Source organism: Sciurus vulgaris (assembly GCF_902686455.1).
Source record: "Sciurus vulgaris genome assembly, chromosome: 6".
NCBI classification, from domain to species: Eukaryota; Metazoa; Chordata; class Mammalia; order Rodentia; family Sciuridae; genus Sciurus; species Sciurus vulgaris.
In genome coordinates this window covers 20,223,136-20,295,224 of record NC_136466.1, presented here as the reverse complement: position 1 = coordinate 20,295,224, position 72,089 = coordinate 20,223,136, and the positions used below count along the sequence as shown (strand labels likewise).

The following is a 72,089-nucleotide window of genomic DNA, read 5'->3' as shown; positions in this document are numbered from 1 at the left end:
GACAGTATATAAGCAAATACATTGCAGAGTAGTGTTAGATAGTGACTTGGGAACTTGGAATTTAGAGATCTATTCCTAAGTCTCCCATTCAAGCCCCAAGTGAATATTTCCAATTAGTTTTACAAGTCCTGCATTGGTTGTAACCCCAAAACACATTCCAACTGGGACATGAGCCCAGGTGAGATCTGGTGTTCAGTTTTCACTGGATTATGAATCGGAAAATCGTTCTTCTGGGGATATGTAATGCTACTTCGGCAATTGCTTGGAGCTGCATTCCAGTGCTAATTCAGTGTCTGATTTGCATACAATACATCTTGAATCTTAATTTAGACCTGAGTGCCAAAACCTTTCCCACTGAAAGGGAAGAGGGCAGAGGAAGAGGACTCAGAAAGAGCAAAATGCCTGCAAATTCCTCTCTTGCTTTTTAATCTCCACAGAAGCACAATTAACCAGGTGGCCCCTTCCCACTTCTTTCTCTGCCCTCGTTCAGAGATGAGCTTTTCCAGGGCACAATCAAGTGCTTTCAAAGCTGAAAAGTCACAGCTTTTAAGTGAATGTAGCCTGTCCATTTCCCTTTCATTCAGAACATGAGGAAAGGAGACTGTTCTTTGTCAAGTGAATAAGACACAAAAAAATGGAAGAGAATCTATATTTCAAGAGTAGATAAGTAACTATGGAGATATTGACATATATAAGACTATGAGCATCCTTTCAAGACTCATAGAGGTAGAGTTGGAGAGAATCTTAGAAATTTTGAACTCACTTTTGTGCATTGACACAAGGGGAAACTGAGCCCCCAAAGGAAAAAGCAATCTTTTGTGCTCACATGGTTGGTTGGAGGTGGAACGAATAATAGAACTCTGACCCTCTCTCTGGTGCTCCTTCTGTCACATCAAACTATTTCCACTTTTCTTTCTTCATTAATTACGGCCTTTTTTTTTTTTTTTTTTTTTTTTTTTTTTTATTGATTGATTCCAGCAGTCCTGTCTTTGGTGCTAACCCCAATATTCTCCTCCAATTTGCAAAGACCAGTCTCCATTCCATGTGCTTCAAGAAGTCATCCTAGGAACTGGAGAGATCATTTCTGCTTTGTTTACTAAAATCACATTTGTAATCTGAGTCATGCATTTGTTTGCGTTACATTTCGCAAGGGCCAATTTACAATTTAAATTGTCTTAAGCAAAAGGAAAAAAGGAGCATTTTGTTAGCTGCAAATCTGAAAAGTTCAGCAGTCGATTGCTCTTCAGGCAAGACTTGGTGCGGGACTCAAATGACAGCATGAGGAGTCCGCATGAATGTCTGTCCCCATCTCTCTCTGGGGCTCCTCTCTCAGGCAGTGTCTCTACCTCTAGAAGGCAAATAGACTTGAGCTTCTGCGCAGAAACTTGACCTCTCAGCACCAGATGAAAGCAGATTCTTTCCAGAAGCTCTCCAGAATTCTCCAGTAGGAAGAGTCATTAGCTTTGACTGGTCACATAGGACTGGGGTGCTCACCTCCTCCTGGACCCAGAGGTAACTGATCATCAGACAGCTGCAGTGCCAGCACAGGGACACTTGGCTCTTATCATGTGGTTTATGGGCAATGTGTGCATGGTGTTCATGGTGAACAGAGACGCTGGCCAGAATCACTAAAGTCAGTTTTTCCAACTGTGATGCTGGATTTTAGAGTAGAATGTCTCACTGGGAGCTTCCTGAGTCAGATCTGGTAGAGCCTCATACCTGGCAGGGCCAATTTTATCACCACCACCCCAAAAGCATCTTCCGTGGGGAATTGGGCATCTTTTTTTTTTTTTTTTTTTCGAAGCTGTGTTCTCTGAACATCCCACGACATGTTGTCTCCGGGTATATTCTGCAGCTAATACATCTTCCAAGTTTGAAAGAGTAATCTTGAACCTCTCGAAGTGTTCAATTCCAAAAGCACCTTTGTGGCAAGCTTTTGATAACATTATGCCCATCTCTGAACCAGTCGCTCTAGCCACACACATCTGATTCTCCACTTGATGAGGTCTGGGCCACATGGCTACCAAAGCAGCTCCACATGGTGACACGACAGAAATGATTACAGTGATGAATACTTTTTATTCCCCACAAGGGCGGGGTTACTGGGACTTGAACCCTGAAATGCATGAACACTGAGCCACGCCCTCCTGGTCGTATGTCTTCTTTTTCTTTTTCCTTTTCTTTTTTTGGGGGGGGGGACAAGATTTTGCTAAGTTGCTTAGGTCCTCCCTAAGTTAATAAAGCTGGCCTCAAACTTGCAATCCTCCTGCCTCTGCCTCCCAAGTCACTGGGATTACAATAGATAATTTAATTTTAACCGCATTTTTTTTTCCAGAGAATGTCAAACAGCTCCTAAGAGCATAGAGAGGGGAGTGGTAATTCCACCCAAGAAAACTAGGATCCGTTGCCTGAAAAAGAAGAAATGGAATGTTGAGCAGGAAAGAAAAATGGAATTATGTCAAAAGCTGTGTTCTCCCATTATTTCATATGTATAAACCTGGCTTCTCCTGGATTTAGTTTAGGCTCCTTAAGGGTGACACAGAGCTCAGGATCAAGTCAATAGCCAATACAATTCTAGCTGATTCCTCAAAAACAAATATTTATTTGGACAGAAAACAATGCTATTATGCATGCAGAGGTCATAAAGGCCAGACATTGCTCCAGATCTGGGGCTACAGTGTAGTGTAACCAGCATGTCCCGAATATCTGCCATCTGCCAAGCATGGTGCTGGTGCTGTGGGTACGAAATTGAACAAGATACCATCCTCGCCTTAAAGCACATTGCCTAGTGGAGTAGAAACAGTAATGCCATTTGTTGAGGGTCTACCATGTGCCTATGGTTCACACGCAATACTCCTATGTCTTAGAGAAACCCAGGCAGGTTACGATATATTATGTTAATGTGATCTGATATGGTATTTAGAAGATAATCAAAGCCAGCGTCAAAAAAAAAATGTTAAGACTGTCCAAAGTCACATGGCTAGTAAGTAGCAGAGAGGAGAATTTCGGTTGTGAGGTGGCTCAGACTTGTTTCTGATAATCTAGATATGCAGATATTCCATTTTTTTAAAAACCCACTGCAGAAGTACTTTTTGTGTTGGAGCAGTCTCGATTTTCTGGAAAATTCTGAGAAGCCCTTAAGACTTCATTGCTTGCTAACAAAAACTCTCTCTCTCTCTAACACCCCCTTAATTTTGCTTTTGAATAAATTGCATCCTCAACCCTTCTCTACACAAACCCCAAAGTCATCCCATTAGAAGAACTCAGTGCCAAATAAATACAATGTATTATAATTACCACTTTTGTCATGATGCTTTTTTTTTTTTCTTTAATGGAGCATAGTCTTTGTGGCCACTGAACACTACTTCTGGTTGATTAGGCTCTCAGTATTTAATAAGCTTCAATAGGAAATGAGTAAAATTAGTACAGCATCTTGAATAATGAGCTGTTAATGCATTTTTAATGACTAAGATGTTCTGACAAGAAACTTGTTGATTTTTGTCACTATAACGTTATTGAAAAAGTGATCTGCACATAGACTGGATGGTGTTTTATTATGTGAAGAGCAATGATGTTTTAGTACATTCAGATCTCTGTTTTAGAGGACAATTTGATTTAGAGAAGTTGTCAAAGAAGAGAAAATAACTTAGAGATCATCTTTATAGTGTTCTGCTAAGAGGAAAAAAATGCCTCCTTTGTACCTGCTTATAGTTGCCATTAACCCATTTTACAGATGGAAAGACTTGCCCTCTTTTTTTCCCCTCTTGCTTGCTCTCACTAGACCATAAGGATCATTTCTGCCCATCTCTGACCTTCAGCACGATCATGGAGTTGCTCGCCATTTTTTTGTTGCTGTTAGTAGAAAATATCACTTAACCTTTGGGCCTCAATTTCTTCATCTGTAAAATGGAGACAATAGATGCATGTGTCACAGGATGTTGTAAGAATCAAATGAGATAGCTTATGTAAAGCACCATTCATGCCTCCCTAGACCAAGTCAATTAATGTCCCCTAAGATATTACTTTATTGGGAAGTTTTGCATTTTAGTAGCCTTTAGTACTCTACCTGGACTGTAAGTTTCCTAAGGTCAAGGATTGTATTTTACACATTTTATTTTTATTCCTTGCATTTAGCACAATGTTGGGCTCAAAGCAGATGCACCATGAATACCTGCTGAAAAATCACCTCCAAGATGCCTTTCAGTGCTCACCTGCCAGGATTGCAACAGACTTCCCCTAAGGAGATGCAGAAAGCACTACACAATGGAATATTATTCAACCATAAAGAAGAAGAATATGGCATTTGCAGATAAATGGATGGAATTGGACAATATCATGCTAAGTGAAATAAGTCAATCCCCAAAAACCAAAGACCAAATGTTTTCCCTGATAAGTGAACTATGATATATAATGGGGGTGGGGGGTGGGAGTGAGAGAATGGAGGAACTTTAGATTGTGTAGAAGGAAATGAGAGGGAGTGGGTATGAAAGATGGTGGACTGAGACAGACATCATTACCCTATGTACGTATGATTTCATGAATGGTATGAATCCACATCATGCACAACCATAGAAATGAAAATGTGTACCCCATTTGTGTACAATGAAGCAAAATGCAGTCTGTAAAAATAAAAAAATAAATAAATAATTTAAAAATTTTTGGCCCTGAAGTCTCTGTCTCCAGTTCTTTTTCATTTCTTTTTTTTTTTTCTTCTAAATAGGTAGTATATATTTCTTTGCAATTTTTAAATGTAAGGCCATTTATTAAAAGAGACAAACCACAAGGTGAAAATGAAGGCTACAGAAAAACACAACTTTTCACCACCAAATATATTAGCACAACCTTAAAAATAATTTAGAAAAGAGTGTTGCAAAATATACATGGCAGGAGATCCAAGATGGCGGACTAGAGGGAGGCTGCGTTCCTTGTCGCTCTGTAACTTCGGTTTCAAGCAGAGGATATCTGTTTCTTGTTGAGGCAGTTTTTGCTGCTTATCGATTCCCTGGTGTTTACCCCATTTGTCTGCTATGATCACCTGCAGTCTGCCAGCATATCGACACCTTTTTTGAGTGCAGATTGCTCACTGTCAGGCACCTATCATCCGCCATTTGCCTGCCTCTCGCCTGTCCATCACCTGCCTTACGCCTATCCATCACCCAATGCACGAGGTTTACCTCCCGATCCTCCGACAACAGTCAGCAAACTGATCACCGACCGCCAGTGGAGCACCAGCTGCCTGCTGTTGCCTGAAGTTCACTGTCAAAGTACCTGCAGGTTTGATTACAAGTGCCTGCCACCATTTTGAGAAAACAGCCAGGCCCCGTAGGACCCCTGGCCAGACTGACTGAGCCCCGTCTCCAGGATCCCTCAGCCCGACCGATCACTCCCTGCCTCTCACATCGACTGACTGCTCCCTGCTACCAGGACCCCCAGACCAACTGACTGTGCCCTATCATGGGGACCCCACACCGACTGATTACAACCAGCCTCTAGGATCCCACAACCACACAAACACACCCAACCTCCAGAACCCCTGCCTGACCAACCACACCCCACCTCCAGGACCTCCTGCTGACCACGGCCACACCCTGAGCTGCAGCACATTTCCAAGCCAGAGCGGCCATCTTGGATAATCCTGGAAGCCTTAGCTCTGATCTTTAAGTGGGACAAATCCCATCCTGAGACGCCTGCTGGAGGCTTGAAGCTCATTATCAGGTACCTCTCATGCATCAGGCCACTGAACTCTGGGAGGTTTCATTACTATATGACTATTACACTATAGATTTTCTTTTTTCTCCAAATTGAAAAATTTTAAGTTTTTATTTCTTTACTTTTCTTGCTCTCTTTTCCTTTTGTTTACCTGTTCCCTCAGAGTCTCTTTCTCCCTTTTTTGCATGCTAACATCCAATTTCTTTGATTACACTCTCACACTTTCTATTACCTAGAACTTCTGTATGTTCTTTTCTTATCCCATTAACAGCCACATTCTACATCCTTCTGCATCCTCTTTGTCCTCCATTAGAAACTGCAGACCTTATTGCAAATCTGTTTGTTTTACTGAAGATAATATTTGAACTCATTCTGTTTATTATGACAATTTTGTTATTGTCCTCATAGGGGCTATTTGGTCTAGGATTGCATACTGTCTGAGTTGGGCACTGCTAACATTGATCTCACCTTAAAGAAAGAGTTTTGGAAACCTATTAGGCCACTATAAGCCTATAGGGGGAAATCTGCAATACCCCAGATCTGCACTGCTGGAGGGGAAGATACATGAACAACATGATAAAACAAGGGAAGAAAATGATCCAAACAAACCTAGATTCTATAGTAATAGAATCCAATGACAGTATGTTAGAAGAAATGTCAGAAAAGGACTTCAGCTTATACATGATTAAGATGATTCATGAAGCAAGAGATAAGATAAGAGAGTAAATGCAGGCAATGAATGATAATACCAATAAGCTGAAACAGCAAGTGCAGGAAGCAAAAGATCATTTCAACAAAGAGATAGAGATTCTCAAAAAAAAGAACCAAACAGAAATCCTTGAAATGAAGGAAACAATAAACCAAATAAAAAACTCAATGGAAAGCATCACCAAAAGACTAGACTACTTAGAAGACAGAACCTCAGACAATGAAGACAAAATATTTAATCTTGAAAATAAAGTTGCCCAAACAGAGAAGATGGTGAGAAATCATGAACAGAATCTCAGAACTATGGGGCATTATGAAAAGACCAAATTTAAGAATTATTGGGATTGAGGAAGGCACAGAGATACAAACCAAAGGAATGAACAACCTATTCAATGAAATAATATCAGAAAATTTCCCAAACCTGAAGAATGAAATGGAAAATCAAATACAAGAGGCTTATAGAACACCAAATGCACAAAATCACAACAGGTCCACCCCAAAGCACATTATAATGAAAATGCCTAACATTCAAAATAAAGATAGGATTTTGAAGGCCGCGAGAGAAAAGCATCAGATTACATATAGGGGGAGACCAATACGGATAGCAGCCGACTTCTCAACCCAGACTCTAAAAACTAGAAGGGCCTGGACCAACATATTTCAAGCTCTGAAAGAACATGGTTGCCAACCAAGAATCCTATACCCAGCAAAACTAACCTTCAGATTTGAAGATGAAATAAAATCCTTCCATGATAAACAAAAGAATTTACAAATAGAAAGTCTGCACTACAGAATGTTCTCAACAAAATATTCCATGAGGAGGAAATGAAAAACAACAGTGGAGGTCAGCAAAGGGAGGAACTACCCTAGAGAAAAACCACTCAAAGGAGAAACCAAGCCAACTTAAAAACCAAAAATAAGCCAAATGACTGGGAATACAAATCATATCTCAATAATAACCCTGAAGACAAAAGACATAGACTGGCAGAATGGACTAAAAAGAAAGACCCAACAATATGCTGCCTGCAAGAGACTCATCTCATAGAAAAAGACAGCCACAGACTAAAGGTGAAAGGATGGGAAGAAACCTACCACACATATGGACTCAATAAAAAAGCGGGTGTTTCCATCCTTATATCAGATAAAGTGGACTTCAAGCCAAAGTTAGTCAGAAGGGATAAAGAAGGACATTTCATACTGCTTAAGGGAAGCATAAATCAGGAAGACATAATAATAGTAAACATTTATGCCCCAAACAATGGTGCATCCCTGTACATCAAACAAATCCTTCTCAATTTCAGGAATCACATAGACCACAACACAATCATTCTGGGTGACTTTAATGCACTGCTGTCACCACTAGCTAGATCTTCCAAACAAAAACCAACCAAAGAAACCATAGAACTCAATAACACAATCAATAACCTAGACTTAATAGACATATAGGATATCCCATCCATTAATGAGCAGGTTCACTTTCTTCTCAGCAGCACATGGAACCTTCCCAAAAATAGACCATATGCTATGCCACAAAGCAGCCATTAAGAAATGCAAAAAATAGAGATACTGCCTTGTGTTCTATCAGATCATAATGGACTGAGAATAGAAATCAATGACAAAATAAAAAACAGAAATTACTCCAACACATGGAGACTAAATAATATGCTATTGAATGAAACATGGATAACAGAAAACATCAGGGAGCAGATAAAAAAAAATTCTTAGAGGTCAATGAGAATGACGATACAACATATCAAAATCTCCGGGACACTATGAAAGTGATACTAAGAGGAAAATTCATTGCATGGAGCGCATTCCAGAAAAGAATGAAAAGTCAACAACTAAATGACCTAACATTACAGCTCAAAGCCCTAGAAAAAGAAGAACGGAATAACAGCAAAAGTAATAGAAGACAGGAAATAATTAAAATCAGAGCTGAAATCAATGAAATTGAAACAAAAGAAACTATTCAAAAAATTGACAAAACAAAAAGGTGGTTCTTTGAGAAAGTAAACAAAATAGACAAATCCTTAGCCGCACTAACAAAGAGAAGGAAAGAGAAAACTCAAATTACTAAAATTCGTGATGAAAAAGGAAATATGACGACAGACATCACTGAGATACAGAACATAATGAGAAGCTACTTTGAAAATCTGTATTCCAACAAAATAGAAACTACCAAAGACATTGACAAATTTCTAAAGACATATGCTCCTCCCAAACTGAACCAGGAGGACATACACGATTTAAACAGATCAATATCAAGCAATGAAATAGAAGAAGCCATTAAAAATCTACCATCCAAGAAAAGCCCAGGACCAGACAGATTCTCAGCCAAGTTCTACAAGACCTTCAAAGAAGATCTCATCCCAAGACTTCTCAAAGTATTCCAGGAAATAGAAAAGGAGGGTACCCTCCCAAACTCATTCTATGAAGCTAATATCACCCTCATACTCAAACCAGGCAAAGACACATCAAAGAAAGAAAATTTTAGACCAATATCCTTGATGAATATAGATGCAAAGATCCTTAACAAAATATTGGCAAACCGTATCCAAAAGCATATTAAGAAAATCGTGCACCACGATCAAGTGGGGTTCACCCCTGGAATGCAAGGATGGTTTTTTTTGTTTTTTTTGTTTTTTTTTTTATTGTAAACAAATGGGATACATGTTGTTTCTCTGTTTGTACATGACGTAAAGACATACCATTTGTGTAATCATAAATTTACATAGAGTAATGTTGTTTGATTCATTCTGTTATTTTTTCCCTTCCCCCCACCCCTCCCACCCCTCTTTACCCTCTATACAGTACTTCCCTTCCTCCATACTTGCCCCCCTCCCTAACCCTAACTCTAACCCTAACACTAACCCTTCCCTCCCCCCCATTATGTGTCATCCTCCACTTATTAGCGATATCATTCGTCCTTTGGCTTTTTGAGATTGGCTTATCTCACTTAGCATGATATTCTCCAATTTCATCCATTTGCCTGCAAATGCCATAATTTTATCACTCTTTATGGCTGAGTAATATTCCATTGTATATATATACCACAGTTTCTTTATCCACTCATCAATTGAAGGGCATCTAGGTTGGTTCCACAGTCTGGCTATTGTGAATTGAGCAGCTATGAACATTGATGTGGCTGTATGTCTGTAGTATGCTGATTTTAAGTCCTTTGGGTAGAGGCCAAGGAGTGGGATAGCTGGGTCAAATGGAGGGTCCATTCCGAGTTTTCTAAGGAATCTCCACACTGCTTTCCAGAGTGGCTGCACTAATTTGCAGCCCCACCAGCAATGTATGAGTGTACCTTTCTCCCCACATCCTCGCCAACACCTGTTGTTGCTCGTATTCTTGATAATCGCCATTCTAATTGGGGTGAGATGGAATCTTAGGGTGGTTTTGATTTGCATTTCTCTTATTACTAGAGATGTTGAACATTTTTCCATATGTTTGTTGATTGCTTGTAGATCTTCTTCTGTGAAGTGTCTATTCATTTCCTTAACCCATTTGTGGACTGGATTATTTGAATTCTTGGAGTAGAGTTTTTTGAGTTCTTTATAGATTCTGGAGATTAGTGCTCTATCTGAAGTATGATTGGCAAAGATATTCTCCCACTCTGTAGGCTCTTTCTTCGCATTGCTGATAGTTTCCTTTGCTGAGAGAAAGCTTTTTAGTTTGAATCTATCCCAGTGGTTGATTCTAGCTTTTATTTCTTGTGCTATGGGAGTTCTGTTAAGGAAATCTGATCCTAGACCAACAAGGTGAAGATTTGGACCTACTTTTTCTTCTATAATCTGCAGGGTCTCTGGTCTGATTCCGAGGTCCTTAATCCATTTTGAGTTTAGTTTCGTTCATGGTGAGAGATATGGGTTTAGTTTCATTCTGTTGCATATGGATTTCCAATTCTCCCAGCACCATTTGTTGAAGAGGCTATCTTTTCTCCATTGCATATTTTTGGCACCTTTGTCTAGTATGAGAAAATTGAATTTATTTGGGTTTGTGTCCGTGTCCTCTATTCTGTACCATTGATCTACCTTTCTATTTTGGTACCAATACCATGCCATTTTTGTTACTATTGCTTTGTAGTAGAGTTGAAGATCTGGTATTGCAATACCCTGTGTTTCACTCGTCCTGCTAAGGATTGCTTTAGCTATTCTGGGTTTCTTATTCTTCCAGATGAATTTCATGATTGCTTGCTCTATTTCTGTAAGGTACGTCATTGGGATTTTAATTGGAATTGCATTGAATTTGTATAGCACTTTAGGTAGTATGGCCATTTTGACAATATTAATTCTTCCTATCCAAGAACATGGAAGATCTTTCCATCTTCTAAGGTGTTCTTTAATTTCTTTCTTTAGTGTTGTATAGTTCTCATTGTAGAGGTCTTTCACCTCTTTTGTGAGATTGATTCCCAAGTATTTCATTTTTTTCGAGGCTATTGTGAATGGGGTAGTTTTCCTAATTTCTCTTTCTGAAGATTCATCACTTATGTATAAAAATGCGTTGGATTTATGGGCATTGATCTTGTAACCTGCTACTTTACTGAATTCACTTATGAGTTCTAAGAGTTTTCTGGTGGAATTTCCAGGTTCCTCTAAATACATAATCATGTCATCAGCGAACAGGGATAGTTTGAGTTCTTCTTTTCCAATTCGTATCCCTTTAATTTCTTTGGTTTGTCTAATTGCTCTGGCCAGAGTCTCAAGAACGATGTTGAATAGAAGTGGTGAAAGAGGGCATCCCTGCCTTGTTCCAGTTTTTAGGGGGAATGCTTTCAGTTTTTTCACCATTAGAATGATATTAGCCATGGGCTTAGCATAAATGGCCTTTACAATGTTAAGGAATGTTCCCACTATCCCTATTTTTTCTAGTGTTTTGAGCATGAAGGGGTGCTGTATTTTATCAAATGCTTTTTCTGCATCTATTGAAATAATCATGTGATTCTTGACTTAAGTCTATTAATATGGTGAATTACATTTATTGATTTCCTGATGTTGAACCAACCTTGCATACCTGGGATGAAACCCACTAGATCATGGTGCACTATCTTTTTAATATGTTTTTGTATGCGATTTGCTAAAATTTTGTTGAGAATTTTTGTGTCAATGTTCATTAAGGAAATTGGTCTGAAATTTTCTTTCCTTGATGAGTCTGTCTGGTTTAGGTATCAGTGTGATATTGGCTTCATAGAATGAGTTTGGGAGGGTTCCCTCCTCTTCTATTTTATGGAATACTTTGAGAAGTATTGGAATGAGCTCTTCTTTAAAGGTTTTGTAGAACTCGGCTGAGAACTCATCTGGTCCCGGACTTTTCTTTGTTGGTAGGCTTTTGATGACTTCTTCTATTTCAGTACTTGAAATTGGTCTATTTAAATTGTTTATGTCCTCCTCATTCAGTTTAGGCAATTCATATGTCTCTAGAAACCTGTTGATGTCTTCGAAATTTTCTATTTTTTTCAAGTATAGATTTTTAAAATAGCTTCTAATTATGTTTTGTATTTCAATCCTGTCTGTTGTGATATTTCCTTGTTCATTCCGAATTTTAGTGATTTGGGTTTTCTCTCGTCTTCTCTTTGTTAGTGTGGCTAAAGGTTTATCAATTTTGTTTATTTTTTCGAAGAACCAACTATTTATTTTGTCAATTTTTTGTATTGTTTCTTTTGTTTCAATTTCATTGATTTCAGCTCTGAGTTTAACTATTTCCTGTCTTCTACTACTTTTGGTGCTGTTCTGTTCTTCTTTTTCTAGAGCTTTGAGCTGTAGTGTCAGGTCGTTTATTTGTTGAGTTTTACTTCTTTTATTAACTGCGCTCCATGAAATAAATTTCCCTCTAAGTACTGCTTTCATAGTGTCCCAGAGATTTTGATATGATGTTTCTTTGTTCTCATTTACCTCTAAGAATTTTTTAATTTCCTTCCTAATATCTTCTGTTATCCATTCATCATATAATAGCATATTGTTTAATCTCCAGATGTTGGAATAGTTTCTGTGTTTTACTCTTTCATTTATTTCTAACTTCAATCCTTTATGATCTGATAGAATACATGGTAGTGTCTCTATCTTCTTGTATTTGCTAACATTAGCTTTGTGGCATAATATATGGTCTATTTTAGAGAAGGATCCATGTGCTGCTGAGAAGAAAGTGTATTCGCTCTTGGTTGGATGGTATATTCTATAAATGTCCGTTAAGTCTAAAATATTGATTGTGTTATTGAGATCTATGGTTTTTTTGTTCAATTTTTGTCTGGAAGATCTGTCCAGTGGTGAGAGCGGCGTGTTAAAATCACCTAGTATTATTGTGTTATGGTCTATTTGGTTTCTGAAATTGAGAAGGATTTGTTTGACATACATGGATGAGCCACTATTTGGGGCATAGATGTTTATGATTGTTATATCTTGCTGATTTATGCTTCCCTTAAGCAGTATGAAATGACCTTCTTTATCCTTTCTGACTAACTTTGGCTTGAAGTCCACATTATCAGAAATGAGGATGGATACTCCAGCTTTTTTGCTGAGTCCATGTGCATGGTATGTTTTTCCCCATCCTTTCACCTTTAGTCTATGGGTATCTTTTTCTATGAGGTGAGTCTCTTGCAGGCAACATATTGTTGGATCTTTCTTTTTAATCCAGTCTGCCAGTCTATGTCTTTTGATTGATGAATTCAGGCCATTAACATTCAGGGTTATTACAGAGATATGATTTGGTTTCCCGGTCATTTGGTTCATTTTTAAATTTTATTTATTTATTTGTTTGACACAACTTGTTTCCTCCTTTATTTGACAATTCCTTTAGGATAATTCCTCCCTTTGCTGATTTGCTTCTTTGTTTTTCATCTCTTCCTCATGGAATATTTTGCTGAGAATGTTCTGTAATGCTGGCTTTCTTTTTGTAAATTCTTTTAGCTTTTGTTTATCATGGAAGGATTTATTTCATCGTCAAATTTGAAGGTAAGTTTTGCTGGGTATAAGATTCTTGGTTGGCATCCATTTTCTTTCAGGGCTTGAAAAATGTTGTTCCAGGCCCTTCTAGCTTTTAGGGTCTGGATTGAAAAATCTGCTGATATCCGTATTGGTTTCCCCCTGAATGTAATTTGGTTCTTTTCTCTCACAGCCTTCAAAAGTCTGTCTTTATTTTGTATGTTAGGTATTTTCATTATAATGTGCCTTGGTGTGGGTCTGTTGTAATTTTGTGTATTTGGAGTCCTATAAGCCTCTTGAACTTGATTTTCCATTTCATTCTTCAGATTTGGGAAATTTTCTGATATTATTTCATTGAATAAATTGTTCGTTCTTTTGGCTTGTTTCTCTAGGCCTTCCTCAATCCCAATAATTCTTAAATTTGGCCTTTTCATGATATCCCATAGTTCTTGTAGATTCTGTTCATGATTTCTTACCATCTTCTCTGTTTGTTCAACTTTGTTTTCAAGGTTAAATATTTTGTCTTCAATGTCTGAGGTTCTGTCTTCCAGGTGTTCTATCCTATTGGATATGCTTTCTATGGAGTTCTTAATTTGGTTTATTGTTTCCTTCATGTCAAGGATTTCTGTTTGGTTTTTTTTCAATATCTCTAACTCTTTATCAAAATGATCTTTTGCTTCCTGTATTTGATCTTTTAACTGTCGATTGGTGCGATCATTCAATGCTTGCATTTGCTCTTTCATCTCATCATTCAGTGCATGCATTTGCTCTTTCATCTCATCGTTTGCTTCTCTGATCATTTTAATTATGTACATTCTGAACTCCTTTTCTGTCATTTCTTCTGCCATGCTGTCATTGTGTTTTATTGATGTAACATCTAGATTTGTTTGCAGCATTTTCTTTCCTTGTTTTCTCATATTGTTCAGGTATCAGTGGACTGCTGAGATATTGCAGATTTCCTCGATTGACTTACAATGTCCCTGAAGATTTCTATATATATCCCCCTTAGCCTTCAGTATGCTGAAGTTGGAGGAAGTTGATAATGCGGTGCTCCACAAGGAAGCTGCCTCTCTAGGAGTGGTGGCCTTCAGGTGGGGTATAATCCCTGCTAGTGGGCAGAGGTGCCTCCACTTGTTGACCAATGGTCATCCAAAGGGGACCTAGGCTGCGGACTGGGGCAAGGCCTGTTTGGGCCTGAGTCTCTGGTTTTACCGTCCTTGTGGGGAAACCTCACCCGGCAGGGAAGACTCACCCGGTGGGGAGGTCTCGCTGGTCAGTTCCCTCCTAGAGGTTCCCCTCAATTTACAGCTACCGCCTGGGCTGGGCTGCCTTCCTCTGCAAAGTTCCCAGGGGCCCAGCCCTACCTCCTGGGCCTGGGAGCCTCACCCTTCGCAGATGAATCTCCTTAGGCTGCCCCTCCTCAGAGAATCTGCCCGCAGGCCTGGAACCTTTGCTCCGCCCTAAGCGTGTCTCTGTGCGGCTCTTCCACCAAGAAGCCTCCTAGATCCTGGGATCCTGCTCTGCACCTAATCGCCTGGCTATGCGGCCCCTCCTCTGAGCAGCCACCTGGGGCCCCGTACAATCGCTCTGAGTCCCAGAGACCCACCACACGCCTCTTCCTCCGGACAGCCGCCTAGTATTCCGGTGCGGTCACTAGGAGTCCAAGCAACTCACTGCGTGCCTCCACCTCCCACCAACCTCCCGTAGCCCTGGGCAATCAATCACTCCGAGTTGAAGTGACCCTCCCCGTTCCTCCTCCTTCTCCAGATAACCCCCCGGGGGTTCAGGAGCGGTCGCTCTGAGTGACTCTGAATCCACGTGACCCGCTGCACGGGTCCTCTGGGCAACCGCCCGGAGCTCTGGTGCGGCCACTCAAGACCAAGCGTCCCACCACGCTCCTCCTCCAGGCAGCCCCCCTGTGTTCAGGGGCTGTCACTTTAAGTCCAAACAACTCACCACTCACCTTCTCCTCTGAGCAGCCGCCTGGAGCGCTAATGCAGTCAGTGCGAGTCCAAACGACCCACCGCGCTCCTCCTCCTCCTCGTCCTACTCCTCCGGGCAGGCCCCGGGGTTCAGAAGTGGTCTGAGTCCAAACAGCTCGCCATGCAGCCCCTCCTCTGGCAACCGCCCGTAGCTCTGGTGCAGTCACTCTGAATCCAAGCGGCCGTGCTCCTCTTCCTCCTCCTCGTCCTCAGGGCAGGCCCCGGTATTCAGAAGCAGTCGTTCTGAGTACAAACAGCTCGCCGCGGTCTTCTCCTCTGGCAACCGCCTGTAGCTCTGGTGCAGTCACTCCGAATCCAAGCGGCCACGCTCCTCCTCCTCCTCCTCAGGGCAGGCCCCGGTGTCTTGAGTCCACACAGCTCTCCTCGCCACTCCTCCCCTGGGCAGCTGCCGGAGCCCCAGTGGTTGCTCCGAGTCCCAGCGCTGTGCCGAGCGGCCTCCTTTACGGCGCTCCCAGTTGTCCGAGTTCACTGCTCCAGCAGGGGGAGGGGCGTCTCGCCGGCAGCTCTACTTCACAAAGTTCCCTGCGTTCCGGGACCACTGTCCCATCCGGGACGCCTTCCCAACGGGTGAGACTCACCCGGCTGCTTTGAGTTGGTCCCAAGTGTCTCAATATCTCCTCTTTTGAATCCTGAGTCCTGGAGCAACATGAAATGCAGCCAACCTCTAGGCTGCCATCTTGAAACCTCCCTGCAAGGATGGTTTAACATCCGTAAATCAATAAACGTAATCCATCATGTCAATGGACTTAAAAATAAGAATCATATGGTTATTTCACTTGACGCAAAAAAAGCGTTTGACAAAATACAACACTCCTTCATGCTCAAAACACTAGAAAAAATAGGGATAGTAGGAACATACCTGAACATTGTAAAGGCTATTTATGATAAGCCTATGGCCAACATCATTCTTAATGGAGAAAAAATGAAACCATTCCCTTTAAAAACGGGAACAAGACAGGGATGTCCTCTTTCACCACTTCTATTCAACATTGTCCTCGAAACTCCAGCCAGAGCAATTAGGCAGACTAAAGAAATTAAAGGGTTAGAATAGGAAAAGAAGAACTTAAGCTGTCACTATTTGTGGATGACATGATTCTATATTTAGAGGATCCAAAAAACTCCTCCAGAAAACTTATAGACCTCATCAATGAATTCAGCAAAATATCAGGCTATAAAATCAACACACATAAATCTAAAGCATTTTTATATGCAAGTGACGAAACAGCTGAAAGGGAATGAGGAAAACAACTTCATTTGCAATAGCCTCAAAAAAAATAAAATACTTGGGAATCAATCTAACCAAAGAGGTAAAAAATCTCTACAATGAAAACTACAAAACATTGAAGAAAGAAATTGAGGAAGACCTTAGAAGATGGAAAGATATCCCAAGTTCTTGGATAGGCAGAATTAATATTGTCAAAATGGCCATACTACCAAAAGTGCTATACAGATTCAATGCAATTCCAATAAAAATCCCAATGACGTACTTTACAGAAATAGAGCAAGCAATCATGAAATTCATCTGGAAGAATAAGAAACCCAGAATATCTAAAGCAATCCTTAGCAGGAAGAATGAAACACAGGGTATCGCAATACCAGAACTTCAACTATACTACAAAGCAATAGTAACAAAAACGGCATGGTATTGGTACCAAAATAGACAGGTAGATCAATGGTACAGAATAGAGGACATGGACACAAACCCAAATAAATATGATTTTCTCATACTAGACAAAGGTGCCAAAAATATGCAGTGGAGAAAAGATAGCCTCTTCAACAAATGGTGCTGGGAAAACTGGAAATCCATATGCAACAGAATGAAACTAAACCCCTATCTCTCACCCTGCAAAAAATCAACTCACAATGGATCAAGGACCTTGATATCAGACCAGAGATCCTGCATCTTATAGAAGAAAAAGTAGGTCCAAATCTTCAACTTGTTGGCTTAGGATCAGACTTCCTTAACAGGACTCCCATAGCACAAGAAATAAAAGCAAGAATCAACAACTGGGATAGATTCAAACTAAATAGCTTTCTCTCAGCAAAGGAAACTATCAGCAATGCGAAGAGAGAACCTACAGAGTGGGAGAAAATCTTTGCCACTCATACTTCAGATAGAGCACTAATTTCCAGAATATATAAAGAACTCAAAAAACTCTTCACGAAGATACAAATATGCCAATCAACAAATGGGCTAAGGATATGAACACTTCACAGAGGAAGATCTACAAGCAATCAACAAACATATGAAAAAATATTCACCATCTTTAGTAATCAGAGAATGCAATCAAAACTACACTAAGATTCCATCTCACCCCAATTAGAATGGCGATTATCAAGAATACAAGCAACAACAGGTATTGGCGAGGATGTGGGGAGAAAGGTACACTCATACACTGCTGGTGGGGTTGCAAATTAGGGCAGCCACTCTGGAAAGCAGTGTGGAGATTCCTTAGAAAACTTGGAATGGACCCACCATTTGACCCAGCTATCCCACTCCTCCGCCTAAACCCAAAGGACTTAAAATCAGCATACTACAGAGATACAGCCACATCAATGTTCATAGCTGCTCAATTCACATAACCAGACTGTGGAACCAACCTAGATGTCCTTCAATTGATGAATGGATAAAGAAAACTGTTGCATATATATACAATGGAATATTACTCAGCTATAAAGAATATAAGATTATGGCATTTGCAGGTAAATGGATGAAATGGAGAATATCATATTAAGTGAGATAAGCCAATCTCAAAAATCCAAAGGATGAATGATCTCACTGATAAGCGGATGATGACATATAATGGGGGGTAGGAGGGGTGCAAGAATGGAGTAAGGAGGGACTGTATAGTTGGAAAAGAGGGGTTGGAGGAGTGGGGGGAAGGAAAAAAATAACAGATGATTCAAACATCATACCCTATTGTAAATGTATGATTACGCAAATGGTATGCTGTTACTCCATGTACAAACAGAAACAACATGTATCCCAGTTGTTTACAATAAAAAATAAATTTAAAAATATATATATACATGGCAGATATGCATCCCATTACCTAAGATGATGTCAAGTCATAATTCTAAATAAACCTTTTTAAAGTATAAGATTAAAAGGTCATTTTCGGTGTATATGTAAATTGTTTTATCACACATTCATTCGACACTAACTTTTGAAAATGTGTCCTTTAAAAAGACAAAGCAGTTTTTATTCTGTAAGTTTAGTCTCTTGCTCTTTTGGTTGAACCATGGTTCAGAGCTCCGGGCTTCAAGGTAAGCACAGTGAAACAGGCTCATCCCTTGCCATTTACTATGACATCAACACTTTGCCATTCCATGACACTAATGCATTTAATTGTAATGGATCGATGGTTAGACACCATCTTTCCAGGAAAAACATAGCCTCAAATGTTTCCTGGGGGTAAATTTGGAAAGTAATATTAAGTAGAGTCGACACAAGAAGAAAATCAGCAGCAAAGTATCCAGCAATTGTGTAAGAAATACTTTGTTTTAGACAGGGATTTTTGTTACCTAAGTGGACTGGGATTTCTAACATTGGGAAAAGCAGAAAGAAAGAGTATTGGCTGGTGATGACGATGATGATGATGGACAAGAGGAGGGTAGTTGCTATTTTTCAGCATTATCATATACAGGTACTATGTCAAGCAGATTGTATGCATTGTTTTATTTCATCTTCATAACACTAAGAAGTGAGTGTCGTTATCACTCTCAATTCAAATGAAAAAAAGTGAAGCTTAATGAAGTTAATTCCCTTGACAAAGTCATACAACTAATAAGTAATAGAAGCAGAATTTGAGTTTATTTCTGATGACTTTTTAAAACAGCATACTTAACCAATTACCTAGCTCAATTATGAGCTTCTCCCTTTGTCTAATGCAAACAATAAATTAAATAGTAATTTGATTTTTAAAATTATTATGTTAAACCAGAAAACCAAGATTTATGTGACAATGAAAAGAAAACCAGATTTACGTGACAATGTAGTAACCACTGTCAGGGCCTTATCAAGGGCTCACCATGGCCCACAGGCCATAAATTTTATACAGCATTGTCCTTCGTCTGCAACACTGCAAAGAAGATATTACAGCCCCATTAAAAATAGGAGGAAACTAAACATGTGCCAATTAAGAGATCCTCTCTCAATCCTCACAGGTGGTAAATGGCAGAAGAAAGATCTTGAACTCAGGCCATATTTTCTTTATCCCTTTTTTCTTTTCTTTTCTTTCTTTTCTTTTCTTTTTTTTAGTACCTTTTTCCATTGACCTCTCCCAGGAGAATATTATACCAGGAACAGGACCATACCCAGCTATGTAGAGAGAATGGTTGGGAACAGCATGCTTTTCAAGTTCTGAAACTCAACATGTTTTTTTTTTTGTTTTTTTTTTTTCATTTGTTTGGCTTTTTGTTTTTAAAGAAATTACTCACAAGCATCTCTCAAATGTTTGAGATTTGCGTAAGGAATGTCAAAACGTGCTTGTTCTCTTGAGAATGTTCTCTGTCTATAAAAGTCTGTACATAATTTCACACAAAATCTAATCCATATGTTTCTGATTCACTCACCCAAACTTATCACCATGTTTTGTCAGGGCCATTTGAAGGCTATGACTTTTGAATTTGCTCTCAGCTACTTGTCTTTAAAGCAGGAAACTCCATTTCCCATAAGAGCAGAGGAGCTGGCTCTCAGGGAGAAGAGGATGTGTTCCAAGCCCCAAGCCACAGAGGGGATGTGGTTTCCAAACCTGGCTGCTGTCTGCCTTTCCACCCAGCCTCTGGAAGCCTCAGTGTACTGTCACTTTCTCAGTAACAGAATCAATCCCTGTTTTATCTCCCTTTCCTGTTCAAACTCAGTATAGTATTTGAATCTAATTTCAAGAGCAATCAAGCAAGGAAAATTTATAACAGACATTAAGTTAGAAAGGCAAATATGAAATGTTCCTTGTTTGCAGGTAATACAGTCTTCCATGTAGAAAACCCTAGAATCCACCCCCAAAAAGCTGTTAAAACTCACAAAAGAATTTAGTAAAATAGCATAGTAGAAAATCAACATACAAAAATATGAAAATCAGTAGTGGGACTTTACACCAAGAATGAACTACAAAAAGGAAATAAAGAAAATAATTCCAGTCACAATAGCATCAAAGGGAATAACATACTTGGGAATAAATATTACCAAACAGGTAAAAGACATGAGGTACACTAAAAACGATAAGATACTGATGAAAGAAAGTGAAAAGAAAAAAAAAAATGCAAATATATGGCAGGCTCATGGATTAGAAGAACTCATATTGCTAAAATGTCCATACTACCCAAAGTGATAAGCAGGCTGAGTGTGATCCCTATTAAAAGTCCTATGGTGTTTCTCACAGAAATAGAAAAACATTTTCAAACATATGTGGATCCAAAAAAGACACCAAATAGCCAAAGTAAACTTGACAAAGAACAAAGTTTCAGACGTCTCACTTCCTGGTTTCAAATTATATTATAAAACTATAGTCATCAAAATAGTATGTTACTATCCTAAAAAGAGACACATAGAGCAATTCATAGAAGAAAGAGAGCAGTAAAACACCCAGCACTTGAGGCTAACTTCTGTCTGATAAGGACACTAACAACACACAATGAGGAAGTGCAACCACATGAAAAAGAATAAAACCAGGTCCTTATCTTGCACTGCACACAAAAATCAATTCAAAAGGAATTAAAAATGTAAATGTGAGACTTGAGATTGTAAAAATCCCAAGGAAAAACTTGACATTGACCTTGGCAATTATTTTTTGGACATGACATCAAAAGCTCAGATAACAAAAGCGAAAATAAATAGATGAGACTAACAGCAAACTACAAAGCTGCTGCATGGCAAGCATCACAGCCAACAAAATGAAAAGTTAACTTCCACGTTGAGAGAAAATATCTCTCCCTGAATCATTATTCACAGTTTCAAAATTTGTTGCACGAATAACAAAGTTGCTTTTAAAAAGACAAAGTACAGAAACTGTATTAATAAGATTTTTATTTTTTCAGTTTCCTTCCGATTCTTCTTCATATGTATGCACGAATCCTTACAGTGCTGTAATCAAAGTGGAGACATAATTTTATATCATGTCAATTTCACTTAATAATAAATATGTTTGTTCCTTTCTTCTTGTTCTTAATTGCTTTTAATGACTACATAAAGTTCAGATCTCATAAGTTTAGGGTTTTTAGAGTCTTTCAAATAGTTCAGGATGTATATATAAAAACTGAAAACATTCAGAGTTTCATTTCTGGTACAGAAAAATTAAACTCCTAACACACTGATCTTTCAGTGATTATCAGCTATAAACTCTAGAGAAGAATTTTTTAGAAAAAAATCTATCAAGAGTCTCCAGAAAGTGAACCAAAAAGAAGTCATATTTTTTTGCAGGAAAGTCAAAATATGAAATGAGGGACCAGTACAGAGTGATTTTTCAGTTTTTCCACTTTAACCTTAGGTGTGATCACAGTGCACAACAGGAAGCAGCTAAAAGTTCAAAAGAAACCACCACCTTTCCAGAGGACAGAGACTAGGAAAGCACAATTACTGGACAGTGAGAGAAAAATCTCAGAAAGAAAAAAGGCATAAAAATGTGCCCCAGGTTCTATGTGAAAGTATGAAAGTTCTGCCAAAGTCTCTGGCTGACCTTTACACCAATTGTGTACAAAGCAGAGGAATAGATTCGTGCAGCTAAAATCGAACCAAGATTTGAGATGCTAGCCATCACAATCAAGAGTTTATACTTCTGAGCCAGCCAAGTTAATTGCCAGCTAACAAAAAGCATATACATCCATTTAGAGACTACAAGAGAATTCAGAGTCTTTATAATATAGCATTTGTAATATCCAGGATACAACTCAAAGTTACTTAACAAATGAAGAACCAGAAAAATGTGAGTCATTCTCTAAGATGCCTCACATGTTGGAATTATCCAACAAAAATTTAAATGCAGAGAGTATAACCATGCTAAATAAGATGAAAGAAAATACACTTGAAATTAATTAAAACCAGGAAATCTAAAAAGATAAATAGGAATGTTTTTAAACCTTAATGAAACTGTTGAATTGACAGAATGTATCTGAATTATTGGATGAGTTTAGTAGCAGAATGGAAATGACAAGAAAGATCAGTAAGCCAGACAGAGCCACAGAAATTATGTAATCTAAAAAAAAAAAAAAACAGAAAGATTAAAAAGAACATTGCCTCAGACAACTCTGAAATAACATGAGAGGTCTAATGTATGAGATTCTCAGGAGAAAAAAGATAAGAGTAGACTAGAAAAAAATATGAGGAAATAATGACTGAAAACTCTGCACATTAAGTCGAAAGACATAAATGTATAGATTCAAATATTCAGAAAAATCCAAACAGAAGGTTAAAAAGAAAAATATGCTTAACACATTGTAAACCTCTAGAAAATAAACCTAAAAAGAAAAACCTTGAAAGAAGCCAGAGAAGAACACATTGCTTATGGAGAAACTAATGACTCAAAAGATAATGAAATTCTTATCATAAATCATGGTGGTCAGAAGACAGTGGAGCATCTTTTTTAAAATGCTTCCAGAAATGACATTTTCAGATAAAAGGGAACTTAGACAATCTGGGGCCAGCACGCTTGTACTACAGGAAATGACGAAGTTTGTCAAGCATAAGGGAAATGATACGGAGGAAAGCTGAAGTCATTACATAAAAGAGTGGCAAACATCAGAAATGCTAAATGCATGGGTGACAATAAAGACTATTTTTTTTTTACTTTAGACTTCTTTAAAACACATATGGCAGGTTTAAGGGAAAATTATAGAATTATTCTGGTTTTATGATGTAAGTACATAGACCACATATAACAACTACAGCATAAAAGAGAAATTAAGATTTCGAAAACTTAGTCAAAACATCAAAATAAGAATTTAAAAACAGAGGGGAAAACAGAAATGAAATATTGAAATGGTAGCTGTAAATCTGATCATATCACTAGTCCTACTAAGAGAAACTAATAATTTTACTTATAATCAGGGAAACTGAGTATTTGGTATATGAAAAGTCTGGATTACCTTTGAAATTTTTTCTGAAAATCTGGAACTATTATAAGATTTAAAGTTTATTTTTAAAAAGGTAATAAACACCCCATCTAAAAGAAAGAAATTAACAGACTGGACATAAAATAAGTCTAGACTCTGTGCTATCTGCAAAAGATCTATTTTAAACCTAAAGACACATGTAGGTGAAAAGAAAATCAGTGTCCCTGCACACACCTGGAGTGTGCAGACATGCCAACAGAATCCAGGTAAGACTGGAATGGCTATATTCAATTGAAAGTAAACATATTTGGGAGATTAAAAAAATGTATTTACACAAATAGCAACATTTCAAAATGACAGAAGACCAACTCATTAAGAAGATGTGGTAGTTATAAATATGTAAATGCTGGATGAAAAACTTCAAAAGACATGGGGCACTTATAGATAGAATTAAAAGAATTAATAAATCTGTAATCATAGTAAGAAACTTTAACTCTGCTTTTGATGACATGAATTGTGTCAAAGAAATAAAGAAAGAAAGAAAGATAGCTGTTAACCTCATTCCTTCTACCCCTTTCTCCAGTGTCCCCAGGGGTTGTCCTTATCCTGTAGCCCACAGTGACCCATCACCATGTCCTCATTAGAGAATAAAGTAAATGGGGAAGAATCTTGTCCTGTCCCTTTAAGATCATGACAAGAAACTTTGCACACATTTCTGCTCATGTTTCACTGGCCAGAAATTAGTCATGTGGCCACTCTCAGCTGCACAAAAGGACAGGAAATGCCATCTTTATTCTCTGCACTCAGATGCCCAGGTATAAACCAATGGTCCTGTTACTAAAGAGCAATGGAGGAGACTTTGGGTATGCCCAGGCATCTTGAATGCAGCCTTTTTTTCTTTTTTACAACACAGCGATACGATTAGGTGAATTTTATTCCACAGTGTCTCTCCTTTGCCTCCCTGCTCCCCCTGGTCCCCTCCCTCTATTCTACTGCTCTTCCTTCTATTTTCATGAGATTCCTCCCTTCAGCAACTTTATTTTTCTCTCTAACTTCCACCTATGAGAGAAAACATGACCCTTGACTTCCTGAGTTTGGCTTATTTCACTTAACAAAATGCTCTCAATTTTCATCTATTTACCTGCAAAGGATGCAATTTCATCATTCCTTATAGCAGAATAAAACTCCATTGTGTCTTTACACCTCCTCTCTTTATCCATTCATCCACTGATGTGCACACAAGATGGATGTGCTCCCTAGTTCACCTACTGTGACTTGTGCTGCTATAAGTGTGGCATGCACACGCCATTATAATACGATGACTTTAATTCTTAAGGATAAACACCAAGAACCAGTGCAGCTGGGTCAGAAGATGGTTTCATACCTTTTGAGAAACCCCGCACTGATTTCATAGCGGTTGTACTGATTCTCAGTCCCACCAACAACGTGTATGTGTTCCGTTCCCCACATTCTCTCCAGCATTTATTATTATTTGAATTCCTGATGGTTGCCATCCTAACTGGAGGGAGATGAAATCTCAGTGTCGTTTTGATTTGCATTTTCCTAATTACTAAACATGTTGAACACTTTTTCGTATATTTGGACACAACCCATTCTTAAGATTTCTTTATTTCTAGAAGGAAGGAGTTCTTTGAACTAGTAAGATAAGTTCTCTATAGTTTTGATTGCTACAAATATGTCATGTGAGTTTTGATGGCTATGAATATGTCATGTGATCATAGATCTTAAAACAAACCAAAGAGATGACAGGGGTCGTGGCACACATCTGTAATCCCTGCAACTTGGGAGGTTGAGGCACAAGCATCTCAAGTTAGAGGCCAGCCTCCGCAACTTAGCAAGACCCTGTCTCAAAGCAAAAATTGATGAGGATGTAGCTCTGTGGTAGAGCACCCCTGGGTTCAATTACCAGGACCAGAAAAACAAAACAGCAAACAGAACAAAGGAAGACCTGTGGGATCATTTAGTGTGGCTCCTAATTTCAGTTTGATAAGTGGGATCAAATTTTACCTGCTATCTCACTTGGAGTAGATACTATAGTCCATTTTTGCTCCCTGCTCCGCCCACTTCTGCCAAATTCATAGGTTGAAAACTAACCACAAGAGCGATGGTATTAGGAGGTGTGGTCATTAGGACCTTGGTACTGTCACGCAGATAGTGCCTCATGAAAGGGTGTGTGCCCTATAAAACAGGCCCAAGGAAACCCGTTCGACCCTCCCACCCCATGGACTGCGAGGAGGCACTGTCTGTGAGGAATGGACCCTCACCGGACTCTAAATCTGCAGCTCCTTGATTGTGGACATCCCTGCCTCCAACTGTGAGAAAGAAGTGCTTCCTGTACCACCGGCTTATGATAGATTTGTGAGGACAACCTGAACAGATTAAGACAGAAAACTGGTACTGAGACATGGAGACCCTGCCGTACAAACATCCTAAAACTGTAGGAGCATCTTTAGAAGTAGCTAAGGGGCAGTGGCCGGAAGAGTTTTGAGGTGCACCTTACATAAAACCTACGTGGCTGTCAAGAGACCTGTCAGGACAAGAAGGGCAAGGGCCCAGGAAGGAGACACGGGACTCTGCAGAGAGAGCCTGAATTTCCTTAGAGGGTAAGTGGCAGTGAGTGAGACGTGTGCAGTGAAGGTCGGTCTGATGAGATCGACAGAAAGGAGGCCCTTGTCACTGGACAAAAGAGGAAAGACAATCCTAGTTATAAAACGGCAATGCTCGGAACTGCCTTCTGTCCTGCCGTTTAAGGAAGGCGGAACTCATGAGGGATGCGGTTGGAGACCTGTCCAGAGCTATTTCTAAGAAAAGTGTTGAAGGTGTAACTTGGCTTCTCTCGAGTGCTTTTAGTAAAATACAAAAATAGAGAAACAAAAGACAGAATTGCTCATCGAAAGAGAAACAGAACATAAAAATGTGGGTTCTCAGCCAATCCATATTGGAAAAAATAACGAGAAAGCCTGTTTGGGAGAGAACCAGAGCATGCCAAGGACGTTGCCATGAGGTTGGTGTGCAAGGCCATCTCGGGAAGCCAGGTGCTGTTCACAAAGACAATGGAGGAGCGACTCCGGAGGCCCCTGGGGATCATGGGTCTGCGGCTACCATCATGTGTCAAGAGTGCTGGGCCATTGGCAGAACAACGTCCAGACTCTGTTCTCCCAGGACGTTGTGCTCCTGGCCGGTCTCAGCGTTGGATCCGGCAGCCCCAGGTGCTATGTGAGCAGTGATGGCTGCCACCCTTCGCCACCACCAGGGTACAGGCAATAAATCTCGGCATCTGTGGAGTGTCATCTCTGCTGGCTTCCCAGCTGTAGGGTGTGGCCGCCTCCAATGCCAGGTCACAGGATGCTCCACTGCGGTGGCAGGGCCACTACAGAGAGCCCGCCCCCTCTTGGGTGACGCCCAATGCAGCCAGGGCTGTGGGTACACCTCTGAGACCCCAGACCTGCAGAGCCACTGGCATGAGAGTCCACAGTTGATTGGAGAGTTGGGATGAGGACAAGGCCTTCCAAAGGCACCAGAGCAAATCTTCCCAGAGTCCTAGGAGCCCAATCCCCCCAGCAAAACTACTGAGGGACGTCCTCCACCCCAGTCGGCCTGGAGGGCAGACGCTGAATCAAGGGTTCTTCTCAAGCATTAAGGTTTGACTTAGGTGGGGCCATTTCTCCCTCTGGCCTGGGCTAGACCTGCCTGTCCCACCATGTATTTTGGAAGCACAGACCAGGTTTGATTCCACAGGCTCATGGCTAGAGGGCAATTTGCCTCTGGGTGAATCATGCCTTGAGTTCTCACCCACATCTGACTTAGGTGGCATTTACATGAACTTTGGGCCTAGACTTTAAAATCGAGAATGGAAGCAGTTAAGACTCTGGGGACCATTGGGATGGAATAAATATAATTCGCTTTGAAAAGGACATAAAAGGGATGTAGAATGCTATGACCAGAAGAGTGTATGCCCCACACCTCAAACTTCCTGTGTGGAAAACTGACCCCAAAGTGATGGTATTAGTAGGCGGAAGCCTTTCAAGAGAAGAGGACGTCTTGAAGCAGTGTCCTCGTAAGTGACACTCGTGTCCTTATAAAAGAAGGGAGCTCACTTGCCTCTCCCACCACGTGAGGATGCAGCTGGGGGCCATCTATGAGGAGAAGGTCCTCACCAGACACCTTGATCCTGGACCTCCAAGACTCCAGACTGTGAGAAGCAAACCTCCAGGTTTATATGGTGTCGTTACAGCAGGGACTGAGACAGGAGGCCACGGCTGACGCGTGCGCCCTGCTATCTGGGCGCCTGGAACACTCAGTCAAACTCGTTGAAGTGTGGACGTGTTTTCCAATTTGATGTCCTCCTTGTTTGGGAGTTTCTGAATCTGTTCCATTAAAAACACACGTTAGAACTAACCGGAGGTCTGACATGACGAGGAATGTTAAGAATCTTCTAGGCCACTTTCTAAGGAGGAGATTTTATGAAAGGGGACAGAGTGGAAGAGAAACACCATCAATCTTCTCTCCGTCAGGATGGACTCCAGGTGGAACCCCACCCCAGAAGAACTCCTTCGAAGTTCCCATGGTGTGATTTGTGACTTTCTCCTGCAAAATGGCTCCCCCCACCTCCGCCCCGTGCAATGCCTCAGATTCTGCTTCCCTGGGGTTACGTGAAGCACCTGTAATACACTGAGAAGGTGCCAGTTGACAATATCATTCTAGAAGGTGGTTCTATGTAGCCAGGCTCCTGAAAACCAGCAACAAGAGCAGCCAGTTTTGTTTTATTATGGAAAGACCCTAGATTTTAAGAAGCTGCCCTAAAGAGCCAACCAGAGCAAAGGCAGCCCATCCAGAGGAAAGCAGAGGACACAGGGGACCAGGGGTGGAGGCGGGAGCCAGAGGGGCGCCAGAGGGGAGCCAGAGCCCTCATGGCACCTCCCCTCCCCTCACAGATGGTCACAGGTGCTAAAGAAAAAGAGGTGTCAAAAGAGGGCTATGGGGTGCCATATTTATTTAATTTAGTTTTTCGGTAAACACTTACTTATATCATGCTTGGTATGTTCCAAGCACCATTTAAGTATTTAACAAATATTAACTTCAATTTAACCAGTGTTCTGCCTTTATCAAAAGTCAGTTTGAGAGCCAGCTCGGCCAGTTTCTGACCTTGGTCAGTGACTCATGCTCCGTGGGGCACATTTTTGTCCCTCTAGAAGGGGCACAGTCATGAAACTACCTCATGATTATTATGAGGAACTGTCAAGCTAAGAAGCATAAAGACAGTTTATGGACTGTAAAATGTTTTACAAATCATCAGTGATATTTAAGTACACTAGGACTGGCTCAGCCGCCTAGACCAAATAATAACAAAAAATTAGGGTCACTACCGTCCATTATGTACTTGGTGGGCTTTGGAGTTAGAAGATCAAGTCCTCGTTCCCAATCTATGAGCTGCATGACTTTAGGCAAGTTGCTTAATCTCTCAGAGACTCTGTGTTCTCCTCTATAAAATGGGCTAAGTAGAGGTCTCCTTTGAGTTGCTGTGAAACTTTAAAAAGATGGAGAAAATGAAGCACTTAGGACAGCAACCTGGAATAAGTGCACCCTAAACGGTACACCCCTCTGTCTTTTAAGCCTCCTGATGTGATGAAATAGGTATTGCTGTTCTCCTCATTTCCAGAGGAGAAAGCAGAGGACCAGAAAGGTCAGATAACTTGCCCAAGGCCACTGGGAGTGGTGGAGCCCAGATTCCTAGACAGGTCTGTCTGCCTTGGGCATTTTTGTGGTTGCCTAAGTAAATATTCTCACTGTCCATAATGACACCCCAGAAACACGTAAGGGAATTCTTGAGCAAAAGGAAAAAGAATCACAAGGCTAGAAGAGGAAGAGAGGTGACAAGGACCCAGCATCTCCTTCAGTGCTGAGTTGTCGTAAAAGGGAAACATGAAACCTCCCAACGCGTATGTTGGGCATTGGAGCGGCTCCCGGGAGCCATCTGGTCCCACCTCCTGCCCAGTGCGGGCATGGCAAAGCCTGGCAGCTTATGAACCAAACTTGTCTCCTCTTCCTCCTGGGCCATGACCCAAGCCTTGCAATTAGATAGGACCGAGCTCCAGCCAACGGAGGGAGAGGGGAAAGGATGTGGTACTCCTCTTCCAAGCCTGTTCCCCTTCGAAACTGTAGGATGCAATTGAGCCTGATAACCTTAAAAGCCACACACAGAGGATGATGGAGTCTAAAGATGAAAGGGACCCAAGTCCCCAACCGACCTCCCAGAGCAGAGCTGCCTACCCATCAGAAACATCCAGAAAGGACTTCACACAAGAAAAAGGAATTTGTCACCGCAGCCGATGTAACTAACCGATGCAGGGGTTACATTATGGACCTTCTGGCTACTAGCCACTCAACTTCTGCTTAAATTCCCAGTGGTGAGGAATTCGTCTCCTCCCGGAGTCGGCGCTCATGCTTCCTGAGCTCCATCGGCAAGCCTTCATCGAGCCCCTGCTACATATCAGGCACTGTGCTAGGCTCTGGGGACACTATGATAAGCAAGAGCACCAAGGCCTTGCTCTCATGAAACTCATCACTCAACCTGCGAATAGGGAATAAGCCAGGAGGCAGGCGGCAAGCACGATATTTATAGACTTTGATAAGTAATTTGCAAGAAAAAAAGCAGATGGATGAGACAGAATAGCTGGAAAAAGGATCCGCCACAGATCGGGGCAGGGAAGAGTTGACCAGAGCCGGCTATGAAGAGGTGCCTGAGATCCAAGACACCCTGGCAGGCAGCTCTGGTTGCTGATTTATTTATTTACTTGCTTGCTTGCTTAGATGAGCAGGAAAATGTGTTTCCTCTCACTCTATTCCCTGGCCCTAATGACTTATGCTAGGGTCCCAGAAAAGTCTACTATCTCCTTTTCCCAGTGACGGCTTCCCCAGCAGCCAGCATTTCCACACAGCTGCCACATCTCTCCGTCACCCAGAGCCCCTCTTCCCTGGCTCCCTCAAGCAGCAGCCCCACAGGATTCGGAGGCCCACTCTCTATATGGACTAAAGTGCACATGGCTAGGAACCAGGACTCGGGGAGGGCACCCAAGACCCCCAGGCTGAGGCTATGTGGACCCTGCTAACGTCTTGGGGATAACTGGTCCCACTCCCCACCCCCAGCCTTGTTTTTTAATTTCCCCAGGGCTGCCTGCTCACTGCTGGCTCCGGTCAGGCATTTATGCTCTGACACTAGGAGGGAGCAGGCAGGGTTAGGAGCCTTCAAGGCTCCCGCTGGAAGCCTTCTCCCTCTCTTGAAAATAATTTATTTTTTCGATGTTAAAACCATGTCCCTCCCCCCGCCTGATTTGAACACCAAAACAAACCCAGCTGTCCCTAACGCTGGGCCGAAACCACAGGCGTTTGGCTGGAGAGCCAAAGACACAGCAGGAGGAGCCGCTCAGAATCTTGTTCCTCCAGATTCCTGCTAAGCTCCACTCGGGAGGCAAGGAGGCCTTGTTCCTCTGAGGCCCAGCCTTCTCCTCGTCACCATCAACCAGGACAGCAGTTCAAGGGCAAGAAGCCTGCCCTCCTGAGGGGGCACACAGGAGGCAGATCCCCGTGCTGTCCTCCTGGACCTCTGAGGTAGCTGACGGCCCCTGCCCTGCCCACCCAAAAGGGGCCCCTGCAACCCTGGTGCCTCCTGCACAGTTAGGAGAGTCCAGCCCCTTAACCAGGCATGATGGTCTCCTTGCTTGGTTGGGGAATAAAAGCAACGGCTGCTCCTAGCTTCTTGAACTTTCCGCTGAGGTCACTCCGGGCAGGACTGAGTCAGGGCCTCTGAGGGTGTGGCTATATCAGGGAAGCAAACAGCAAGCCATGAGCCCAGGACATGATGTGCCCAGTCCCTCCAAGGCAGGGAAGTTGGCACAGGATCATGCCACCTCCCCAACTGGCCCTTGGTGGTCTTCCTGTCACTGCAAATCCACTTTCCAGATTTTCTCCACCCACCCTGATCTACAGCTGTGATCACTCTGACTCACATCTGGTCTGCTCTGACCCCTATCCACCTCCACACTCTGGGCCAGGTGGTGAGGCACCTACCTGCGTGACAAAATTTCAGGAAGTGCTCACTCTCCGGGTCATGCAAGTTGGGAGTCTGCCCAGGGTCTGTACCTCCTTCAATTTTGCACCCCACCATCTCATTTACCTTACCCTGTTTCCAAAGGTGGCTTTCCATGCAGCTCCAGAAAGACCTTTTGATTCTCCTATCCCGTCCCCAGGCCCAAATTGGCCTTAGAAAGGAGCTACAGATGGCTTCATGCTCGTATGTAAAACATCAAATCCAATTTGCAGAGCTTTGGTGTTTTTGTTTGTTTGTTTTTGTTTTGACCAGAGAAAGCTTTAATTTTTCTGAAATTGTCAGTGTTTAAAAGTCAGAAGAGCTTTTTCTTAAAAAAAAAAAAAAAAAAAAACACACATGTCTGGCTTCTCTTGAACACAGAAGATATGACCCCTCTGTGGTAGAGAAGAGCAATGGCTGCTCCCCCAACCCCTGGGGATATGGCCTGTGCCCCCAGTCCTCACTGCTTCACTTGTGACCAAATGCACCATTTATAGTCCCTGCTATCCCCCTACAGGCACTTGAGGTTGCAACTTTCAGTCTCCAGACAGTTTATGTCCAAATGCAAAGTAGCTCCCCAATGGTGCAATTTCTGGCCCAAGTGACAGGTCAGAGTGGGTGGGAGACCAGACTGGGTAGGCAGAGGAAGAGCTGTTGCTTTTCTGATGTCCTTGAAATCAAGCCACCCAGGCAGATCCCCGCTCCCCAGCCAGGGTGCGTAAAGGATTGCAAATGCAGTTTGCAGGTAGAAACATGTTCTGTGGCCCATCTCAGGAAAGCTGCGGGGACAACCAACTCTGAGAGGAAACACCAACCTGCGCATTGGTCCCTGACTGCCTCCTGACGTTGAATACAACTCCCGGAAGCCTCCGGTCCTCGTTTCTTAGTAGAGGGTCTGCGTGGGTTGCTTCCCTCCCAGCTCTAACCGTCTTGGATTAAATGCTTGCTATTCTTAGGTGGAGCTATTCTAGTAAAAGAGATTCTCAGAACATTGTTCAGGCCTCGCTCAGAAGAGCAATTGAGTAAAGAGCAGAAACCACATTTCATTGATGGCACAGAATTCTTCAACTTTTGCGCTTCCTGCTTATCCCTTCATGACCTCTTTGGTTCTGCTGAGAATATTCCCGTAGAGGAGCCAGACAATCACTTGACTCAACAGTCTCTCCTGCCCTCGCCATCGCTTGAGAATTCACTAGAGGTGAAATCTAGTTTGCTGAAGACTGCAGAGAGCTCCCTGTCTGTGCAGGGGGTGGCCATCAACATGGAATGCGATGCCGCAGGTCCCCAACTAGTAGTAGATTGCCAGAGAGAGGGGACAAGGAAATACAACCACCGGGGAAGTTCAGCTCTTGTCCTCAAGGAAGCTGCAGGAGGGCAGGGAGGTTCAACAGCACCCAGAGGATCCAAAGGCCAGAAAAAGACAAGTCTTCAGGGCCTTCCAGTACTAGGAGGGGTGGGAAAGGAAGGTGTGGGGAGGCTGGATGAGGAGGTGAGGGAGGAATGGGTGGGGTGCTCAACAGGCCAGGGTGAGCAGGAAGACACAGCCTTCAGCCGTCCATCTACCCACTCGGAGGAAAGCCTTCCACTTCCTGTGAGGCCCTAGGCCTGGGGATTGGAGTGAATGAGCCAGGCAAGGGCCCCGCTTTCCTGCCACTGCCTTTCTACTCGGGGACGTAGCCACATGCACAGGTTCCCAAGATAATGCTGAGTGCTCTGAAGAATATGAAATGAAGATTATCACAGGTCTGAACCAGAAGGTGGACCAGAAAGACCTGAGGAGACTCCTTTTGAGCTGAGTCATGAGAAGATCTGAAGAACATTACAGGAAGGGGAAACGGGGAGGTCAAAGGAGCCAGGGCAGAAATTTCAAATAGGCAGCACAGAGAATGAAGAGGAGTTTTAGAGACAAGTTGAAAGGGGAGCAGAGGCCAAATCATTTGGGGTCTCTGGTCAGAATAAGAAGTTTGAATGTACCTCAGGCATGGGAAGTCAATGGACATAAGCCAGTGTATACTTTTAAAAGACTCTCTGGCTATTGTATAAGGACTCAAAGTGGCAAAAAACACAGGGAGACTGTTACTCAGCTCAAACTGCCATAAGAGTGTACCACAGCCTGAGCAGCTTCATCAACAGAAATTGACTTCTTTCAGTTCCAGAGGCTGAAGGCCTAAGATCAAGGCGTTGGTCAGTCAGAGCCCTGTGAGGACTCTCTTCCTGGCTTGCAGAAGGAACCTCTCACCGTATCCTCACAATGCCTCACTGTGTGCGTGCAGAGGAGAGAAAGAGAACTGAACTGGGGGTGGGGGACAGGGACAAGCTTCAGTCCTTAGTGGAAAGCGGTGAGAGGCTAATGAGCATCCTGGCCATGGATCTGGAGGAGCGGGATGATGAGACGACTTCACCCTGATGTGGGAGCTCTGGTTCACAGGGCTGTTCACAACCTGCTTTGCCCTTTAGATGCTTCCATTACTGGTAAAAGGGAGAGAAAAACCACTTATTCCTTCTTTCTAGAATAATTAGTAGGGCCTACACCTGGAGACAGACATTTTGGTCCTTTGCCAGAAAAGACTCACTGAGCTGATTCACTGCATTTCTTTCTAAGTATCTTGATCTCACTGTGGTATCTCCTGTGGGAAACAGCAGTGGCCAGCAGCTCTACTGTCAAGATGAGGGATCCCAGCCCAGCACAGTCCAGAAAAAGGCACAAACCAGCACGTCGTTAAGTGACACCTTGGCTAAAGCAGGCTGCCGTCATTTCCCTCTCTCTGTTAAAGCTGATATGGGGTCTTCTCTTCCTGTGAATTGAGCAGCATCTCGCCCCAAAGCTCAGAAATGAAGTTTTTCTTATTTTTAAAATCAAGACTTGATTCCTGTCTTGAATACTAGATGGCAACTATCTAGATCATTTTTAAGATGACAAATTAATTTGATGTTCTGCTTACCTATTACAGCATGACAAACTATCTTAAAGCAGTGGCTTAAGATGGCCGTTTTATTTTAATCACAGTTTTTGTCCATCAGGACCCGAGGAAAGGCACAACAGGGCCGTTCCTGCTCAGGGCCTTTCTTATGTTGCAGTCAGATATTGACTAGGGTCCCATCAACTGGGCTGGATGTCGGTGATGACCTCTCGTGTGGCTGGCCGTTTAAGTCAGCTGACAACTGGGAACTCAGCTAGGCTGTCTATCAGAGCCCTTAAGACATGGCCTCTCCAGTCTAGTGGTCTCAGGGAAGTCATAATTCTTCCAAAAGGACTCCCTAGTGTGAGAATTCCACAGGATCTAGGTGGCAGCTGCATGCTTTGTTGACCTGCTTCAGCCCTGGGAATCAACAGCCATCTGCATCATCTGTATTGGCCAACAGCATCTCCAGCCTGCATGGTTCACTCAAGGAGAATCTAGATCTGAATTATCAGATTCAAAGGAAGCAAATCAGACTCCATCGCTTGACAGGAGAGTATCACAATCACCTTACAGAAGAGTGCGTGGGATGGGCAACATGGTAGTGGCCATTTTTTTGGAAAATATAATCTATCACAGCTGGTCATGGAGATTTTAGAAAAACCCCAGATGTCTGGTTTCATGTAGACCAGGATTTCTCAACCTCAGTGTTTTTCTTCCCTACAGTTACACACGATGGTGGGATTCACTGCTACATATTCCTACATGCGCTACCTTTCCCAGTACATCCCCTTTCCATTCCTCCTCCCTCCTTCCCTCTCCTCTACTGATATCCCTTCCATTTTCATAAGAAAATGGTGAAGGCACCTCCCTTCTCCTTTTTCCTCTCTAGCTTCCACATACGAGAGAAAACATATGACCCTTGACTTTTGAGTTGGCTTATTTTATTTAACATAATGTTCTCAAGTTCCATCCATTTTCCTGCAAATGATGTAATTTCATTCTCCTTTATGCTCCATCGTATATATAGTACATTTTCTTTATTCATTGATCCATTGACAAACCCCTAGGCTGGTTCCATAGTCTGGCTATCGTGAATTGGGCTGCCGTCCACATAACAAACATGGATGTCCATGTGTCACTGTAGAACACCGACTCTAATTTATGAGGATAAATTTGGAGTGGTTAGCTGGTCACATGGTGGTTCCATGCCTAGTCTTTTTTTTTTTTTTTAATTGTAAACAAATGGGATACATGTTGTTTCTCTGTTTGTACATGGAGTAAAGACGTACCACTTGTGTAATCATAAATTTACATAGAGTAATGTTGTTTGATTCATTCTGTTATTTTTTCCCTCCCCCCAACCCCTCCCACCCCTCTTTGTCTTTTGAGGAACCACCATGATGAGTTCCATGTTTCAGCCTCAGCATCTTTGGCATCTTGAGTTGACTCCCTTCTGTGCATTATAGGACACTCAGTAGCCTCCCTGCCTTCTACCTGCTGGATGCCAGTTGGGCTCCTTCCAAATTGTTGCAATCAAAATTTTCTCCAGATATTGTACCTTGCCAAATATCTATAGGGAGCAAAAAATGCCCCCAGTTGAGAATCACTAATATAGACTCTACTATAGCTGACGCAATAAAGCTTCTGGTGCTAACGTGGGTCTTTCTTAACCCAAGAATTCTACATTCAAAAATGGTTTTAGCCATTGAGTCAGGAGAAGCATGCATTGATCCCCCGTGAGGAAAACATAAACAGTGTCTTGGAGATGTTTTAATCATATTTTCTCTGGGCAGTCTGCTTTCAGAGCTGCCTTGTTCTCTGCCTGATAATAATACAGAATGGGTGGCAGAGCAGGGGTGGATATTTCATCCGAGATATTCATCCCCAGACAAAGGGCCACCATTCCCGTGATCCCATTCGCTCTTTTTCAATGCTGTGACCAACTTCCTGAAATCATGACTCGAGATAGGCATGGCATCATCAGGAAAGTGGGTGGAGCATCTCCAGGGTCACCACTGAACCAGTCCTCCTTGGGCACAAGCCGGTCATACTGGGGAACTGACTGCAGGTTCTGCAAATGGCTAGAGGGCGGGCTCATGTGGGACCCAGTAAGGGACAGGCTGTAGAGGTAGACCAAGACCATATCTTCAAGGGCCTCCATGTCAGGCTAAGGAATTTCAACTCCATCCCATAAGTACAGGCAAAACTAAGGTACCACTGAAAATTTTCAAGCAAGAAAGAGCCACTGCGCCATCTGTGCTGGGGACAGGCAGGAAATCGCTGCTGCTACAGGAGAAGAGTGAGGAGCCTGGGAGCTCCGCCATCTTCTTCAATACCTCAGGGGCTTTGGGGCCAATGTCCACCCCCCGTCCAGCTGACTTTTCATGCCTGCCCTGTTTCTTCACCATTTGGCACAACTCAGCGTGAGGAGCGCATGAGTGAGAGCCAGGAGCCCCCTGGGGGAAACGAGCCCAGTCCAGCCATTGCTCAAGATAGGTTCTCGCCCCCACGGGGCCACAGCCGTGCCTCTGAAGGGAGTGGGAGGTGAACCTGCCTCGGTGTGGCTCAGAAAACTCAGCCAGGCCTGGCAGCACTTGAGAGCATTTGGGAAACTTCATACCAGACTTTGTTTTGTTTCGTTCACAGGTCCTCAAAGTAAGCTGCAGAGATCACCTCTGAGGGCTTGGTTTCCAGTCACCCTCCCGCTCCCACAAGCTGCCCAGAGCTTTTCCTGGCCTGTTTCCCTGACAGCACCCCCACCCCCACCAGAGCAATCGCCTTCTTTCCAAACTTGCATCCTCCCAGCGGAGAACGGTCCCAGGCACCTCCAGGCATAGGAGCAGGGTGGCCAGAGGCTGCTAATAACCACCACCCCCAGGTGTAGCTGTGCCTCACTGGACAGGTATCCTCTCGCCTTACAGTAAAGACAACCTCGCAGAGCAGGTATAATTATTTTCTTTGTTTATCAGGTAAACTGAGGCACGAGGAGCAATTTGTCCAGTCACAACAGCTAATATTTAGCAGCACCTTGGTTCAAACCCAGTTCTGACTACAAAGTTGGAGCCCCTTGACCCTCCAGTCCCACTTCCCAACACTTCCATGAAAGCTGCCCTTTCTCCGCTTCTTGGATACGCAACGGTTTTACACTATATTTTCTCAGGTAAGCACCCGGTTTTTCCCACATGCAGCTCCTTTTGTGGGGAGCCTAAGCTTTGTCATGAATTAATCCCATGATCCTGGTAAAAAGATCTTTCGATCCTTTGGACCTCAGTTTTCTCACCAACAAAATGGGTATGCCCTACCTACGTGAGAATCAGCGTGGAGATTCAATCAGCTTGGATGGGACCTCAGGAACCTGGGATGGGTGTGAACCAAAGATCTCATCATGACTGTGCTGAAGGGGCTTACACAGTCCAGTGGCTCAAGTCCTGCCTTGGGGGCAGGGAGCACCCAGGAGGTCCCCACAAATAGACTCAAGCAACAGGTGTCTGCACCCAGGGGGCAGTCTGATACCTGCCAACTCTGCTGGCAAAGCTCAGTCCTGGCTCTTTCCACAGAGAGAGGTCACATTCCACATCCCAGAAGCCTAGCACAAGGAAACAACCCTGCCCAGACACAAGGGGTAGTGAACATTACCCCCTTAACAGGGGGTACATTTGTTTTTAAAAGACTTATGAGCCTCCAAGTTCTCCTGTTTGCTGCTGAGGAGAGAAGAGAAGGGAGGAGCCCGAGAGATGGGTGGAGAATCTCCTTGTTCCCAGGTGTTAAGCAGAAGCACGGTCAACCCAGGGCTGAGGCCAGTGGTTTCCTGGTGCTCTGTCTAGAATTCAGATTAAGGCTACTTCAAAGAGCTGGAAGCAATGGCTTATGTCACACAGCTGTACTCATGCTCTAGGGCTTTCATGACAAAGGACCACCAACAGGTGTCTAGAACAACAGGAATGTACTGTCTCGCAGTTCTGGAGGCTGTGTCCAAGACCAAGGTGGTGACTGGGCCACGCTGCCCTCGAAGACTGTGGTGGAGAGATGCTTCCCCGCACCCTCCAGCTTCCGGTAGTCCCAGCTGGTCCTTGGCTGGTACAGCCTCACCCAGCTTACCTCCTGTCTTCCCTCTGCACACGTCTGTCTCTGCATCTACATTTCCCTGTGCATAAGACCACCAGCCATTCTGAATGAGGGCCCACACGAATGACCTCATTTTAACTTGATTATCTCTGTCAAGGTCCTATTTCCAAGTGAAGTCACACTCAGGGGTACTAAGGGTTTAGGACTTCAACATCTCTGTTGGGCGGGGCCCACTCAAATTATAATACTGACATCCTCATACTGTGTAGTGGGAAAAAATGAGGACTCAATAGGTTCAAGTTTGAGTCCCAATAACCAGCCACTTGGTTTTGGATTTGACAAGAGATTTTGACCAGACTGCCTCATCTTGCTTACTTGGGGAAAAGATGAAGTGAGATCATAGAAATCACCAAATGGATCGCTTGATGTGGCCTCTGAGGTCATCCCATGTTTCCTAAAGTGTGCCCACAGGAACATGAATCCTACAAAGTCACCTTGGGGCGAAAGGGAGGGCTGGTTCTGCGAGTCCCCCTCGGAGGGGCTCAGAGCACATCCACCGGGCGAAGACCCCGAGAGGCCCTGCAGTGAAGACTACCCTGTGCCTCCAGACTCATTTTACCTTGGAGCCCTGTTATTTGAGGGACCCTAGGTAGTGCTATCCTGATCAGCAAGTCACACTTGGCAGATGTTCAGATTTATCCCTTCAGCACACGTCGGAAAACCTGCACTTAGATCACCTCCTGCGTGAACTATCTGCTCCCGAATCCTCATGTCAGGCTCAGCTCCTTGGGGAATTCACATTGCAGCGGATCTTTGTTCCCCGAGATGAGAACAGCTTTACTGCTATCTGTAAATATTTAAAAATTATTTCTAATACAATGTACTTGCTGGCAAATATTCAAACAACACAGATAAGAACGAGAAATGTAAGTAAAAGTCACCTTAAATTTTCTCACACTAATATAATCAGCTAATGTAAGAGCACTTTCTTTTTTTTAGAATTTAACCTTTATTTTATTTTTTGTGTATATTTTTTAATGTGGTGCTGAGGATCAAACCCTGGGCCTCACCCATGCTAGGCAAGTGTTCTACCACTGAGCTACAACCCCAACCCAAGAGTACTTTTTTATTACTTGATTACACCTTCTACTTTGTGTGTGTGTGCGTGTGTGTGTGTGTGTGTGTGTGTGTGTGTGTGTGATTTGAACATAGGGCAAGAGGAATAAATCAGTGGATTCTAATTTTTTAAAAATTCGATAGCTTCAAACAGAGTATCAAAGGATACAGACAAATTCTTTCTTTCCTGGGCAGTGAGTGTCCATTGATTCTCAATTTCCTTCTTAGGTACACACTTTTTCTATTTCTGACACATAAGTATTTTTGGTGAGAGTATAGTCTACTTGATTTGGGGATCTTTGTGTGTTTCAAGTGTCTGCACGTTTCTTCTCTGAATCAGTTGGTCTTAATTGTGAAGTTCAAGGATCTTAGCCTGTGTTATGCTGCTATAACTGAGTATCTGATACTCACTTATAAAGAAGAGAGATTTCTTTTCCCAGAGTTCTCGAGGCTCAGAAGGTCCAGGTCAAGGGGCCCATCTGGTGAGGGCTTTCTCACTGAAGTCCTCCATGGCAGAAAGTCACCTCCCCCTTTTGATTGCACAAGGAGGTGATGAGGTTTAGGAACTAGGATAGGAGATAGACCCAGGGTCAGAGTTCAGAAGCACATCCTAATGTGAGTTGTTGCCCAAGTATTAGGCAATTCCTTTCTTTTCCTTGCGCCCCAGCTCCTCCTTATCCTGCTAAGGAGGAAATATCTGTGAAAGAGCCTGAAAGCTGGTAATGCGAAGGGCTACTATTTATTGGGTGCATAGTAAGTACACACAATATTCTATTGGATGCTACTGTTTCCAGGAAATGAAACTAATCCTCTTATCTACCCCAGGAGGCAGGAGATGTCATGAGGTTTTGAGAGTTTAAGTGACTCCCCTCAGGCCTCACGGCTGGTAGCAACAGCAAAGCCAGAATCCGAACCCAGATCTGCCTGACCTTCCGTACCCCCACAGCTCCAGGACACCCAACACCGGGTGTTGTGAACATCAACGCTGTTTTCTGGTTTCTCCGCTTCTGTTAATGCTTTTGTTATGTTTGACATACTGCCAGCCTTGTGTGTTCCACCTCTCCAAGAGACTCCAATCAAACCTCGGCCTCCCTCGTAGCTTCCATGAAGGCATGTGTCCAGGGCCCTGGCTGCAAGACCACTCCAAGGAGACTTGATTCCAAAGACAGCAACTGAAATCAGGAGACTTTCCAAGGGGTGCATCTTACTCGCAAGGAGAATGGCAACAGATCTGACTTTAGGTGACGGTGTTGACAAGGTTGAGATCCCGGCATAGCAGGGTGACAATCCCCTCCATTGGTCTTTTCCTTGAAGTGATGTTTTCATTACTCCTGGAAGCCTGCTTCTGACCCAGGTCTCCATTTCTCCTAACAATACTGAGAGCTTCCAGTATCTTTTTTTTTTTTTTTTTTTTTTGACACCAGGGGTTGAACCCAGGCCCTTAACCACTGATCCACGTCCCCAGCCCTCTTTATTTTTTTATTTTGAGACTGGATCTCATTAAGTTGCTTTGGGCCTTGATAAGTTGCTAAGACTGTCCTTCAACTTTCAATCCTCCTGCCTCAGCCTCCCCAGTTGCTGATCTTCCAGGTGTGCACCACCATGCCCAGCTCCAGTATCTTTTTGGTAAACTCTTTTTCTGCCCAATCAACAGGAGTCAGCCTCTGCTGCTTACACGCAGGAACACTGATTGCTAATGTGTGCAGTAGAGAGATACCTCTCACTGCACAGGTCTAATGTTTCTGTGTGCTTATGTATCACAAAGTAATAAACAGTTCATTTCTGATCAATTTCATCAACATACACAGGTTCAGTATGATCCCTAAGTGAACTTTTGACCCAAGTTGTTCAAATCAGTTTAAGTTATTCTGATCATATTACTCCTTGATGGCCAAATATCCAGTTCACATTATATTTTGTCCAGGTGTCAGAAGGCAAAAGAAAACTAGATTTTCTTACATGAGTCTTCTCAAAGAAATTGAATTGAAAAATCATCCTTATCCTTTAGTCCAATGGTTCTTCGTATCGGAGTCTCAGAACGCCCTTATACTCTCCCACATTCTGAGGACTCAACCCGCTGTTGTCTGAGTGGGTTCCATCTGTCCGTAAAGAGAGGGTTGGCATTGTGTGACATTTCTGCAAATCCTTGCCTATCTGACTCTACAGAGGACAGCGGATGCTCATGTGTTCTTCTGCATTCAGTCTATTGTGCCTCACATACCACGAAGCCTCCACGACACTCTGCTGTTCACTGGCAGAGAACGAGGATAAAGGGCAAATATCATTTTAACATTACATAGAAATAGTTTTTGACCTCACAAACCTGCTGAAAAGATCTCTCCAGTCTGCACTTTGAGAACATCTGCTCTCATCTCCAAACCTTTTCATGTCTTATATATTAAAGTTCAAATTCAGGATGCAAGTGACTCACATGATAGGTCACCTTTACATCTCTATGGTCAGCCCAATAATGTGACCCTGTCCTTCAGAATTCTTTCCTGGATCCCGGTCTCTTTACATTGAAGCATAACTGATTTTAAAAAGTTGTGTTCCAGAATTCAGAGAACCTTGCTGCCCCTACTGGGCTATGTGACCTTAGACAGACACATCAGGGACCTTGAACAGTCCATTGTCCCCTCTGGATTCCAATTCTGCTCGTGACAAACATACGCGCTTATCTCACACAACTATTTAAAGATCAGATTGGATGGGAGACATGAAAATGCCTATAGCACATATATTATTATTCCATTCTTTCAAATGACTGTATTGTTCAGGATACTTTGGGTTGCTAGCAACCGAAAATCTACCTCAAGCAGGATTAAAATTATTGACTCATTTAACTGAAAGGTCCAGGGGTGGTTCGGACCAGTGATCCAGAGGTTCCTGATAGATTCTGGAGGTCCATGTTTTCTGCCATATTCTCAACTCTACAGCTTCAGGCTCGGCTGTCCCTGCCACTGGCAATAGTGGTCACAGATCTGCCTAGGTAAGAGACAGCATCAATTCCAGATTCTTTTTTTTTTTTTTGGTACCAGAAATTGAACCAGGAGCTCTTAACCACTGAGCCACATTCCCAGCCCTTTTTTATTTTTTTATTTTAAGACAGTGTCTCACTAAGTTGCTTAGGGCCTAAGTTACTGAGGCTGGCTTTGAACTTGCAGTCATCCTGCCTCAGGTCTCCTGAACCACTGGGGTTGCAGGTGTGAGTCATTGTGCCTGGCCCAGAATCTTGAATGAAAGAGAAACTATTAGCCAATATCTCTTTGATCCAAACTGGCCTATGTGTACATCCCTGAACCTACCACTAAGGTCTGGGCAACGAGATAGGCTGATTGGTGAAGCTGATCAACGATCGCCCTGGAACTAGGGGTAGAATGACACCTGAAGCACCTGCCTTAGAAACCATGAGTTCTGCTGCAAAGCCAGGAGGTAGGAATAGAGTTTTGGAAGGCAACCAATCAGCATGACAGACTGCATTTCTTTACCAAGAAAGATGTACACAGGGGATTACGGTAAAGAATGAGACTAAAGAAGAGAGTGCCTCCTAAGACCCCCAGCCAACAACACTACAGGTGTACACAGGTAGGTCTCCGTGTGTGTCTGTGCAGTGGTGCTGACTGAGGGGTGGCATTATGGGTGACTGTGCACTTTGTTCATTCATTCATTCCTTTTTTGCTTCTCAACCTTGTATATAATCAAAGTGCATGTGATGCTTCCTGTGAAATTTCAGAACAGGATCAAGTCTAAGGTAGGACATGAAACATGGCCAGTAACTGTCACCTTTCCAGTTGCTAGCCCTCTAGTTCTCCATGCTAGGACCTAGGCTGACCTCCCTACGACCCTTCATGTCACCTGAGGTCTCCTAGGCAAAGGGTGGAACCGGCCTCCAGAAACTTCTCCCATCTGTACACATTTTGCTTTGACACCCCTAAAAAAAAAAAAAAAAAAAAAAAAAAAAAAAAAAATCACAAAGCCGGGATCTCTTGCTCAGAATAGAAAACAGTCTATTTTCATTCATATGCAATTCTAATTTTCCCTGGTTCTCTTCCCCCGCCCCCTCAAGCCCTCCATCAGCTCCCATGACCTCATCATGATATTTAGAATAATAGTCTTTTCCCACAGGTCATCAGCTTCTAAAATAAATGTATTTCCATCAACGGAAGCTGCAGAGTCACCAAAATTATTATACCTCGGTTCAGAGTCACAAGCTCATTAAAGACTGATTATTGTGCTTCCCAAAAAGAATGGCAGTGGAAGAAGCGAGATGATTCTGTCTCATTTAACTAAAAAAGATGATTCTTTCTCATTTAACTAGGCAGATTAACGTAAAAGTTGGCCTTTGGAGGTGGTAGCTGAGACAGCCAAGAGGTAAGAAAACGAAAGAACCAAAACAGCAACAAAAACCCACTGAAGTTGATCAACCTTTCATCGGCCTCTGGATTTCAACAGCAGTGAGGCATTTTGATCAAAAGCATAAACACTTAAGAATGAACGTCAGGAATTCTAGGTCCCATGCTGCACCCACTCCAGACAAGAACTGGCCTACCTATTGGCCTTTAAAATTGGTTAATGTCATGACAGCAAGTGACTGACATCTCCCCACTGTCCTCTCCTTCCCCCTCCCAGAAGCCAACACCTGTCCTTCCCAGATCTTTTTACAGTGAGCCACATGTGGCCAGAGAACCAACACTATCCTGCAAGCAGCTATACTCCATTTATCAAGATGAGCACATGAGGTTGTCTGTTATTCTAGGCTAAATATTTCTAAAATGCCCATAAAAGTCTGACGTTCTGATTTCTCTTGGCTGACCCAGGCTTTCTTCATTTGCTAAATACTCATAGTTGGCATTTAAAGATCAATCATAGCACTATTAACATCATTCATAAAAACAACTGTTATCGAATGCTTTTTATTGAGAGGAGATTGAAACAAGGGCAGCTTGTCTGACTTTCAATGCTGGAAGGACTTTCCTGGGCAAAAAACAGTCAGTATAATCTGAGTGACTCCAAGGGATAGGTCTGGGGTCACTGACACAAGCTTCAGGAAGACTCACCATGATGCTTACAAGGCAATTGGAGGATCCACAGGAGAGCATTTCTTTGTCATGGGGTATTTCTTGGTCCCAATCCATCTACAAGAGCCAGACAAGTCATGTGGCTATGTGAGGCAGACTCAGTGCAAGAAATGCCAAGCAGGCTGACACCCGTGGTGACTGAAGAGTGCACAGCCAGTGTGAAGGGGACCATCACACAGCTCCAAACCATGCAGACCTGCAGTTATCTCCCCCTTCCCTCCCAGTCTTCCAATTCCCTACCTCCTTCCACGCAAGTCTGCCTTCTGTTGCTTTCCTGACAAGCAACTAGCGGTGTCCAGCTTCATGGAAATACGTGTGAATAATGAGAAGCTGGTATATATGGCAGAATCAAGGTGTCACGGGAATGCAGAGCAAAGGGAGATGAATTTGGTAGGGTGGGATTGATGGAGACTTTCTGAAGAATATGGCATTGGTCCTGGACTCTGACTGAAGGTTGAAGTTTAGTGTGCAGAGTTAAAAAGGATGGGCTCTCCACACAGAAAATAACATGAGCAACCACACTGGGATAGGAAAATGTGGGAGCAGAAGGAATACGAAGAAGGAAGACATAAAGTTGAAAGCACAGGTCCCAGAAGACCACAAAGGTGCTCAGATGCTTTGCAAAGGAATGTGGGCTTTATGGTGCAGATTAGGGGAACTCACCCTGTTCCCCACTCTTCAGCTTCCCCAGAATAACCACTTGGCCTCTTGCCCCACTCCTGACTCATACCTCTTCTGGGAAGGGGATGGGAAACAGGTACAGCTTATTTGATTCCTGAGTCTAAGAGGAGGAAAAGGGCAGAGGCGGCTCAGCTCCTGGGGACCTGGTGCTGGCAGAGCACATGTGTTCTGGACCACTTCCGGCCACGCCATCAAAACAAAGGCTCTCCCTACAAAAACGCACACTGTGAGCTCACTCTGCCTACAACCTGGTAAGTCTGTCTAATTCAGGAGTGGGAAGCATTGAGGAGCCTGCTTCCTCTACACACCTAAAAGCTGCCTTCTCCAAATGGTCAGATCAGGAATTAAGGTGGATTTTTGTTGCCTGCTTGCCTGACTCCTGAGTTTCCTCAAATAGTTCAGAACCCAGGCTTGCAGTGGAGAAGGTCATGGCTGACTCCCCAAAATGACAACAACAAACCCTCCCCAAATCTTCTGAATCTTGGAGGTTGAAGCCTAAGCATATCCCTTTTGAAAAAGTTTCTAAAATATTTCAGACACATAACTGCATTAAGAACTCTTGACATGCCAGGCACGGTGCCACATGCCTATAATCCCAGTGACTTGGGAGGCGAAGACAGGAGGATAGTAAGTTCAAGGCCAGCCTCAGCAACTTAGTGAGACCTCGTCTTAAAATAAAAACTAAAAAGAGTTGGAGATGTAGCTCGGTGATAAGGTGCTGTGTGTTCAATCCCCTGTACCAAACACAAATAAAAGAAGCAAATAAACAACAAAAAACTCTTGGCCTAAAATCTACTGGGGAACTATTGAAGGTTTCTGGGTAGGAAAGGTATAGCAGAGACTGATAGTTGCTTGTGCAACTACCCAAACTCCCTATCATTCTTATTAGCAAAGCCTTTAATATTAGTTAGAGCAATAATGTGTCCTCCCAAAAGAACTACATTTCCCAGGTGTCCTTGCAGATAAATATAATCATGTGACTAAGTCCTGGCCAATGAAAGGAAAGTAAAAGTGTAGTGGTAACTTCTGGGAAATTTTTGTGAAAGACAGTTGGCATGGGCTTTTCCATCATGTTTCACCTCTTTACCAAACTCCTGCCTAGAATGTAGAGTGAGGTGATTGATGGCAGAGCTCCAGCTATCATCTTGGACCTTCAGTGTAATGGCTGTGTCCTTAGCTCTACAGAGCTATGAACTGGAAGGAATCTGATTCCCTGACTGTCAATGAACCATTGCACACCAAAGGGATAAAGTTCCATCTTGTTCAGGCCTCTGCTATCTAGTTTGCGGTCACTTGCTGCTGAGCCAAATCCTACCTGGTTCAGGAGTAGGAACCAGCATGTGTTATAATACACCTCTTCCTGTGTTGGGCATATTCAAGCAACAAATGAGGAGCCACAGTGCCAAGTACTAGGGACAAAATAAAGGACAAAACAAATGAGGTTCTGCCCTCACACTGCTTATAATCTATTGGAAGATATTGTCATTATTAAGTAAATAAACAATAAAATAATGACAAACTGTAACAAGATCAATAAAAGAAACAAAGATGGAGCAGAGATAAGTAATAAAGAAGGTGAACAGAAGACCTATATTAGGTACAGGAGTAGAGAAACCTCCCAGAGGACTTGGCATTTAAACATAGGTCTGAAGAAGGAAAGGACACAGTTAAACAAAATGAGAGTACAGTTTTGCAGACAGAGGGAATGGAATATGTAAAGGTCCTGGGGCAGGAAAGAGTCTATTCTGAAAAATAAACTGAAAGTTGCCCAGCATACTTGGGATGTCAATGGAGCAAAAATGATGATTCTCCCTGGCATTAGCCTTCTGACAGAAACAAATCCATTTGAACATGTACCCTGGAAACTGTTGTTTTAAACATTTATCTCTTAAATGAAATAGCTTTCTGAGGATAAGGAGTACCTCTGTGAAGCTGAACAGCAATATGTTCATGGCAACAAGAAAGGGACAAACAAGTTTTCTTATAAGGTGGAGCTGAGGGTGAGAGTAGAGATAGTTTTCCTGTTGGGAAATAAACTTCAAGGAGAGAAGAATATGTCCTCAGTTCATTGCTGAGTCCACAAAGCTCTGCCTTTCCTAACCAAACACACCACACCCTGAGAACCTCCAGATATCAAATATTAGCATTTTTCAGGAATTTCTGCTGGATGGGCAGGACTCAGTGGTAGCTTGTCAGGAAGGTAAAAATCGAGGGAGAATAGGGCAAAGGAGTAGTGCTAATCAGAAGGAAGACTAATCAAAGAATTAGAGTTTCCTGGCAGTTTCTCCAAATCCAGTAGTTAATATGACCTAGAGCAGAGAATTAAGAACATGCTCCTTTAAAAATCAAGTTAATGGTCTGAAAGCATTGATTGGCAACCCCATCAAGTTTAAGAGCTTGGGGATCCTGACTTCAAATGTAGATATTGGTCAGTAAACTGGGGATAGGACCCAGGAATCTGCCTTTTACCAAGCACCACACATTCCTTCTGTCACTGATAAGATCTGCCATTTTGAATTGGGTGAGTGTGGGTGAGGACAAGGGTCAGAAGGTCAGAGGTTCTGAGACTCATCAGGAAGCCAGCACAACCCTGAGCTGCACTCACATTGAGCTCCTAGAAAACACTGTCAAATGTTTACCCCACTCCCACTCAGCTATTCCAGTTTCTTGGAAAAATCAGCTCCCAGTGGCCAGGAAGGAAGACACAGGCAAGGATCACTAGTGTCCTTTGACTCTCAGGACACAAATCTCAAATTCCCACTGATCACTGAAGTAGAGACAGTACCTCTGTCTATGCATGTGGACCCCCTTGCTTCTTTCCTGCTAGGGATTTTACTGATGCTGTTTTCCCAGTTCTGTCCCTCAAGGACATTCTTTTCTTCTGAACAGGATCCTTCCTTATGCCTACAGACTGGGTGTAATACCTCCCACCACCTTAGCACTCACATTCCCTTCCAATCACTTCCCTCATCTCTCTCCCCTAGCACAAACCTTCTTGACAAAACCATAATTGCCACCTTCAACCCCTCACCAGCCATTGTCTTTGTCATCCTCTTTTTCATCCAATCCTTCACTCTACAGAAACACCTCCTTCTAGGGTTCTTAACAGTTCCAAGTCCCACACCCAGTGGTGGACAATGTTTAGCCTCCATAATTCTTACCTGCCCTACAAGCAGCACCTGGCACAGTTGGGTACCTCCTTCTTCTTGAAATGCTTTCATAGGCATCTTGGACCTCACCTTTTCTGGGTTCTTCTATCAACTCTTTGGACCTCTATCTCAAATTTCTCCTTGATCTCCTGATGTTAGAGGGTCCCTGGGCTCTTCTCTTCTCCCAGGGTCCTCTTCTCACTAACTTTTATTGTCACTCCTTTGATGATCTCATCCAACCCCATGGATTTAAAGGCCGTACCTGGGCTGAAATATTTATACTATAGACCCCACACGTCCTCAGAATCCTTGACTTAGATTATCTAACTTTTCATTCGACATTGCCCCTTGAACATCTTTTAGCCATAACGAACTTAACATATACAAAGCAGAATTCTTGACTTTCCTGAGTCCTGTTAAAAGAAAATCTGCTCCTTTCCTAGTGCTTTCCATTGTAGCACATGGCACCCAGAATCTTGGGGTAAAACTGTCATCTTGACTCATCTCCTTCCCTTTTGCTCCCTATCCAGTCTACCAGTGATTCCCCTCAGCTCTAACATCAAAATAGATCCCAAACCTCACCACTCTTCATACCCACCCGACACCACAGCCCAGGTCTTCATCTCTCCCCGGACAACTCAGGAGCTTCTTGATGTGCCTCTTGGTTTCTCTCCTCACCTCAGTTCCTGTGATCTGTTCACACAGCAGCCAGATGGGTCCTCTCTGTCACTACAACAGACGTGTCATTTCCTTGACCAACCCCTCCTCATTACCCTTGGAATGAGATCAGAAGCCCTCAGCATAAGCGGTGAAGCTCCACCTGAGGCCTCTGGCCCTGCCTCCCTTATTGTCTCCCACTCTTCTTCTTGCTCCCTCCACTAAGCACTCAGCCCTTCCTTCTGTCTCTCCAACAGCCCAGGCTGATTCCCTCCCCCGGCCTTCACCTCCACTGTCCCCTCTACCTACAAGTCCTTCATTGGGCTTTGCCATGTCTCCTGCCCACACTTCGTGTTCCAACACAAGTGGTCCCACCACACAGGCCTTTCTTAAAACCTTTCCCTGCATTCTCTCTTCCTTCACTTTGCTTTATTTTTTTCATAACACTTATAACTATCTACAGCAGGCAGAAAATGGCTCCCAAAGATGTCCACATCCCAAGCTCTTGATCCTGTGAGTGTGTTACTGCTATAGTTTGGATGTGCAGGAGCCTACAAAAGCTCCTATGTTCACGCAGGAATATTTACAGGTGAAATGACTGGATTGTGAGAGCTGTGACCTAAGCAGTCCATCCTGATTTGAGTGGACTAACTGGGTGGTAGTGGTGGGCAGGTGGGGTGTGGCTAGAGGAAGAGGGTCTCTGGGGGTATGCCTGGGAAGGACTCCTCCCAGGAGACTCCTCCCCGCCCCCTTCTTCTTGAGTGCCAGAAGGTGAGCTGCTTTTCTCTACCACACCCTTCAGCCATGATGTTCCGTCTGGCCTTGGGCCCAGAGCAATGGAGTTAACCCACCATGACCGAACCTCTGATACCATGAACCAAAATAAACTTCCCTTCTTTAAGTTGTTCTTATCAGGTATTGTGGTCACAATGAGGAAAGGCTGACCGACACAGCTACCTTACCTGGAAAAGGGGCTCTGCAGGTGTGATTAAAAGAAGGATCTTGAGACAGAGTCATCATCCTAGACTATTCAGTAGGATCAAAGGGTATTTATAAGAGGAAGGAAGAGGTGTTAAATTCAGAGAAGGGGATGTGGCAGTGAAACAGAGGTCTCGTGATGAGAAAGGGAAGAGCTAAGGAAGACAGAAAGCTCCCAGAAGCAGTGAAAAGCAAGAAATCAGGGTCTCCTCTGGAGCTTCCAGAAGGAATATGACTCTTGACCACCTTGACTGTAACCCACACCAGACTGTTGACTTCCAGAATACAAGATACACATTCATGCTGTTCTGAACAACCAAAGTGGCTGGAATTTTGTTACAGAAACAACAGGAAACTAATACAGACACTGAAGTTACATTACATATTATTTGTCATTGCCCATTAATATCTGTGTTTCCTCAAAGACTGTAAACTCCCCACGAGGGCAGGACCTAACGGGCCCCTTGAAGTATTTCCAACGCCTAAAACTCTCTCAGATAGCATCTATAAAGTTTATTGATTGAACACACAACCTCTCTGAGTGGGTTTTTTCCGTGACAAAAGGAGAAGGAAGGAATTGGAGAGAGGAACTAGAAGCCACTAAGGGCTTCCCACAGAGCCCACTGTGCGGAACCACTGTTGGTCAAGAAGGCCTGGAATCCTTTAAGGCATTTTGTTTGGTTTTGTTAATCTCTGGGTGTCAGGATGACTCGGTGCTTTTTTGCCCCCTGCTTTTGCCATATCTGAGCTCATTAAATTCCTCTGATGCAATTGCAACTTCCCACAACACAGCTGATTCTACCACACGGAAGCCCTGACATCAGCACATAGACTTACAGAGGTCACTTCCGGTTAAATAAGGATCAACCAAGAATTTTAAGAGACTTTGGCAAGACCTAAGGGTGTTCAAATTAAATGCTCCCCTTTTCTCCTTTTTACTACCTTTTCCACCTCCAGTAGAGGAGAGGATTCTTCCAGAAGCCTTTAAGAGGAAAGGCTCCCACTCTGTGCTCTGAAGTTTTCTGTCACTTGCAACGTGTTCTTGCTCACGAGGCTCCTGATGGCATTTAGCTCCTCCACTGACACATCTAAGAGATAAATGGGTGAATAAGATTGTAACTCACCACGTGGAAAATCACAGGCCCGAACCTCCTGGCACACATTGTAGCTATCAAGGACTCTTGTTTGCAAGTTATTGAAAGCCCTTCTCCAACCTCTTACCACAAACTGGAAGGTATTGGCCCACATGACTGGTCAGCCCTGCAGGGATACTAATTTCAGGCCTGATTTCATTTCCTCAGGACCTGGTCCTTCTCCAGACGAACATCCTTCCTGCTTCCAACCCAATGGATAAGTGATCCAGGCTGCTTGCTCTACTTTTCTTTGGCCAGAACTGGGTCACATGCTCATTCCTAACCAATCTCTGCAGCCTGAAGGATGAGATGCCAGATCTGAATCTCACAGGCTCATTGATGAAGCCAAGGGCTGAATCAATGACTTCACTGGAGACATGTGGGTTGCGAATGGAATTCCAAGCAGGAGTTTTATTAGACAAAATGTAGGCACAATCACCAGGAGAAAGAGAATGGATATTCACTAGCAAAACAAAAGCCCCATGAACCTCCCAGACACATGGTCATTCAACTTCTGCCAGGTTGAATGACCTAGGGGCAGTGAACTCATTATCACGTGAAGGCTCTTTACTCCATTTTTGTGCTAAATTATTAGAAAAATCTTTCTAATAATTAGAAATAACCAATAATCTAATAGTTACCTCAGGTCATATGTAACTTCCACAAACTACCTGTGACTCTTCTCAGAACAACACAGAAGCAGACTATCCCAGCACATGACTGCACTTCAGATAATCAAAGACAGTTCTGCAGCTTCTGTAAGCTGAATATCCCAGCTCCCTCGCCTGTTCTACTGTCATCTCACCCTCCTCCTACTCAGCCCTGACTGGTCAATATTCCTATCAAATTAAAGCAGGAACACCTCAGCTCATTAACGGCCACATCCCTGAGTCATATCTCAGGTAAAAAGTGAACCCAAAAATCAGCCCACACTCAAAAACTGAGCTTTCCCAAGTTTCTCCTGAGCAGAGGTACTGCTCTGGGGAACAGCATGGTCTCCTCTTGAGAAATCCAACACCTACAGGTTTCCTGCTGGGCTGGAACAGACGCTGCTCTTCGCTGGCTCACACCAGCAATTGCTTGTCTTTAGGAAGCTACTCGCACTTTAAACTTGGCATTAAAATATGTATCTATATGCAACAGAATGAGACGCCACACAGGAAAGTACTCATACATAGACACAAAGGAAACAAAACCAGCAAAGGGAATAGCAGATGAACAACTCGCAGCTCCCAGTCAACCTGAGGCGTGCCGTGGCTGAGCGCCAGAGCAAGCCAGGCCCGGGTGCTTCACCCTCTCAACCAACCAATCTCTCTCCTTCTCTCTATCCCTTTCCCAATCCAGCTGCCCCATCCAAGTCCACAGACTAGAAATAAGATGTCCCTATACTTACTACCACTAAAACCTAAAATCTAAAATCATTATCCACACCATATATCCAGCAGTCATTTGATTTTGGCTCATAGTCAACCATAGTTTATCATCTACTAGCAGAAGGACGTTTATCCAGTGAGATGTCTCTGATACCTGATGTCATCAATTTTGGGGAATTTAAACATTGAACCTTAAAGTCTGCTGCTGTTCAATTTCATCTTGCTGACTATGTCCTACCAACGGTGGTCATGGAGAATTCCAATTCCATCACACCTTGTTTTCATTTCCCGTCCCAGGTGAGTGTCAGGGACAGATCTGGAGAACTATGGTTCAACGCCAGTGTTGCAAAATGTATAGACCCAATGGGAAGCTCCCAGCACAAAGCCCCAGGCAACTGAACCTCTTCGTTCTCACTTACCCGCTTCCGGTGGTCACCCTGGAAAACAACAAGCCCTCCCAGACATGTATCTCCTCTCATCCAAAAAATGATGCTGCCAATGTTCTGCTTAAACCCAGACGCAATACACACGTCATTCACCAAAGACAGCAGCCTCTGGACCCCTCTAAAACCAGAGTTGTACCTGGCATGATTTCTAGGGGACCAGGCTGAAACACCCAGACCCTTCCTCAACCACTGCTCATCCCTGCTGTGAAAATACTCATTTTAGAATTTTGCAGCTGATGGACAAGTAGAAACTTATCTCTCATTCATTAAGTTCCACTGAAAACAGGTTTTCCATCATGCTGGGATTCATGCTAACAGGAAACCAGAAACACTAACACTATAGCCGCCACAGCCTGAATAGCATCTGGGCTGTGGTAGATCGTGACAATGTTCCCAGTGACTCTCAGTAAAAGACCAGACAGCTTCACCACCTCATGTGACTTCCAGTGTCCTCCTGTGGGAGGAGTAGCTTCCCTGCCCTATTGGTGTTAGGCCTGGCCATGTGGCTCGCTTTGGGCAATGGGATGTGTGCAAACAAGAGGCAGGCCCTGCTTCAGCAGAAGCTTTAAAAGCCATTGGTGACTAGCATGTCTCCATATGGGGCCCAGAAAGAAGCAGCCCAGTCATCCACACAGAGAGGAAGCTGACCTATGGTCAACATGGAACACAAGCAAGAACTGGACCTTCCTTATTGCCAGCCACTGAGAGTCAGGGATCATTTGTTGTCACTGCAAAACTAATACTAGTTCATACTCAATCTTCAAACACAAGGAAATCGAGGCCCTGATACTTTAGGTGATGAGCGAGCTAGTAAAGCTATTTAATAGTCATCAGGACAGCTCACATTTGGTCTCTTTTCCCTAAGACCTGCGATTTGATCAAGGAATCAAGAGGAAAGCTCTTGAGGGTCACAAGGAAGCCATTATAGTGAGCTTACTATGATCATTCTACTGATATTCACAGACCCCATATGATAAGAACTAAAATTATCTGGAAATTTAGATATCCAGAGACACCCCAGGCACATCTTAAAATAGGCAAAGTCAGTTTGGAAGTTATTAGCTCAGTAATTATCATGTCCCTACCACAGACCTATCAATGTGGTAGGTTCTGGGTGCTCAGGTGAAGGTAGGACCCAGTCCCCTTCCTAACAATTAAACTTAAGTCTAATCTGTTATTCCTAAAGTGTGGGCTGAGGAATTTATCCAAGAAAGTGCTTTCTTTAAAAAGGTGGATACATTATTATCCACCTTTTATCCTGTATGTTATTTTCCCCCTTAGATGCATGGTGAAATTAGCTTAATAATTTAATTTAAATTATTAAATTAAGTTCAATCTTGTTCAAGCAAGATTTCACCAACTTACTTGAAGAGGGTGTCCCATTTTGAATGACACCTGTTGTGTCCTGAAGAACTTGGGCTCCCAGGTGCAGCCTGAGGAAAACAGTAGCCCTCCCCTGTTTCCAGGGTCCACTCCAATCAGGCCAGTCGCAGGGGCTTTCAAAATTGTCCACATCATGAGTCCTTCCTCCCTCTGGTTCCCTTCTTTCATTTCTGCCAGTGTTAAAGGCCTCCTGTGGGTTCGTGGGGTCTTGCAGGGGAGAAGCTTGCTGTAGTCCAAGCTCCAGTCCTGGATGAGCTAATCCCATGTTTCCTGGAGCAGACCAGGAGATGGGGCTATTTTGGTCCAAGCAGGTGGCAAATCACAACCAGAGACAGCTGCCCACTCCTCCCACTGTCAGGCTGCCCGTGAGATGTTCTCACTCTCGGCGGTCCTGATGCTGCTCTTCTAGAATGTCACCCTCGCTCTGCGCTGCTGAAGCTGAGCTGGGTTATGTGACTTGCCTGCATAATGTGCACGGCCTCCCTTAGTCACACTGCCTTTCTTCTCAAAGTTACAGGAATCCAAAGGTTGGGAGAATTTGTGTTTAGAGCTCCTCAGGTCCAAGGTCCATCATTTTGCAGATGAAAGAATGGAGGCACCAAGAAGCTAAATGACATGCCCGAAGTCAGCAAATATAACAGTGGCTCAAACCTGTGGGCCCCCAAATCCAAGATATTTTCCTTCTATAATGAAGTAGCAAAGGGCTGGGAAGATGTTACGCATGCTTGAACTTCTCTGGAGGGAGTACATACCATGCATATGAATATTCTTTTTAAAAACATAAATATCACCACACGTATGGTTCTGCAGCTTGTTTTTGTTTGGTTTTTCACTCAATAATGTTTGAACACCCTCCCCTGGTTACAGATGATTCTACCTCCTTAGAAAATCCTGGACTCTCTGCTTTGGTGGTGTCTGTCCATCATCTGTGTTGAGCACAGCAGGCAGAGTAATGTTTTTAAAGTGCAAAACAGATCCTATAAACTCCAGCCTTAAAATCCTTCAGTGACCTCCCGTTGCTCTTAAGTAAAGGTCACACTGCCCAACCTGATGTCCAAGGTGAGCTTGTTCCTCACAACCTCCCTGACCTCACCACCTGGTTCCTTCCCCAATCTCAGTGCCTTCTAGATTGTTCTTCCTCCTCCCTGAAATCCTTTCTCTGCATGTACACCTGTTCCTGTGTGCACACAAGCACCCATACATACATGTGTGCATCTCACATTTGCAAGAGCATACACGCACACATATGCACGCACCTCACTCATCATGGTACAAACTCGGCTCAGACAGCACTTCCTGTTTTTCTGACCCTCTCCACTTCCAGCCCCACTCCAGACTGTGTCAGCTGTTACTGCTCACCCTTAGAGCAGAAGCTTTCCTTCTCTAAGCTGTTATCCCATTGCATATGTGTGTATATAAATATCTGTAGACATATTTGATGCGTATACATCTTCCCAATGAGACTGCAAGGCCCCCTTTGTGCATCATGTATCCGTTCCACTGAATACAGCACCCAACAAGTAGTCAACCTCCAATTAGCACTCATGAAATCAAAAGGACATGGGAAATGCCCAAGGAATAGAGAAAGCACACAAGTGGTAAAGGAAACATTGCGAAGAAAAAGACCCCATTCCCTCAGGATGAGTTTGCCTCTTAGAATCAAGAGGGCAAATACGAATTGCAGGCCTCAATGTTGAAAGAAATGTAACTTTCTTTATTTAAAAAAAAAAAAAAAAAAGAAAAAAAAACCTATTGATTTCCCACTTTGAACTTCAATCCGCCAGGCTGGAGACGCATACGCATCCTGTTCCTATTGGAGCAGCCCTAGCCCCTCCCCTTCCCAAGCACGAATAGCTAATCACACAGCATAACTTTGCGATGTTCTGGAAACTCCAGTCTCTCATGGAGACCACTGATTTCTTCCAGGCCCATGCCTACAGGGAGCCCTGGAAGCATGACAGGGCCGCTCCCTTTCCATGCCCTGTGTGGGGCACAGAACCCCCATCCCAGTTTCTGCCTTCCCTGAACCCCTAATTTCCATCTCCGTGGGGTTTTCTTATCTCTTTCAGGAGCCACCATAGGAAGAGGCACAGAGCAGAAGGCCCAGGAGACCTCCGGAGGGAGCAGAAAGTCCCTCTCTGGGAATGTGCCAGGAGATGCGTGCCTGTCTCTCCCCGCCTGACCCTGCCCCAGACCTCTCTTCCCTTCCCATTCCATATGAGACTTGCTGGCTGCCTCCCTTCTCCTCATCCACAAGCAGTTAGTAGTGTCTCTTTAAAAGATGCAGATGAACTGCGGGCTACAGGCTGCTCCTGCTGTCAGTATCCCTGAAGCAAGAAGCCCAAAAGGACCAAGCCACCCGCTTAACATGCGGAGGAAGAGGAGAACGAGGGAGCTCAAGAACAAATTAACATCCCAATAAATCATCTTGCCTCACAAGTCATGTTGATGCTTCTGTGCCCTCACTTCCTGTCTGAGCCTGAGCCAAATGCCATTTGCAAGAAAGTTCTCAGGAGAACAGGGGTGGATGAGGGGCTGAGGGAGGAGAGAAACTTGAAGAGGAAGCTGGAGGAACTAAAAAGATGGAAAGTCAAGAGGTGGGGCATCTGGGGGACACTCCTCCTCACAGTCATGCCACCCACTTTCCTGCCTCTGCTGCTTTAAGGCACTCTTCTGAGATCTTGATGGTAGACCTATTTACACCTCCTGGAAATTTAGTTGTGTTTAATTGGGTGATGATGAGTATCTCAGTCCCTTTTCTTTGCTATAGTAAAATACCTGAGACTAGACACTTGGTGAAGAAAGGAGGTTTATTTAGTTCATGGTGCAATAGATTGAAAGTCCAAGACTGGGCAGCCCCATGTGTTCTGCCTCTGGTGAGGGATTTCTGGCTATTACAGCATGGCAGGTGGCATGGCATGGCAGGAGCCCATGGGAGAGACTCACAAGGTGAGAGGAAGCAAAAGACTGTGAAGGGTTCAACTCACAAAGATTCACCCTCATGGGAACTGATCCCATCCCCTGAGACCTAGCCTACTCTTGCAAGACCATGTCAATCCATTCCTGAGGGTGGAGCTCCCGTAACCTATTCCCTCCCACAGGACCACCTCTGAAAGGCTCCACCACACTGGGGCCCAAGCTTCCAGAGCAAGAGCCTTTGAGGACGATACCCTCTCTGAGCGACAGCAACAAGAATAGTAGAACCCAAGAAGAAGACTCTTACCGGGGCATGGGAGTGTGGAGTGAGTGGAAGTAGCCCTCCCAGGATTAGACTACCAAGGAGTCCACAGGCCACTTCTTCACAACAAATCAACCCGAAGGGTCTTCTCACCCCACAGAAGGCCCCTACCCACCCAAACCACATAAACGCACCCCATGAAAAGATTTTTCCAGTGAACTGCGGCCTCTCCACACTTAGAAGACAAGACAAGGGGCCGACTGTGAGACCGTGGCCTGACAATAAAAGCCTTAGTCAGGCACTCGAAGGCTGGGCTTTCTGTGCAGACTGGGGAGCTCGGGGTCGTCTCTGGCAGCGCAGGGTTAACCGGCCTCCCAGGAAGATCTTCCCGCTCCCACTCCCGAGGCTGCCTTGGGTGAACTGCAGGAGGCTGGCAGGACTGATTTTCTTAGCTGATCTGTAGCAACAGCCCAGCTGGCTTGTGCCTCAAAGGTAGAAATTCCTCTTCTAGTTCATCTGCACTGGTTTGTGCCAAGGGGCAGGGAGGGGACAGGCTTTGGCCTCCCGTGGTCATGGCACATGACGCGGTACCAGGTGTCATTGCAAAAAGCTACCGTTACTTAGACCTGGAGCTCAGTCCACGGTGTCATCCGGGGTTGGGACCTCCTTACCACAGACCCTCCTGGGCTCTAGATCGCCATCTGGATCCTTCTGGTGGTAAGCAGAGTGATGGTAAGGGACTCACCTCTCCTTGTTCTAGAAAAAAATAAGAGCCCCAGAGGAATCAAACCAATAGCTGTATTGGCTGTCACTGAGTGGAACACATGGCTTCATGTCAATAAATATTAACTGTATGGCATTCTGGAACTCTCCGAGATGCTGTAGGGAATATAAAAACCATTTCGGATACTCTCACATGTGATTACAGCCCAGGCGAAGAAATCAAAACTAATGCAATGAGCAGTGTTTATTCAACAACCGTTTACTGAACACCTACTCTGTGCTAGTCACCGTGCTGAGACCAAGAAGACCCAGCCTTCACGGAGGTGACACTCTTATGAACACAAGAAATGAACAAGTGCTGGGTGCAGTGGCTTCGGCTGTAATCCCAGCAGCTCAGGAGGCTGAGGCAGGAGGATTGAGAATTCAAAGCCAGCCTCAGAAACTTAGCAAGGCCCTAAGTAACTTGGGGAGACCCTGTCTCTAATTTTTAAAAAATTTTGTAAGGGCTGGGGATGTGGCTCAGTGGTAAAGCACCCGTGGTTCAATCCCTGGTTCAAAAAAAAAAAAGAAAGAAAGAAACGAGCAAATAACTTGGGAGAAGCATGACGGGTGTTAGTGAATACTGAGGATTGCAGAAAGGGGGGAACCTTGAATGAGAGAGACTGTCAAGAAAAGATGTCCCTGGCAAGGCAGAAGCCAGGGACCACGAGACAGAGGTCCACGCTGCAGGGACTGGGAAAGCAGACTGGGAAGACGAACCTGCTCGGCAGCTACTGCAGAGACAGGAGAGACCCATTCCAGCGGGGCCCCTTGCTCCTGTCTGCTTTTGAATGGCTTCCTCCCTTGGAGCCTTGGGGTATCCCCTGTGCTAAGACGGCATTACTCGTAGTACAGATCTCACAGTGTGGCCAGAGGATTAAATGAGTTAATTCATGTAAGAAAAGCGCTTACTTAAGTCCTCAGTATACAATAACTAATTCTTCATCATCATCATCATCACAAGAGCTTAACTCGGGCTGGAACCAGGGAAATCATGTCGAAAGCCTGAGTCCAAGTCACCCTCATCATGGGACTTGGGGACAGGCCATCCCGGGTAACAGAGAAGGAGAGAGAATCAGCAATGATTCGCTTGTCACTGGTGAACAGAGTGGAAACGGCAACAAGCCCTGAGTTAGGACATCTGGAGACCTGGGCGTAACTCCCGGCTCTGATGTCGGGTAGCAGGTTTCTGCTCACTCCAGGGTCTGAGCCTCAGTTGTCACCTCCGAAAATGGAAGTAGCATCGGAGAGTCTGAGAACCCCATGGGCAGTGCTGCAAAGCAAGCCAAAGAGAGGGGGTGTAGGTGCCTCAGTGCGTGGTAAAGCTCCACTGACCCATTGGTGCTTAAGTGTTTACTATCCTAAATCTTCTGAGCTGGGAAACCGAAAGTGCATGCTGGGCCTGAATCTCCAATGGCGGTTGAGATTCTAGACTTTTCCTTTCTTCCTTTACTTGCTTCCAAAAGTCCTCAGGCTGTGCTTCTCAAGCTTGACTGTGCCTACAAACCACCTGGGGACGTTTATAAAACTGAGTAGGATTCAGTAACTCTGGGGCGGGGCCTGGGTATCTGCATGCCAAACCAGCTCAAAGGGCCACAGCTATGGCTGGTCCTTGGGGCTGCACCATGCAGGCCGAACAGTCACTTCCTCAGAGCGGACTGACAGAGATGGCTAAGGGGAAACACAGACCCTGCAAGGAGGTTCAGGACCCACAGCTGCAGGGTGTAATAAGCAGCGGCCCCTCCTTTATGAACAGACACTCTGTGGTGCTTTTAGAATGTCAAGCACTATTCTAAATTCTTGGCAAATATTTATTCATATAACCCCTGCAACATTCCCATCCAGTAGCTACTCTCATTGTCCCTATGTTATAGATAGGAAACTAAGGCCCAGAGAGGTTAAATTATTTACCCAAGGTCACAGAGCACTATCTTTATACCTGCAAATCCAGATCTGCACCCAGAACAAAGGATAATAAAATGCAGCCCCTCCTGTGATCAGCTGCCCCTCCAAACTGCAAAGCAGGAAAGGCAGCCTCTGGTATATCATCCATTCTGAAGACTGGTGACAGCTGAGTCATCCCACAACAGTAATCTGAAGGAGCGGTCCCATCCACGCTGGTTCCTGCTCCGCCTGGCCTTCTCTCTCCGTTCAGTGAGCGTCTGGGCTCCGTCCAACAAGCCCCTTCCCTCTGCATGCCTAAGGGCTTTCAAGCTTTGGCCCTCAAGCCAGACTGCAGCCTGCCTGGCTTCAAACCTTGGCTACGCCACTTCCCAGTTACTTACCCACTGCAGGCTCAGTGTTCTCCTCCCCCCTGATGGAGGGAAGTTAGTACCCAGCCTTCTGAGCTCAGAGCCTGATTGACAGCACGGACTCCATGGCGGTTGTGGGTATGATTACTAATGCAAAACTAAGAGCAGGCCAGCAGTCCCTGTGGCGCTCACTCAGTCACTATCCTGCCACCCTGACCCGCGACCTCGGGGCTCTGCGAAGACTCGCAGGCCATGGGGCTTGGGCAGCATGGGTGACTTACACTGCGCACGAAGTTCCAAGCCATCGCACCTGCCAGCGCTGTGCACACCGCCTCTCTTGGAAAACGGGGGGCCTTTATTGCACCTCAGGGAAGCGCTTTGGATCAACTTTTCATGACTCTGGCCCCGCACCTGGCCGCGCTCTGAGTCAGACTTGCAGTTCCCATCTCAGTGCCAGAGAGGGTCCCGAGGCTCGGGTCTCCCCCGACTCCTACCTGCAGTCACTAGCCACCGCCCTGAGTCCCCAAGGAACCCAGGATGCAAGAGAGAATCACCACCGAGGGATGCGAAGGACAGCTGCCCCTTCAGCCCTCCAGGATTTGTTGGCTGCTATTAAAAGATATTCCAAGTCATTACCGCGACATTATGCGGACTTAGCTGATTGCTGCTAATCTCGGGCTCCCTTTGTGTTCCTAATGGAGGGAGCCACCTCCTGAGAAAAAATCCCATTTTGTGCCTTTTTTTTTTTTTTCCCTAAAATTTAGTTTTAAGAAAAATAACTAGGGGCAAAATGTGATGCTCAACCATTGAAAAGGAGTAAGATAAGAGTTTAAGTCCCAAGCAGGTGCAAGCAAAATAGAACTGTATTCATCCAGTGGACTTGGGGACAATAGACACGCAGGAGGAGGCAAGGGACAGAGGACCCCGAATCCCCTGGTAGGCAGACCGCTTCCTTTCCCTCCTCTGAGCACGTCCATACGGGACATGCCTAACACTCTCCAGAACACAAGATAATCTCCCTTTTCTAACAGAGAACAGGCCCACGTCTGTTAAAACCCCAGCCAAGGCACTAGGGCCGGTGGCCTGTGACCCTGGACAAGGTCATAACCCTGTCTGTGTCTCAGATTCTTCATCTGGAGGATGACATCGCTAACAGTCCTCCTTCCACAGAGTTGCCACAAGGGTTCGATGAGCAACTATCTGACTCAGCTAACAACTCTGCTCTCCTTGTCCTTATTTTTAAGGTGACCCTCTAACTGGGGGTTGTGATTCCAATTTTCCAGTTTTAATAGCAAAATGAAATACATTAGCAAAAGAAAGGTCCTTCAAAGTTTGCCAGACCCAGTATATGTTTAGAACGGATAACAACAGAGGGTTGTGGCAAAAATTATGAAAATGGCACTTGAATGATTAAATTTCGGGAAGCCTGATCCAGAACATTCCATTCATTTTTCTAAGTGAAGAACTGATGTTCAGAGAGGGCAAGTGACTTGCCCAAGGTCACACAGTCAGCTAGCAGCAAAATGGGTCTAGAATCCACCAGCTAAGTGTTTTTTACCTGACACATTGTGTACAAGCCACAAAGTTAATGACGTCTAGTGAAAGGACAAATTAAAAGACACGCCTTGAAGTACTGGCCACCCCTTTGAAGACTAGAACCAGGGCTATTACTATGAAGTTCTCAGCTATAATAAACCACTTTATTCACTAAGTAAGTAAATAAATAAGGAAATAATATCATTTTAAGGGTTTTCAAAGAATTCAGGCAGGGCTCAAAAAACAAGTAGAAACCCAGGATACTGTTTTCTTTGGAGTATGTGCAAGTTATGGCTTTTTTTATTTCACAAAAACATATTCAGGCTAAAGGAGAAAATACTGTGTTGACTTTTTCATAAAAAGCAAAGGGGGCTGGCAGGAAGGCACTGGAGAACAAAGGATGGATTTGTGTGGTCCAGCTTAGTCTCAGCATCACAAGATTACGTAGGGGAAGTCAGACCAACAGCAATTGGAGAGTAAAAAGCACAAACTCCCCAGCCTCGATCTGAATGGCTACTGGCTCCACGATGGAATGTCAAGTTCCCAACACTCTTGGTCCTTTCTACTCAGTCCTCAGGGCTCGAGGCCTTTGAATCCCAACTTTCCTTAGGTCTCAATGGCTTGCTCAGACTCTAGCGGGGACAACCCCCTCCACCCTTCACCTGCTTCAGGGAGCGACTTAGCAAAGCACTCCACCGCCAGGTGGTATGCCTCTACTTAGAAGATCAGACTCGGGTCTTCTGGAGGGGACCAGAAACAAACAGGAAGAATTTGAGATAAAACAAGAAAAGGAAAAGAACAAATAAAGATCCACCTTGAAGTACATTATCCAAGAAAGGAGAGTGTCCTAGACTTTTTCCCAACCACTCCTCTACATGAGGGTCGCAAGGGCCCCACAGGACAGGGAAATGAGGGCAGCAGGCCCTCTGGGGACCACGGGGATCTGGAGGTTGTGTCCCTGCCCTCTGGGGCAGCCGCAATTCAGCTCCCATCACCTGTCGCCTTGTGAGGTAGACTCAGAACTGCCAATAGTTCCATCATCAAAGCCAGAAGCCTACGTTTGTATGTAAATTGGTCTGATTCTTAAATGTCAGTGACTCACTAGTTTCCAGACTTCTCTGTAGGCTCAACATGAGTATCTGTGTGCTGTGCCCGGTGCAGCCTGCAGGCATCTCTGCTCTGCACCCCTTCCCTAAGTGATCTCCAAGACTCCCCAGGTCTTGCCCACCCTGGCTCTGGCCCTGAGCAGAGCTGTGGATTGGCAGTATCGATCAAGCCCTCCTCCAAGTTTGGGGGAGGAGGGTTGGTTTAATGTTAGTTTTCATTGCTGTTCATTTGAGGGTTTTTAAATTATTTATTAATTTGCTTACTTATTTATTTTGCACCAATGTTGAAAGCCCTGATGAAGGACAAGGGGTCAAAGGAAAGACGAGGTAGAGGGTGCGCGGTTTGGCAGGAAGGTGAGGGGGACATCTTGTTCTTCCCGTTCGCCCCAGTCCTGAACTCAGTGCCTGGTGCAGTAGTCGCACAGAAAATGTTTGTTATCAAATGACACAATGAAGGAATGGACTGGAAGGCTGATGGGGTCACTGTACCGTGCAAAGGCCACCATTATCAGGATATGAAATTGGCCAGGAAGGTGGAACCAGGGATGGAGAGACTAGAACTTAGGAAATCACCAGTCAACAAGGAGGGAAAAGAAAGGCAGAGAATTTTCAGCCCCACAGCCTGAGTCAGAGTCAGGGTATATCATCTGAAGACAGAAAAGCCTGGATTTGAATCACGGCTCTGCTGATGAGCAGCCATGAGATTTGGGGCAAGTCAGGAACCTCACTTCTGAAGACTGGGACTGGAGTTACCTAACTCCTGAGCGGGTAAGGGAATTCAGTAAGGGACTGGATTTTTTTAATTGTTTTACAAGCCAAATGACGCTCAGAAGTGGGAGAGGGGGACAACACAGTCAGGTCACATACAGGATGGTGAGTCAGAGGAACAGCATAGGCCGACGTGTCTCCTGGGCCGCCTGCATCATTTAACGTGTCAAGGCGGCTGCTTGACTCAATCACCCTGATTAACAGGTGCCTGGCCTGTCAGAAGTTGACTCTGACAAAGCTGATTGGACAACTGAGCAGGGAGAAGCTCCTGAAAGCGGCCAGTGACCAGACAAAGCTAAGAGTAGCCAAAAGAGAAAGCAACCTCCCGCCTCGCAGCCCAAGGACGTGGGGATCATCCATGAAGCTCGTCAGCCCCTGGGTCTCCAAGGGTGTAGGCCTAGCAGTTCTCCCGGGGCCTCGGCGTTGATGAAGAGGACACACCAATGAACAAGCTCATTCAGGGTGTGAATTATTTATGTTCATAGCAGGCAAGTTTACACAGATCCATTAACAAAAATTGCATCTGGCAACCACTTCTAAACAATTACAGTAACTGTGGTTTTGAGCAGCGTGCGAGGCAATGAAATAGAGCTGCCAGCCGCAGGCCTGAGACTCTCTCCTTGACCTCAGCGGCTGGAAGCTAGAAAAATGGTAAAGTGTGGGCTCTGCAGACAGCTCCGTCACCTTGGGCCACCTACTTACCCTCTCTGAGTCTCCACTTCCATTGTGATAAAGAGGCAATAATACTGGTAACTACTTTCAAGAAAGGTTTTTGGACTAAATGGAATGACCTCTCCAAGAGGCTAACATGCTTCTCTCAGAGGAAGCAATCCAAAAACAGGAGACGACACCCACTTCCACAGTCACTTCAAACTCTTAGGTGGAGTCCCTTTCTTGGGGCGATCTGGAGGATTCCAGACTGCAGAAGGTGGAAGTGTCATTTGATTAAGACTATTTAGGATGGAAGGTTTCTTTTCTTGGAAGCAGAGGGCATCTTGAAGGTCCATAATAAACTCTCTGGCGAGGCAACGAGAATCACAAATTGGGAAATCTCTGGGCTGCCCCTGAGCTCTTTGGCCAAATGTCTCCACTTTGCTCTGATTATTTTTTTCTGTTGTTGTTTTTCTTCTTGTCGTTTCTGCTATTGCTTTTCTTATATTTAGTAGGATGTTTTTCCTTATATAGATAGAATTTTGCTTGATGAAAAGTTTTTACTAGTGAAAAATAACTCAAACTCCTCATTGTGCAAAGATAGAATCTGAGACTCAGGGAGAAGTAAGTGGCCCGAGGATACATTGTGAATGTGTTCCAGATACAAAACTGTCCCTGAGTGTCTGCTCAACATAAATAACAATGAGTCTAGATTATTAATCATGAGGTAATTGAAAACCCCAATGCAACTCTTCTGTTCTTAGTCGGCTGAGGTTACACTCAGGCGGTACATTCCTTCTCCTTGGGGACAGGGGCTGAAACACTCCTATTTCACATTCAGGAAGTTGGAGACTCACATGGCCACAGATGTTCCTGTGCCTGGGTCTGCAAGACAACCCAAGAGCCACCACACTCACCGTTTTGCTTTTGCTTAAATTTTTAAACTGGTTGTTAAAAAAGCAAACCAAGCCAAATTAAAAGAGATAGGGAGGAACAGAATGGGAGAAAATCGTCGTCACCTGCACCTCAGATAGAGCTTTAGTGTCCTGGATATATAAGGAACTCAAAAAACTTAACACCACAAAACAAATAACCCAATAGATAAATAACCCAATCAATAAATGGGCTAAGGAACTGAACAGGCATCTCACTAAAGAAGAAATACAATCATCAACAAATACATGAAAAATGTTCACCATCTCTAGCAATTAGAGAAATACAAATCAAAGCTACACTGAGATTCCATCTACTCTATTCATAATGGCAATTATCAAGCATACAAGCAACAATAAGTGTTGGTGGGGATGTGGGGGAAAAGGTAGACTCACACATTATGGGTGGGACTGCAAATTGGTGCAGCCACTATGAAAAGCAGTATGGAGATCCCTCAGAAAACTTGGATTGGAACCACCATTTAATCCAGTTATCTCACTCCTCGGTTTATACCCAAAGGACTTAAAATCATCCTACTACAGTGATACAGTCACATCAATATAGCAGGTCAGTTCACAATAGCTAAACTATGGAACCAACCTAGGAGCTCTTCAACAGATGAATGGATAAAGAGACTGTAGTACACAATTTAAAGAAGAATAAAATTATGGCATTTACCAGTAAATGTATCGAACTGGAGACTACTATGCAAAGCAAAATAAGCCCATCCCAAAAAAACCAAAAGCCAAATGTTTTCTTTGATATGTAGATGCTAATTCTCAATAAGGCAGTGGGTCTAGGGAGAAAAGAGGTACTTTGGATTAGCAGAGGGGAGTGAAGGGAGGGGAGGAGGGTTGGGGATAGGGATGATAGTAGAATTAGTTGGACATTATTACCTTATGTACATATATGATTACTCAACTCTATCACGTACAACAAGAAAAATGAGCAGTTATACTCCATTTATGTACAATGTGTCAAAATGCATTCTACTGTCATGTATAACTAATTAGAACAAATAAAATTAAACAATAGGAAGGAGATTAGGAGGAGAGAGAAAAATCCATACTATCCCAAGAAGGTATGCTGTCTACTCCCAGGAAAGCCATTAGATTTCCATCATCACATCTTCACATGCATCCTCAAGGCTGGCGACTAGCTAGTGTTCATCTGAGTCAGCCCTGTGCCTAGCACTTAGCACATGTTTTCTCAAATCTGTCAAGAACCCTACCAGGCAAGTATTGTGGTCCCCATTTTGCAGATAAGGAGAGAAATGCAGAGAGAAGTAAATGGAACAAGATCACAAGACAGGGACAGTCAAAATTTGAAATTGCACCCCTGTGACTCCAGAATTCTTGCTCTTCACTAACTAGTGTGTCAGTCAGTTTTCCATTACTGTAACAATTACCTGAGCTAAATCAACACAAAAAAGAAGAAAGGTTTATTTGGACTCACAGTTTTAAAGGTTCCAGTTCATGACTAATTGTCCCCGTTACTTTGGCCTATAGTAACATAGTACATCATTGGTGGGAACACAAGGTAGAGGTGGGACATTCCTTTTATGAGACTGGGTACATAAGAGAAAAAGAAAGAGACTAGGGTCTCATAATTGCCTTCCAGGGTACACCCAATGACCTAAGACCTCTTACTAGGCCCCACCTCTTTAAAGTCCCACCCACTCCCAAAAGTGCCAAGCTGGGGACCAAGCCTTTATAATACAGGTGACTTTGGGGAATATTTAAGGTCCCCCAAACTGTAGCAGAGAGTTTACAGTGGACCAATCCAACAGCCACACACAACTTGCACAGATTCAGTTAGATATGCAAACAAAGCAAGCAGAGAGGAAAACCAGCTGGGAGCGTGCGTCCACCTCCTTTCACCCGGGTATGTCGGAGGGAAGGTGTCCTCCCATGGTCCATCCTGGCCATGCACCTTATGTAGCACTGTTCCCACTGCATGTAGAGTGACTCTGGACTTTGAGGACGCACATTGTCACTCCACCTAAATGTGAACAAGCTTTGTCCTCTGAGGCTCCAAGCAGCAGAGGCAGTTTGTTCCAACACTGGGAGAAAAATGGCTGAGTTTGCACCTTATCAAGGTCCAGCAAAGCACACAAGCCCTTCCCAGGGGTGTGCGAGGGACACTTGGACCCCAGCAGATTTATTTTTCTCCTTTGGTGCTCACTCTAGAACCCAACTCCCTCCAAAGCAGTGTCTTCTGTCTTCAGATCAAAGGGGAGCCTCACCCTTACTCCGCATCAATCTCAAGGGAGACACCTCCCGACCCACTGTCCACTAGGAGACAGTTGGACTCAGCTGATCATAAGGAGCCAGATGATTAAGCCCTTGCTTGGTGTTTAGGTCTAGTCTCTGAAGCCTGCAGGAACTGGGTTAAATCAAGTTGAATTCTACCAGAATCCCTGGAGACTCCAGTCACACAGGGCAGACCCACCAGCACCCCGTCCCAGGAACTCCATGTTATTAAGTGCCTGAATGAAGCCTCTTCCTGGTCCTATGGGGGAGATAAAAAGGGAAGGCTTCTTGGCCTGAAGGCACAGCACAGCGGGGCTGGGGCTCAGACACAGACATAAGGAAATAAAGACAGGCTGCAGCCCCTCTCCATCCGAATCACACCCCCCAGCCCCAGAGACCGGCCACTTGATAAATCATATCTCAGTGACAGAAGATGGGCGGCAAGAGCCAAGAAGAGGAGAGAGATTCTTTCTGGCCAATTGCGATCTGAGCTGTGGCATCCAGAAGTTTATTCTATTTATTAAAAAAAAAAAAAAAGGAAGGGAAAAAATTGACCAGGGTAACTCTAAAGGAGCTGAGTCTGCACGTGGTGGGCGGCCCAGGAGGCAGAGGACTTCTTCCTGCAGCAAGCCATCTTCGTCTTCATCGTGCCAAACAACTGTCCACACTGCCTTTGTTTTCTTTAAACGAATTGACCCGTTTTATTCGAACAAATAGACCCATTGTTCCGATGCCAGGCAACATAACCTTCGTATTCGGCTGCGGCTTAGCAAAGGTTCTCTCACAATAGCTTTGCACGCCTGCCCGGGCTGACGAAATGCCCAACTTCATCATCTAGGGCCGGGAGCCGAGTGACTGCTGGAGCAGAAAGTCCAAACAACGCGTGTAAGGAAGGTCCCAGGCCCTGTGGAACTGGGTGGGAAAGAGTCGCCCCTGGAGCCAGACCCCAGTACAGCGGTTAGACCCTCCCCAGTGCAATCAGTTGTAAAGACTGGAAGGGCCTCGCAACAGACTCCCTTCTGGAACGCTTTCCACTCACACGGCACCCCTGACTGTGACCTGTGCCTTGGAGAGGGTCCCTTTGCCCTGAGCAGGGATCCTCTACCAACCAGCTTGCTAAGCTGGGGCTGAGAACCAAGCCCCACTCTGCCTCTGAAGGCGAAGGCAAGTGCCCATTTGCCACTGATACGCTGATTCTCCAGTTTTAGAAAGTAAGCAATATGTGTATGTGTATGCACACACATATTAAATTAACAATAAACCTGTATCGGCATATATTGCTCCTATACGTTGTAATACAAACCAAGAAACTGCACCTCCTGTTGCCTTGCCTACATTCTCAAATGGTTTTCTGGGTGACTCTTTCCTTCTCTTGCCAGCCTCTGGGTCACTGGGCTGGGGCCGTCTCTTGTATCCCTGAATGGAGCAACACCAGTGGATCTTATGAGCGACTTAAAGGCCCACTGTCCACGCCAGGGTTTGGCTCCCTGTTCCAGGACAGGGCTGCTCACTGCTGGCACTTGGTAAATATTTGGCAACTCATAAGGAGGTTGGTTAAAAGGCCGACTAGAGCTCGCCCCAGTCAAAGGCTCTGCTTCCTTGGTGAGGTTGGAGCCCGGGAGCCATCATCTAATAACACACACAAATAAAACTAAAAACTCCACGGGACGGATTAGGATCTGCTGCGCCCCACCACCACCACTGCCACCGCCACCACCACCCAGTCCCTTCCAGGGCAGCTCCTGAGCCAAGGATTCAAGTGCAAGCAGTTCATTTGGGAGGTGATCCCAGAAAGCACCAGTGGGGGATTTGGAAAGGAAGATGGAAAAAAAAAAAAAAATAGAAAGAAAGAAAAGACAGCCGAAATAGGATGTGTTAAGGTGCAACGGAGTCATGTTCCCAGGGGGGCTTCTCGGAGACCACACAGCACAAGCCTCCAGGCTGCCCCCACCAAGGGGTGTTTTCTACCAACTCCCATCTGCTGGTAGCTGAAGGCTACTCCTGGGGTGACAGTCTCAGCACTTCCAGACCGTCCTGCACACGGGCCAAGCATGCGGCTGCAGCCCAAGAAAACCCTGAGCGGAGTCCCCAGTGCGGTAAGTGGCAGGTGAGCCAAAGCACCGAGTGTCCAGGGGGTCAGAGCAAGACAGTGATGGCGGCGGATGCGTCAGAGCCTCCAGTGCCTGGAGCAGCGGCGTCCAGGACAACAGTACCTAGGTGAAAGCACTTATTCTGTTGGTTTTCTAGAACTTCTTTATTTTTTAAAAGGTAATTTTCTTCAAAGAGAATCTTATAAACAAAGCTCACAGGTAATGGAGATTAGGAGGGAGCTCTCTGATTAACAGACCCGAGTCCATGACCTGCCCTCGTGCTCACAGACACCTGGGAGCCTCAGAGCACAGGGCTGAAGCCCTGGTCTAATTCGTCCTCCTCATTTTTAAGAATTTGTTCTTGTTAGACATACATGGCAGTGGAGTGTGTTTTGACATGTCATGCATACACGATGTATAACCTCCCATTCTTGTGGTCGGACATGATGTGAGTTACTCTGGTGGAGTATTCATGCGTAAGGACAGAAAGATGTGTTCGATCCATTCTACTGTCTTTCCTATTTCCCCCTCCCCTCCCTTCCCCTCATTCCCCTTTGTCTAATCCAATGACCTTCTATTCTTCTCCCTCCCCACTTTATTGTGAGTTAGCATCCACAACTCAGAGAGAACTTTGACCTTTGGTTTTTGGGGATTGGCTTATTTCACTTAGCATGATAGTCTCCAGTTCCATCCATTTACCAGCAAATGCCATAATTCCATTTTTCTTTATGGCTGAGTAATATTCTGTGGTGTATCTATACACATTTTCTTTATCCATTTATCTGTTGAAGGGCATTTTGCCCACAGGATGACTGAGGGCCATGTCTAGTGACTTCATGAGTTAGTGCTGGAAGCACCAGGGAGTCCTAGCTGAGGAGTGGGATGCTCCTCTCCAAGGTGGTGGGGCAGCCCAGCATGACTGCAAAGTCCTGACACCTCCACGTCTCCAAGAACACGCGTGATCAAGTCCACCCCCATTCGTGTCCCATGGCTCCAGAACCAAGTTAGCCACCATGGGAGATGCCAGCACCATCCATTGTCACCACGGCAGAGTCCTCTTTCCCCAGCTGCCAGAGGGGTTGTTATCTTGGACAACCAGGCTCAATACACAAATGTGGAACTGGGTCCCCTCATCCCTGGGAAGGTGACCTGAGCAATACATCTTGAGACAGTGGCCAGGAGCAAAAATCCTGACGCTCTCCGAACACAAGCTTGTGCTAGAAAGCCAAGCTTGTCCTCACTCAGCTCGGGATGAACTCACAATTTGTCTGGACAGAGAGGAGGAGAGAGAGATGTGGGAGGAAGTATTTCAGCAGTGACTTCCAGGAGCTTTCTGATTTGCTGTGGCAATGCTGGATCATGTGCATGCCGCCCACCCCTCTGAGTCCACATCTCTTGCTGCTCATGCTGAGAACGCCCAGGCCAGCTGCCCTCCTTCCAGGCTTGACATCATTCTGAAAATCTGGCGAGGTGGCCAAGTCTACCTACCAGCTTCACAGACGCCAGAGAGGAAAATCCCTCTTCCTTGATCTCTCTGGAATACCAGGGTATTCCCTCCACCCACAAGAACCCTGCATCGAATTACCAAAGTGCATCTCCATAAAGATGTACAAATATTAGGTCTCGATTTAAAAATTTTTTAAAGAAAAGTAAATAAATAACGGAATGATTTGGGGTGAACCCAGTGGAAATTAGTGCTCTGTCTCTGTCTGTTCTCCAAAACGGAAAACCAAATGGCTCCTTCCAAACAGGACAGCTGCCCAACCTCCTTAACTCTACAGATGGAAACTTGAGGTCCCAAGAAGGGAAAGTGACCTGCCTAAGCTTGCTCAGGTATTGTGGAAGATCTGGAACCACAGTGTCAGTTTTTCCTGTTCCCACCGTGTAGTGTCTGTTTCCTACACTAATCTTAAATAAAATCTACCTTTTTCTTCTGTGGTTTGTTTTAGCTCTATTTCCCCACCCCCTTTCTTTCTTTCTTTGCCTTTTTGTGTTTCAGCTCTGTGCCTGGCTCACAGCCTTGCATTAAATTTTTGCTGAGTGGAGGACTATGTAAATAAAGGGTTGATCCTTCTCGTGATGGAAAGTTTGGGACTTTGGGGGGAA

General features: G+C 44.3%; 1 long non-coding RNA gene across 1 annotated transcript; it reads right to left on the bottom strand.

The window, feature by feature from the left end:
- Positions 1-38,669: 38,669 nt before the first annotated feature.
- Positions 38,670-51,457, bottom strand: LOC306664564. The gene is made up of 4 exons (XR_013764746.1): positions 51,245-51,457; positions 44,635-44,712; positions 43,433-43,508; positions 38,670-40,784 (listed from the first exon to the last, which is right to left on the bottom strand). It is a non-coding gene; the product is annotated as an uncharacterized lncRNA (long non-coding RNA).
- Between the last annotated feature and the right edge of the window lie 20,632 nt (positions 51,458-72,089).